This window comes from Chiloscyllium punctatum, chromosome 34 (genome assembly GCF_047496795.1).
Source record: "Chiloscyllium punctatum isolate Juve2018m chromosome 34, sChiPun1.3, whole genome shotgun sequence".
NCBI classification, from domain to species: Eukaryota; Metazoa; Chordata; class Chondrichthyes; order Orectolobiformes; family Hemiscylliidae; genus Chiloscyllium; species Chiloscyllium punctatum.
This window is the reverse complement of record NC_092772.1, coordinates 5,393,135-5,465,223: the sequence shown is the minus strand read 5'-3', so window position 1 is coordinate 5,465,223 and position 72,089 is coordinate 5,393,135. Positions and strand designations below refer to the sequence as shown.

The 72,089-nt window shown below is 44.4% G+C and overlaps 1 long non-coding RNA gene across 1 annotated transcript; it reads left to right on the top strand.

The window, feature by feature from the left end:
* Nucleotides 1–31,207: 31,207 nt before the first annotated feature.
* On the top strand, nucleotides 31,208–53,638 carry LOC140458761 (uncharacterized). The gene is made up of 3 exons (XR_011953662.1): nucleotides 31,208–31,714; nucleotides 33,317–33,428; nucleotides 53,192–53,638. It is a non-coding gene; the product is annotated as an uncharacterized lncRNA (long non-coding RNA).
* Nucleotides 53,639–72,089: the final 18,451 nt, after the last annotated feature.

The following is a 72,089-nucleotide window of genomic DNA, read 5'->3' as shown; positions in this document are numbered from 1 at the left end:
GGACAAAACAGTCCATTTGATTGGCATCACATCCACAAGCATTCACAAACTCCACCACCGTTTCTCAGTAGTTGAAGTGTGTACTATCTACTAGACACAATGCAGAAATTCCCCAAAGATCCTCAGACAGCATCTTCCAATCCCACGAACACTTTCGTTTAGAATGACAAGGGCTGCAGGCTTATGGGAATACTGCCACTTACAAATTCCCTTCCAAACCAGTCAACATCCTGATGTGGAAATATATCGCCGTTCCTTCACTGTTGCTGTGTAAAAACGCTGGAATTCCCTCATTAACAGCATTGCGGGTCAACACACAGCAGGTGGACTGCAGCGGTTCACGAAGGCAGCTCAACGCCACTTTCTCAAGGGGGCAATGAGGGACGGACAAGAAATCGTGGGCCCATCCAGCAATGCCTGCATCCAAAAAAAAGATTTTTAAAAAATAGCTCCAAGTTGAGCATCTTAATGGGATAGGTTATCTGATGTGAACATGAACAGGAAAGCAGTGTTTCTTATACAGAACATTGTAGACTTTTTGTTATTAGAAGGGTGTTCAGTGTTCGATGACTTATTGTTGCTGTGTGCTGTGATAAATTGCATCTGTTTTGTTTAATTCATCAATACTGGCGTAACAGGATCAATCCTTCGAAAATACCAAACTGAAAATGACAATCATCGGAGAGACAATGAACTCCCGCCAGATGAGACTCACAGATCACTTTATATTCAACGTTTAATGGACTACTGGCTGACACTGAATACTCCAACCATCCATATCATAGGGGTTACCATTGAACAGAACGTGAAGTAAAATCACCATACAAATACAAGTTTTACAAAAGCAGGTCAGAGACTTACAATTCTGCACTGAATAATAGACCCTACTACCGAAAGAGCATGAGATATAGTAATAGTTTTAGGCCATTCAGCCCATTCCTTCACTCTGAAACTGCCATTTTGTCATTGTCTGTATGACTAGTGGAACTATCTTCTACACACTGACTGTGTCAATCTTTGCAGAGATCAATCAGTTTCTATCGGATATATCACCTCCCATTCTTCTAAATTCCATCGAGTACACACAATGCCGTGTCTATGACAAATAACCTTCCCCAGGATGGATCTCCTCCAACAGCAGCAGATCTTCCCGCAGAGATAGTGCCCAAAACAACTTCCAAATGCCGTCTGAACATAGCCCATTACATTCTCGGCAGTATGTCTCCTCTCTTGTATTCTAGATCCCTTGAAATGAATGCTAACATTACATTTGGTTTCCTACCTGTCAACTGAACCTGCACATTAACCAAAAAGAGAGGATGAGTGCTTCAAAATCCTTTTGTGCTTCAGATTCAATGGATCCTATTAGAACATAGTGTCTGCCTCTATTCCGCCTATCAAAGTGCATAATCTCACACGATTCCATATTGTGTTCAATCTGCCACGTGTTTGCCCACAGTCCAAAACTGTCCAAGCTTTAATGCAGCTTCCCCACTTCATGAATATCGCCTGCCGATCCAATGATCGCTGTATCATCTCCAAACTGAGCAAAACTGCCCTCAGGTCCTTTGTTCAGGTGGTTCATGTAAATGGCACTTCCTGACTCCCTAAGGACTGTCCACCATTGAAAACACAGCACTCAAGGTGGTTGACTACATTCAGGTTAAATCAGTGGCTTGACTGGAACTATACCTGTAACATCTTCACTCCCTGCACCACTGACGCCCATTAGGAGCACACCCTGCCCCCGAATTGTTATGAATTTACCCCGTTATGGTGACACAGGACTTGATGGTGCACAATCCCAATCTAATGATGTCACTCTGTCTCAACACTAACTGTGTGTTGCTCACAACAACCAATGTAACTGATGTGTTGATGATGATAGAGAGAGCTGGGGGAGGGAATGTTTATGATGAATGACTGTGTGACTGTCAGTGTGAAACCTGCCCTGACAGCATCGGATGTACCTGTGCCTGCTATCACCACGGCAGACATGATCAGTCTTCCTGCAGGTCAAATCAAGGAAACTGGCAGGCCTGCAGAGTATTCCTGGGTGAGCACTCAGATCCTGTGAGGACCAACTGGCAGAGGTATTTAAAAACAACTTCAACTTCTCCCTCCCGAAGCCGAAATCCCAACCCACTTCAAGAAGACCACCATCATCCTTGTAAGTGAGAAATCACATGCAACGTTCCTTAATGACTACCACCCAGTAGCTCTTAATTCAATAAACATAAAGTGCTTTGAGACGCTGGTTATGGCCCACACCATCTTCAGTCTCCCAGCCTGACCTGCTGTCCTATAATGTGCTGACTGATGTAACGGGTCCACAACGGATGCATTTACCTGCCCTGCCCTCATCCATGGAACATTTGGACAACATGGATGCCTATACCAGACTCCTGGTCATTGCAGTGTGTGTGTGCATTATCCCGGCCTCGCCGTTTGTGCAGGATGCTCCCTTGCTGTGTGTATGTGTATGTGGTATGTGTGTCTGTGTCTGTGTCTATACGCTTGAGCATGTCACTCTCTCAATGTGTGTGTGGGTCCCTATTGCTGTGTATGTGTGTGTCCCACCCTCACTCTGTGTGTGTGTGTGTGTGTGTGTGTGTGTGTGTGTGTGTGTGTGTACGTGTCGCTCCCTTGCGTTGTGTGTATGCGTGTGTCTCTCTCTCACTGTGTGTATATGTGTCTCTTTCTTGCTGTGTGTGTCTCTCCCTCGCTTTTTTTGCACTCCCATGGCTGTGTCCTCATCTCCATACCCGATTCCCTCTACTCCCAAGGTTGAGTCCTCAGCCCCATACCCTACTTCCTCTACTCCCATATCTCTGTCTTCCACCCCGACTGTACGCCCTGAACACATGCGGCTCTGTTGTCAAATTCCAAACAACGCCAGCTACAAGTTCGCTGATAAAATCACCAAATCAGGAGGGATATCAAACAACGATGAGTCAGAATACAGAAAGGAGATTAGATTAGATTATTTTACAGAGTGGAAACAGGCCCTTCGGCCCAACAAGTCCACACCGACCCGTTGAAGCACAACCCACCCATACCCCTACATTTACCCCATACCTAACACTACGGGCAATTTAGCATGGCCAATTCACCTGACCTGCACATCTTGGATTGTGGGAGGAAACCGGAGCACCCGGAGGAAACCCACGCAGACACGGGGAGAATGTGCAAACTCCACACAGTCAGTCACCTGAGGCGGGAATTGAACCCGGGTCCCTGGCGCTGTGAGGCAGCAGCGCTAACTACTGTGCCACCGTGCCGCCCCTTGCCTATGCTGCTGCATCGCTGTGGAATGGAAAATTCTGTTGACTCAGGATCTCAGACCATCATGCAGAGTGGCACAGAGTCCAGAAGAGATCTCGAAAATCCCAGTCTCCATCCCTTGCTTAGTGGCATGGTGTAATGATAATAACCTCTCTCTCAAATTCAGCAATTGTAAGGAACTGATCATTGAGTTCATAAAGAAAGGAGAAGAACACACTATCATCTACATCTGTGGTTGAGGAAGTGCAGAGCATCAACTCCCTCAGAGTGACGATAACTGACAACCTACCCTGGTCTTCTTGCATATGTGTGACAGTCAAGAAGGTTCAATAACGCCTCTTCTTCCTCAGGAGACTCAGGAAATTCAGCATGTACTACTTCGACAGATACACCATTGAGAGCATACTGTTTGGGTGTGTCATGGCTTCATAAAGCAACGCTCTGCCCAGGACCGCAAGAAACTACAGAGGTTTGGGTGCACAGCCAATCTCCTTGACTCTATTTACATGGCTCGTTGCTATAGAAAGGCTGCCAACATCTACAACAAAGAACATAGAGCATAGAACAGTACAGCACAGAACAGGCCCTTCAGCCCACGATGTTGTGCCGACCACTGATCCTCATGTATGGACCCTCAAATTTCTTTGACCATATCCATGTCGAGGAGTCTCTTAAATGTCCCCAATGACTTGCTTCCACAACTGCTGCTGGCAACGCATTCCATGCTCTCCCAACTCTCTGTGTAAAGAACCCACCTCAGACATCCCCTCTATAATTTCCTCTAACCAGCTTAAAACTATGACCACTCGTGTTAGCCATCTCCGCCCTTAGAAATAGTCTCTGGCTTTCGACTCTATCTATGCCTCTCATTATCTTGAAAAACTCAGTCAGATCCCCTCTCCTCCTCCTTTTCTCCAATGAAAAAAGTCCGAACTCAGTCAACCTCTCTTCATAAGATAAGCCCTCCAGTCCAGGCAACATCCTGGTAAACCTCCTCTGAACACTCTCCAAAGCATCAACATCTTTCGTATGATAGGGCAACCAGAACTGGACGCTGTATTCAAAGTGTGGTCTAACCAAAGTTTTATAGAGCTGCAACAAGATCTCACGACTCTTAAACTCAATCCCCCTGTTAATGAAAGCAAAAACACCATATGCTTTCTCAATAAACCTGTCCACTTCGGTGGCCACTTTAAGGGATCTATGTACCTGCACCCCAAGATCCCTCTGTTCCTCCACACTGCCAAGACTCCTATCCTTAATCCTGTACTCAGTTTTCAAATTCGACCTTCCAAAATGCATCACCTCGCATTTATCCAGGTTGAACTCCATCTGCCACCTCTCAGCCCATCTCTGCATCCTGTCAATGTCCCGCTGCAGCCTAGAACAGACCTCTATACTGTCAACGACACCTCCAACCTTTGTGTCGTCTGCAAACTTGCCGACCCATCCTTCAATCCCCTCATCCAAGTCATTAATAAAAATTACAAACAGTAGAGGCCCAAGGCGAAAGCCCTGTGGAACACCAACCACCACTGACTTCCAGGCAGAATATTTTCCTTCTACTACCACTCGCTGTCTTCTGTTTGCTAGCTAATTCTGTATCCAGACAGCTAAGTTTCCCTGTATCCCAATCCTCCGGACCTTCTGAATGAGCCAACCATGGAGGACCTTATCAAATGCCTTGCTGAAGTCGATATATACCACATCCACAGCTCGACCCTCATCAATGTTTCTAGTCACATCCTCAAAGAATTCGATAAGGTTTGTGAGGCATGACCTGCCCCTCACAAAGCCATGTTGACTGCATTTAATCAAGCCATGCTCTTCCAGATGGTCATAAATCTTATCCCTCAGAATCCTTTCTAACACCTTGCAGACGACCGACGTGAGACTTACTGGTCCATAATTGCCGGGGATTTCCCTATTTCCTTTCTTCTTTCCTCTGTCAGCATTTCCCCCTCTTACAGATGGTCTGAGATCCTGAGTCAACAGAATTTTTCATTCCACAGCGATGCAGCAGCATAGGCAAGGGATGGAGACTGGGATTTTCGAGATCTCTTCTGAACTCTGTGCCACTCTGCATGAATTATCCTCATTGCATCAGTCTAATTTCCCATTCTGTCTATTTCAGTCGCATGCAGGTCATCAGGATGTTCCTAACTCCTGTCTCATCCATCACCTCATTCAAGACAGTTGGTCAGCCAGAGAGAGAGATGGAGAGGTAAATCTGGAGCCTTCAGTAATTCCTGCAGCTGTTAAGATCGCTCACAGTAAACAGCACAGGGTGGAGGTAGTAGACTTCTGTATTCAGACCTGGAAGACCGGACATAGATACAGAGCTGGGTAAGGAACAGCAACATTCTAGGTTTCATTCCCACCATCTTGTGAGGGTCCTGGTTTCACCTGTGCTGTACTGGTCCTCAATGCGACAGCACAGGGGATCGCAGGCATCAATCCTGGCCCATGCTGTGTTCGTGATCTCTGTAATATCCTCCAGTCCCGATAATCCTTCCTCTGTTTGGAATCTCCTCTAGTCCACATCATTCTTTGTGTCTCTGTCTCTGTCTCTGTCAGGTTCTCCAATCCCTAACACCCTAATCCCTAACCTTCTGCAGTAGATACTAAATTCCTTCATCCCTGTAAACCCTGACAGCCCTGTTTATCCCTGTAAGATCCTCCCACCAATACCACCCTCCATGTCAATGTATTTGTCTTTAACCTCTCAATCGGTCCCTACCTATGTAATCTTCTCCAGCTCCTACAACCCTTCCTTCGCTGTGAAAAATTTGTAATCTCCTTATCCTTCTCCAATTCTTTGATCTTTATCTTGTTAAATTTCACCCTCATTCCCGACACCATACCCCTCCCAACCACAGGAACCTCTTTCAGTTTGTGCAACCCTCCCCATCTGTGTAACTGTCTCCAACCCAGTCACCTGGCATTCTCCATTGCCTTCCTATCTCTGTAGCCTCCAGAGCCCAGAAGCCGCCTTATATCTATAAATGTATTCAGACACAACACCCTTCCATATCTCTTACTATACACATTACTCTCCTAGATGAAACAGCTCCCTTTCTGTGCCTCTGAGACTGCCTGCCTCTTCCTTTCTCCAATCCTATCCCTATCTCCAGAATCTAATCCAGCTCCCTCTATCTCTGTAAATTCCTCCAATCCCCAAACACCTTTGTCCCATTGACATTCTTTACCAGATATAACTCTGTTTAATTCTAAGCCTCCCTATCTCTGTAACCTCTACCCATCTGTCCAACCCCAACTACTGAGGAATGACTCCCTGCGTTCGCCATAAGGAAGATGGAATGACAGTGAACAGATATAATGGAACTGTCATTCCGGAGATGTAGCTGCAGAATGTCCATCGCAGGGAAGTGAATACTGAAGGTTTGTTTAGATAGAGTCATCGAGTCAGAGAGATGTACAACATGGAAACCGACCCTTCGGTTCAACCCATTTATGCTGAGCACATATTCCAACCCAATCTAATCCCAATAGGCAGACTAGGCAAAAAGCCAACAAGTTATGAAGGAAGGATGAGTTTAATACATTAATGAGACAGTCATGTGGATCTGAATATGAAAAGTAGAGCTGCGAATAAGCAAACAGCAGCAACCGTTAGCAGGAATTCTTTTGTAGGCAGCAAACAGTGATGGGAATGTCAATATGGTTACAGTCAGGGCACTGAATGTACTTATGGCAAGGGCAGTACAGTAACTGTGTGTGACAGTGGTCTCCATGCCGACTGATACAGCAACGAGCCTGTTGGATTGAATTTGTTGGTGTGAATATAAATGACAGAATTGTAAGGGTGTAGGAGGGGTGTACTAGTATAGGGGATATGGTGTACTTGAATTATCAGAAGCCTTTATGTAAGTTTCAATAAGGGCTAAAGAGTAACTTGGTAGAGAATAGGGCCCCTTAAAGATCAATAAGGTCACCTATGTGTAGAACCAGAGAAGATGGTTGAGACAAAACAGTCTTGTCAGTATTTACTGTGGAGAAAGACATGGAAGCTCGGAATGTGGGGAAATAAATAGTGATGTGTTGGAAAGAATCCTCACCAGAGAAGAGAAAGTGCTGGAATCTTACAACAAATAAAGGTCGATCAGTCTTCAGTAGCTCATTCGGTCGATCCTAGAATATTGTGGGAAGCTAGGGAAGAGATTGCAGTATCCCTAACAGAGATATGTATATTATTAACAGACGCAGTGAGAGTCTGGAGGTTGTCTAATGCTGTTCCATCACTGAAGGACTGCAGGGAAAAGCCAGGAAATTACAGCCTCGTGAGACCAGTGATGGGGAAGTTGTTGGAGGAGATTCTGAGAGAAAAGAGATCCTTACATTTACAAAGGCAAGGGCTGATTCGAGATGGTCAGCATGGCTTTGTGAGTGGGAAACCATGTTTCACAAACCGGATTGACTCTTCGAGGAGGAGGCCAAAGATAGATGAAGGCAGAGCAGTCAACGTTGTCCACATGGACTTTAGCATCTAGTCAAGAGGAAGAAGGAAACTTACTGAAGGTTGAGGAAGCAAGGATCAGACAGGGCTCCAGAGAGTTACATTGGATGGCACGGTGTCTCAGTGGTTAGCACTGCGACCTCATAGCACCACGGACTCCATTTCGATTCCAGCCTCAGGCGACTGTCTGTGGGGTGTTTGCGCATTCTCCCTGTGTGTTTCCTCCAGGTGCTCCGGTTTCCCCCCCACAGCCCAAAGATGTGCCAGTTTGGTGCCTTAGCCATGCTAAATTACCCATAGTGTTCAGGGATGGGTAGGTTTGGTGCATTAGTCAGGGCAAATGGAGAGTAATAGAGTGGGCGAATGGGGCTGGGTTGGATACTGTTTAGAGGGTTGATATGGAGTTGTTCGGCCAAATGGCCCGTTTCCACACTGTAGGGATTCTCGGAAGGTACCAGGAAAGAACCAAGACATGGACATAGGGCAACTAGAAGGGGGCATGAAAAAGCTTTGTTGGGAAGGATTAAGGAAAACCGTGAGGCATTCTCCACTTATGCGAGGAACAAGAGGATGTTCAGAGTGAGGATAAGGCCAAACTGGGATAGTGGAAGAAACTTGTGCCTGGAGTCACAGGAGGTAGAGGAGGTCCTTAATGAATACTATGTCTCAGTATTCACTGCTGAGAAGGTTCTTGTCATTTGTGATGACAGCGTGAAACAGGCTGATGTACGTGAACAGGTGGATGTTACGAAGGAGGATGTGCTAAGAATTTTGTAAAAGATAAGGATAGATAAGTCGCTGAACCAGACTGTATGCGTCCAAAGTTACTACAGGAACCGAGGGAGTGGATTGCTGAGCACCTGGGTGATGACATTTGCACCCTCACTGTCCACTGGAGTCGGACCAGATGATTGGAGGCAGGAAAATATTATTCCCTTGTTCAGGAAAGGGAATAGGGATAATCCTGGGAATTGCACACCTGTCAGTCTTATGTCTGTGGTGTGCAGATTATTGCAGAGGACTCTGGGAGACAGGATTTATTATTCCTTGGAAAACCATAGTTTGATGAGAGATAGTCAGCATGGTTTTGTAAGGGGCAGATCATGCCTTACAAGTCTTATTGAATCTTTAGAGAATGTGACAAAACATCTTTATGGCTCATTCAGAAAGTGCAGAGGCATGGGGTACAGGGAAACCTGTCTGTCTGGATACAGGATTACTGGCCCACAGAAGACAGAGGGTGATGATAGATGGAAAGCATTCATCCTGGAGCTCAGTAACTAGTGGTTTTCTGCAGGGAGAGGTTACAGGACCTCTGCTCTTTGTGATTTTATGAATGACCTGGATGTGTGAATGAAAGAGTCCGTTAGTATGTTTCCCAATGACAGAAAGGTTGGTGGAGTGGTTGATAGTGTGGAGAGCTGTTGTAGGTTGCAACGGAACATTGACAGGATGCGGAGTTGGGCTGAGAAATGGCAGATGGAGTTCAATCTGGGAAAAGTGTGAAGTCATTCACTTTGAAGATTGAATTTGAATGCAGAATACAGGGTTAAAGGCAGGATCTTTGGCAGTGTGGAGGAACAGAGGGATCTTGGGTTCCAAGTCCATAGATCGCTCAAAGTAGCCACCCAAGCTGATTGGCTTGTTAAGAAGCAATATATTGTGTGGGATTTCATTAGTTTGGGGATTGAGTTTTAAAGCTGTAAGGTTATGCTGAAGCTGTACAGAGCCCTGGTTAGACCCCACTTGGAATATTGTGTTCAGTTCTGGTCCCATCATTGCAGGAAGGATGTGGAAGCTTTAGAGAGGGTAAAGAGGAGATTTACCAGGATGCTGCCTGGACTGGAGAGCATGACTTATGAAGAAAGGTTGAGGGAGCTAAGGCTTTTCTCATTGGAGTGAAGAAGGGGATGGGGTGACTTGGCAGAGGTGAACAAGGTGATGTGCATCATAGACAGAGTGAATAGAGAGAGATATTTTTTACCCTCAAATAAATAGTTATTACAATGGGGTATAATTTTGGGGTGATTAGTGGATGGTTTAGGGGAGATTTCAGAGGTAGGTTCGTTACATATAGAGTGGTGCCTGTGTGGAATGCACTGCCAGCCATGGCGGTAAAATTAGATGCATTAGGGACATTTAATATACTTCTGGATAGGCACATGGATGATAATAAAATGAAGGGTATGGAAGTTAGAGTCATAGAGATGTACAGCATGGAAACAAACACTTCAGTTCAACCCGTCCATGCTGACCAGATATCCCAACCCAATCTAGTCCCACCTGCCAGCACCCGGTCCATATCCCTCCAAACCCCTACTTTTCATATACCCATCCAAATACCACTTAAATGTTGCAATTGTACCAGGCATTTGGAGAGGTTACCTTCATTGGGGAGCGCATTGAGCATAGGAGGTGGGATGTCATGTTGTATCTGTACAAGACATTGGTCAGATCACCATAAAAGCGTTGTTGATCAGTGGGAAGAACTCATCTGGTTCCCTGACCTCCTTTTGTGTAGACCATCTGACATTTTAACCTGGCATGGCTAACATGTGACTCCAGACTCATTGCAATATGGCTAACTCTGAGCTGTCCTCTGGGTAATTAGCAGTGACACCCACATCCCATGAATGAATAACAATACATATGTCCCTCTCTACATCTGCAAACCACTCCAGCTGCAGCAATCCGTACTGGTTTTGTAACATCGTTCAGGCCCTGACCAGTGGGCGGCATGGTGGCACAGTGGTTAGCACTGCTGCCTCACAGCGCCAGAGACCCGGGTTCAATTCCCGCCTCAGGCGACTGACTGTGTGGAGTTTGCACGTTCTCCCCGTGTCTGCGTGGGTTTCCTCCGGGTGCTCCGGTTTCCTCCCACACTCCAAAGATGTGCAGGTTAGGTGAATTGGCCATGCTAAATTGCCTGTAGTGTTAGGTAAGGGGTAGATGTAGGGGTATGGGTGGGTTACGCTTTGGCGGGGCGGTGTGGACTTGTTGGGCCGAAGGGCCTGTTTCCACACTGTAAGTAATCTAATCTAATCACTCTCAGTAACACTCTTACCACCTCCGGCACCTTCACCTCTCCCTGTTCCTTTGGTGACATTGAACCCTGACACTGATTCCCCTTCCCACTGCCCAACTCCTGCTAGCAGACCCTTTGCAATCCCTTTAACACTTACTCCTAAAACGCCCTCTCACTTCAGGATTTTAAGTACAGTTTGGTGATCTTCTAAGCCTTATAATCTAATATGATACATTTTGTCCTGAGTGAGGGGCCGGTGGGAATTTCTTGCTGAGGTTTTGTCTGTTTCAGTGGAATGTTCTTTTGTTGAGTGATTTACACTGTCCTTTCAAATGTTTTCCACTGTTCTTATACAGGCACATATTTCAGTCTGTTTCACCTCTTTACATTGGTCAGTTCTCATCTCAAACCCATGTAATTGGCTGTTTTTGTTTCTAGTTGTAGCGTGTCCTTTCTGTGATTCACATTAAAACTTTATACTTCTTTAAACTGCACTTTATCACAATTTCCCTGAGGATCTCTCCAGGTGACATTACTCATTCACTAAGTTTGATCACACAACGGTCGATCTGAGTTTTTTTTTCATAAAATGATTTGATGGTCTGTACATTTGGCCATGCCATACATATGTCAACATTTACATGCACAGATCAGAATTTATCATTGCTATATACAGGTCTGTGCATTTCTCAATCTTATGCACATATATTTGGCTGAGGCATCAGCAGAGCCCCAAAAAAACGTCCCCATGGGCCCCCTGTTCTTCTTTAGGCAGGCCGATGTTACACGGTGGTCTTTCCCCACCGCGCCTTGGCGGCAGCTGCCCCAAGCTTCAGCGCGTCCCTCAACACGTAGTCCTGGACCTTGGAATGTGCCAGTCTGCAACACTCAGTCGGGGTCAACTCCTTCAGCTGGAAGATCAACAAGTTTCGGACCGCCCAGAGAGCGTCCTTCACCGATTTGATGATCCTCCTGGCGCAGATGGCTCTGAGATAGTTATGTCCCGAGACACTTGCACAATTTGTTATTCAAAGAAACACTGAAAAAAAATTCTCTGAACTACTCTTCCAATATCACTGTTGTCAGTGTGACTGTCACAGATTATGGGACTATTGAAGTTTCCCAAAATTATTACAAAGTGTTTGTTAAAAAATTCCAATGAGTTCCTGTGTAAAAAAGTGATGAGCAATGGAATACTGTTCGGTGGCTAAAACTGTTCTGCTCCTTGCGTCCTTGGCAAGTAGTAGCCAGAATTTACATTCAGACTGACTCTACTTCATGATCTGAGGTCTAATGATTTCTCTGTACTGCCTTTGTTATCCATTATTGTTCGCGTTACCCATTTTGCCTGAGTTTCCTCAAGGTTGTGATCCATTGAATATTTATGTCCACCTTTTGTTCGTCCTGTAACCACGTCTCTCTGGTGTCTAAATTTCTTTTATCTCTGTGTCACAAATCAATCTACCTTATTGAAGAGAGTTAAAAATCACACAACACCAGTTTATAGTCCAACAGGTTTAATTGGAAGCACACTAGCTTTCGGAGCGAAGCTCCTTCATCAGGTGATAGTGGAGGGCTCGATCGTAACACAGAATTTATAGTAAAATTTTACAGTGTGATGTAACTGACATTATACATTGAAAAATTGATTGTCTGTTAAGCCTTTCATCGGTTAGAATACAGTGATAGTTTCACTTCTTTCATGTGTAAATCACAAAACATTTTTTTAAGTTGCATTCTCGGGTTAGCTGTTAACAATAGTGATAGCTAGACAATATGTTGAAGGTGTTGGCCCACTGTGTTCTCTGTCTATGCCATGATATTTAGATTGATTATACTCTAAAAAGTGAGATAAGGGTTTGACATAAATTCATGCAGTTTTTGAGCTCAGAGTTCTACATGAATGCATGCAGTTTTTGAGCAAAGTACAATGTAATCCTGCAAGTACAAATTCACCCCACAAAATATATGTGTGCCTGTGGGTCTTTGTCTGTCTGTGTGTCTGTCTGGGGTGGGGGTTGTGAGTGTGAGAAAGTGTGTGTGTCGTGGGTGCAGAGTGTCTTAAGTCTGTGAGGGGGTGCATGTGTGAGTGTGGGAGTGTGTGTGTCTATAAATGTGTGTGTGGGTGTCTGTGTGCGCGTCTGTATGTACCTGTATCCGTGTGTATGTGAGAGTGCGTGTGTGTGTAGGAATATCTGTGTGTGTGTAGTGCAATGGTGATCACCTGTAATGTGACATGAACCCAAGTTCCTGGTTTAGGCCCTCCCTATGGATACTGAACTTAGCTATCAGCCTCTGCTCGGCCACTTTTCTCTGCTGCCTGTCTTGAAGTCCACCTTGGAGGATGGTCACCCGAAGGTCCGAGGCTGAATGTTCTGGGACCCAACTGGGAGGGAGCCCTCCTGTCTGTTGATTGTTGTGCGGTGTCCATTCATCCATTGTCGTAGCCTTTGCTCGGTTTCCCCAATGTACCATGCCTCCGGGCATCCTTGCCTGTAATGTATTAGTGAGACAATGTTGGCTGAGTCACATGAGTACCTACCATGAACAAGGTGGGAGGTGTCCCCACGCATAATAGTGGTATCTATGTCCACAATCTGACACGTCTTGCAGCGTCCACCGTAACAGGGTTGTATGGAGTTGTCCTGAGGGCCATCCGCTTTATCCTCGATTACAACGTCTTCACTGTCCACTATGCCACCCTCCAGCCCAGCTTATTCAGCAGTAACCCTGGCAACATCTTGTCAATCTTTTCTGAGCACTTTCAAATTTCACAGCATCATTCCTATAGCGGGGATACTGGAATTGCAGAGAACTCCAAATGTGGTCTAACGTATTACTCTTGTTCCCTGAGTTCCCCAGTCTTTGTCCACAATAAGTTCGGGAGTAAAAAATGTGTTCACGGTCTTAAACATATCCTGCGGTTCCACACACCAATGGTTTCATTGATCTTTAAGGGACAGCATTGTGTCTCTTTTACACAATATATTTATACAATCACTTTTGAATTCTCCTTATCATTCTCTGCCAAGGCTATTGCATGTACACTTTCTGCAATCCTGATTTCTACCCAAAGTGTATTGCTAAAGTCCCTGTGATCCTCAGGGATTTCCTTGGTCCAGCTGGATATACCTGACATGTGCCCCCTTTTCCTTGACCAGACCCTCAATAGACAGCCAATGTTTCCGAATGCTGTCAGCATTGGCCTGCACACAAACAAGAACATGCTGGTGGTGATCGCTCAATTTATTTCACTTTTAAAATATTCTCACTTGCCAGACTTCTCTTGCCCTGCAAATAGACTCACCAACCACCTTTTGAGAGTTCCTGGCTAATATTATCAAGATTAGTCTGGCCCCATTTTATAACATGAACCTGTGGACCAGCCCTGTCCTTTTCCATCGCTATTTTCAAACTAATAGACTTGAGTCACTTTGGCAAAATGCTTTCCCACTCACACCTCAGTCCCTTTCCAGACCTTGTTTCCCAAGGGGAGGTCAGGCTTTGCCCCTTTCTCTTTTCAGGCCATTTACATTTTGATTGGGAGTTTTCTGGAACACAATTACCAAATTCCTCTCTTCCAAAAACTGAACACTGGCAGTCCCAATCTAGGTTTGGAAAGTTAAAAAACCCCAACATTAACCAGCCCTATTATTATGATTGATATTTGAGATCTCCTGATATGTTTGTTCCTCAGTCTGCCACAGATTATTTGGGGTCAGTAGGACAATCGTGTCAGAGTGATGACCCAATCTTATTTCTCAGTTCCACTAACATAGCGTCACTGCGTGATCCCACAGGAATATCCTCTCGAGGTACTGATGTAATGATTCATGCAATGAAAACCCCCAACCACGCGTCCTCTCTTGTCTCCCCTTCGATGCTTCCTGTAGCATCTCCACCTTGAAACAATGAGCTGCCAGTCCTGTCCCTCCATCAGCTGTGTTTCTGTACTAACTATAATATCCCAGTCCCATGTTCCAATCCATGCCTTGAGTTCATCTTCCTGAGCTGTCAGGCCCCTTGCATTGAAATAAATGCAGTTTAATCATCAGTTTCCCCCTCCCCCATTTCCTGCTATGTTCTTGCCTGCCTTGTCTGCTGAAATTGCTGTCTTTAACTTATGCACCAACCTCAATCTTCTTTCTGGCCTTATGACTGTTTAAGGTGCAACACCCTGCCAGATTAGATTATATCCTCTCAAGCAGCTGTAACAATTTGCCCCATCAGGATGTGGGTCCCCCTCCTTCTCCCAGTTCAGGTGCCTTCCCCAGCCTGTCTACCTGTGCTGACACCTTCAGACATCCAGGGACTTATCCACCAAGGTCCCTGTGTTACTCAGTTCTCCAGGAGGACCTACCCTTCATGATGTATATCCTTCGCTTATGAGACTTCCCATAGTGCATTACCTCACAGTGATCAGAAGTAAACTCCATCTGCCATTACTCAGAGTGTGTACAACTCTGAGTATGACTAACTTCATCCAGTCTCCCCAATCATCCCTACCTCTAATTGTCGAGAGAATGCACAACCCTCCCTATTGCGTTAACCTCCTCCAGTCCCTCTCATGGGCACCATCTATGTAAGCTTCTCCTGTTCCTGACTATATTTCCTCCTGTTCCAATAAACCCTTGTGAACTTTGTGACCTAGTCCAATCTCTGCAGTGCTCTGTATAATCAGCCTCACTGTGACTGGAATCTGGCTTCAATTCCAGCCTTGGCCGACTGTCTGTGTGGACTTTGCATGTGCTCCCCCCGACTGTGTGGGTTTCTTCCAGGTGCTCTGGTTTCCTGCCATAGTCCAACATTTGCACGATACATGATTGGCCATCATAAATTGACTGCAGTATTCAGGCAAGTGTGGTTTAAATGAGTTCACCATGAGGAATGCAGGGTTTATTGGACAGGGAGAGGGATGTGTCTGGTTAGGATGCTCTTTAGAGGGGTTGGTGTGGATGTGTTGGGCCGAATGGCCTGTTTCCACACTGTGGAGATTCTATTCAGGTTATTGTCCAGTCCTGTCAACCATCCCTGTCTCTTGAACCTTGCCTCATCCTCAATACTGTCCTTATATGTGTAATCTCCAACAGTTTCTAAAACATTCATTTGCGATGTAAGCTTCTCTAGTCCTTACAAAGATCGATATGACTGTCACCTCTTCCTGCTTTTAGAACCCTCTATATAACTATTGTCATTCGTTACGGCACTCTCAATCACTATTCCATCCTGAAACCCCAAAAAACATTTATATCTCTGTAAACTCATCTGGACTGTCTATACTTCCTTTTGACAGTCCTGTTCGGAGACTTTCTCTATATGAAAAAAGTCATTAAGTGTAGGAAACCCTTATTATTGTAACCTCCCTCCAGCCTTACAGCACTGAGGATCTGTAGAAACTCTTTTCAAACCGACAGCCATCTCTGTGTCTGTAATCTCCTCCACTCCCCATAATACATTCTCTCTGAGCTCCTCTGTCGTCCACTAAACACTCCCGAACACTGTCTGTATCAGTGTAACCTTCTCCAAAAGCACAACCTTCCCTATCTGTGTAAATCCCTACAACAGTCCCATTCTCTCTAAGCTCCGTCTAACAATACAATCCTCCATGTCTGTGTAACCTTCTGCATGCATTTTTGCTCCAGTCTCTTCAACTGTCCCTGTCACTGTAATCTCTTCCGGACCCGAAAGCTCTCCCTCTCTTTAACATTCTCAGGCCACAAATTCCTCACTATCTGTGACCTACTCCTGTTGGAGAACCCTCCCTCTGTGAACTGCTCCAACTCTTCAACTCTCCATAATCTCCTGCAGTCTTCCAGCCCTCCCTCTCTACCAAGCCTCTTCCAGTCCCTAAAACGCTATCAGTCTGTGGAGACTCTAACACCATCCCAATCTGTGTTATCCTCTCAGGTCCCTGCAACACTCCCGATCTGTAGATCCCTCTCCAATGCCTGTGCATCTCCCGATCCTGTTCCTACAAGACTCATTAACAATGTAACATCCTCCCATGACTATCACCCACCCTGTCAATGTAAGCTCCTCCTGCATCTCTAAACATTTACTCGTCTCCATAACCTTCTGAAGCTCTTATACCCCCATCTGTGTAAACATCACTCTCCACTCGCACCCTCCCTACCGCAGGAACATCCTTCTGTTTGTGCTATGCTCCCTTATCTGTGAAACTGTCTCCAACTAATCTTGCTACCCAATCTCTCAAAAAAAGAATCCAGATTCCACAGCCTCCATGTCTAAATAATCCCCAGAACCTAAGCCTTCCTATATCTATAAACATCTTCAGTCACGATGACCCTCCATATCGCTGTTTGTTCCGCCAGATGATACAAACCTCTTTATCTCTGTAATCTGCTCAGCTCCCTAAAACAGTCCCTGTCTGTGTAATCCAGCCCTGTCCGACAAACATCCTTATCCCTGTAAACCTCTCTATCCCTCCCAGCATTCCCAACTCCATGAGCCCATCAGCCCTACAGCTCACCACAGTTCTGTAACTTCCTGTGGGTCTATGGTCCTCCCACCCTGTGAAACCACCTCCGGTCCCCACGTCCCTCCCAGTCTGGGTGCTCTGCTCCAGATCAGACCATTGCTGTCACTGTAAACATCTACACTCCTGAAAACTCTTCCTATTTGTGTAACCTCGTTCAGACCCCATACTCCCCAGCGTCCTGAATCCTCTTCCTGCCATTGCAACCAAAACCACATGTTTCTGTAATATCCACCAGTGCTTAAACCTCCCCGACTCAATAACCTTTTGCAGTCCTAACAAAGCACCTAAACTGTGAAACCTCTCATTTCCCTACAATCCTCCCACCCTCCCTCCTCAAATGCCATCATCACCATGAAACCTCACAATTACTGAAGCCTCCTTTTGGCACTGCAACCCTCCTAATGTCTGCAAAATCCTCCTGTCCTGATATCCCTCCCTGACTCTGTAATCCCTACCACCCTCCAGTACCCTTCTGGGGAACATGGCAGAGGAGAGAAGATTTGTAGCGTCTGGACCATATTACGGAGGTAGAATTCTGGAAATGACAGATTTGGTCTAATGTCTGTGGTGTGCAGATTATTGGCGAGGACTCTAAAGAAAGGATTTATGACTACTTGAAAAAACCATAGTTAAATTAGAGACAGCATGGGTTTGTGAGGGGCAGGTCATGCCTCACAAACCTTATTGAATTCTTTAAGAATATGACAGAATACGTTGATGGCTCATTCAGGAAAGAAGGATGATTGGGATAAAGGGAAATCTGTCTGTCTGGATACAGAATTGGATGGCCCAGTGAAGACAGAGTATGGCGGCAGATGGACAGTACTGAGCCTGGAGCTCAGTGACCAGTGGTATTCTGTAACAATCGGCTCTGGGACTCTGCTCTTTGTGATTTTTGTAAATGGCTTGGATGTGGAGGTTGGAGAGTGGGTTAGTAAGTTTGCCAATAACGTGAAGGTTGATGGAGTGGTGGGGAATGTGGAGGGCTGTTGGAGGTTGCAATGGGACTTTGACAGGACGCAGAGCTGGGCTGGAAGTGACAGATGGAGTTCAATCTGGAAAAGTGTGAAGTGATTCATTCTGGAAGGTCGAACCTGAATATAGAATACAGCGTTAAAACGCAAAATACTTGGCATTGTGGAGGAACAGAGAGATCATGGCGTCCATGTCCATAGATCCCTCAAAGTTGCCACGCAAGTTGATAGGGTTGTTAAAAAGGCATAGGTTGTGTTGGCTTTTCTTCGAAGGGGATTAACTGTTAGAGATTTGAGGTTTTCCTGCATCTTTATAGCGTCCTGGTGAGACCACACTTGGAATATTGTGTTCGGTTCTGGTCCCCTGTTTACAGGAAGGCTGTGCATATTTTAGAGAGTGTACACAGGAGATTTACCAAGATGCTGCCTGTAATGGAGGGCAGTTCTTACAGAGAAAGGTTGAGGGAGCTAAGGCTTTTTTCATTGGACTGAAGAAGGGGGTGGGGCGACTTTGTGGAGGTGAACAAGATGACAAGAGGCACAGAGAGAGTGAATAGTCAGAGACGTTTCCTCCGATGGCATAAATGGTTATTACAAGGTGGCGTAATTTTAAGGTGAATGGAGGATGGATAAGAGGATAGAGAATGGTAGGTGGTTGGATGGACTGCCAATGGTGGTGGTAAAATTAGACACATTCGGGACATTTAATAGACTCTTGGACAGATACATGGATAATAGTAAAATGAAGAATATATAGGTTAGTTTGATCTTACAGTCGGATAAAAGGTTGGCATGAAATCATGGCCGAAGGGTCTTGGGCTGAACTGTTCTGTGTTCTGTGTTCTTTCTGGTAAACTGGGTAATAAGCTCAGATCAGTGTAAAAGGATATGGCATTCAGGAGGAGCTAGTGAACTGGATACAAAATTTGCTTGATGGTAGGAGACAGAGGGTGGTAGGAGACATGTTGTTTTTCTGACTGGAGGCATGTCACCAGCGTTGGAGTGGGTCCCCTGTTGTTTGTCATTTGGATAAATGGTTTGGATGCGAATATTGGTTTCCTGGTAAGTAATTGTTTTGTGTGTCATTGAAATTGGTGGTAAAGTGGATAGTGGAGAAGTTTATCTATGATACAACAGGATGGACAGTACTACTGGGATAGTGGGCTGAAGAATAGCAGATGGAGTTTAATTAGATAAAGGTGGGGTGTTCCATTTTGGTGAAACAAACCAGGGTGGGACTTGTACAATTAATGTTCGGGCCCTGGGCAGTGTTGTCAGTTAGAGACCCGGGGATGCAGGTACACAGTTCTTTGAATGTGGTGTCACAGGTAGACAGACTGGTGAAGCAGGCGTTTGGGATGGTTACCTTCATTCGGGAGAGCATTAAGAGTAAGAGTTGGGATGTCATGTTGTATCTGTAAAAGATATTGGTGGAGCCACCATAAAAACATTGTTTATCAGGAGGAAGAACTCCTCTAGTCACTTACTTCCTTTAAGGAAGAGCATTAAATATTCTAACCTAGTCTGGCCAACATGTGACTCCAGACCCACAGCAATATGGCTGACTCTGAGCTACCCTCTGGGTAATTAGCAGTTGGATCAAAGAATGTTAGTTCAGGCAGTGACACCCACATCCCATGAATGAATAAATAAAAATACATATGTCCCTCCCTACCTCTGCAAACACTTCCAGCTGCAGCAATCCGTACTGGCTTTGTAACACCCTGACCACTCCCTGGACCACTCCCTGTAACACTCTCACCACCTCCAGCACCTTCACCTCTCCCTGTTCCTATCGTGTCAATAAACCCAGACCATGGTCCCCCTTCCCACAGCCCACCTCCTGCTAGCAGACCCTTTGCAAACAATTTAACATTTACTCCTAAAACACTCTCTCACTTCAGGATTTTAAGTACTTTTTGGTGATCTTCTCAGCCTCATAATCTAGTATGATCCCTTATGTCCTGAGTGCGGGACTAGTGGGGATTTCTTGCTGAGGTTTTTACTGTTTAAGTGGAATGTCCTTCTGTTGAGTGTTTTACACTGTTCCTTCAAATATATTCTGCTGTCCATTTACAGGCACATGTTTCAGTCAGTTTAGCCTGCTTACCTCGGTCAGTTCTCCTCTCGCAAACATGTCATTGACTATTTTTGTTTCTAGTTGTAGCTTGTCCTTTCTGTGATTCGCTTTAAAATTATATTTTTTTAAACTGCACTTTATCACAATTTCCCGAAGGATCTCTGCAGGTGACATTACTCATTCACTAAGTTTCATTACACAGTCGTTCTGCGATAGTTATGTCCCTGAACAGTTGCACAATGTGCTTTTCAAAGAAACACTGAAAAAAAATTAACCGAACTCCTTTTCCAATATCAATGTTGACCGTGTGTTGTCCCAGATTATACAAATATTGAAGTTTTCCGAAATAATCACAATGCCCTTATTAAAAAAATTCCAATGAGTTCCTGGTTAATGCAGTGATGAGCAATGGAATACTGTTCGGTGGCTAAAACTGTTCTACTGCTTGTTTCCTTGGCAAGTAGTAGCCAGAATTTACATTCAGACTGACTCTACTTCATGATCTGCAGCCAAATGCTTCCTCTGTAATGCCTTTGGTATCCATTATTGTTAGCTTTACCCATGTTGACCGAGTTTCTGCAAGTTTGTGAACTATTGAATATTCCTGTTCACCTTTTGTTCGTCCTGTCACCACGTATCTCTGGTGTTTAAATCTCTTTAACCTCTGTGTCACAAATCCATCCACCTTAATGAAGAGACTTTGTCCATTCCAAAAAATACGTAATTTATTCTTTCCCACAATTTCCTGTCACAAATCGATTCGCTGATGTATAGTTTTAGTTAAACTCTGTCCCATCCTGTTCCTTTCTACTTGTTTACGGCCACATTCCCATGCTGTTCTAATGCGTCAACTTTTCTCTTTGGATCTGGAAAGCTCCTTTCATCTGAACCCTGTCCCTGCGTCCTCTCTGTCAGTTTAAAGTCCTGTCCATAAACCTACCGACATGATTGGCCAGGACACTGGCCCCAGCACAGTTTCAGTGGGACCATCGGAATGGATTTTTTAAAAAAGTCAAGTATGGGAAATGGATGTCTCTGGCTAACCAGCCTTTCTTGCCCAGCCCTAGCTGCCGTTCAGCTGAGTAACTTGCTCGGCCATTTCAGAGGCTAATTGAGAGGCAAACGTTTGCTGTGGGGATGTCATGCAGACCACGTGAGGATGGGCAGATGTCCTTCTTGAAAGGCGAAGTATTTGGATCTATTGTACATCTGTTATGGTATTTTTAGATTGTCAATTACTATTTTTAAAATAATTTATTTCAGATCCCACCATTTCAGATGGTGGGGTTTAAACCTTCCTCCCCCGAACATTAGCTGAGGTTTTGGATACATGCTCTAGCAATAACACCACTCGACCTTCACCTCGCCTGCTCACAGGCTACTCATCCCTGAACACTGATACCAGTGCATCATGGAGCTAAACCTGCTTTTCCTTCATGATTGTTTGATCCTGATACCTTCCTGCACTCTGGTGATATCACTTAGTATCTCTCCATGTGGTATCCCTCATTGTGTCGGTCCAATTTCTGCCTCTGTCAGTGTCTCTCACTCTTACAGATCTACTCCAGATCCTGAGCCAACAGAATTCTCCACTCCACAGAGACACAACAGCACAGGCCAGGAATGGAGACTGGGATTTTCCAGATCTCTGGGGGACTCCCTGCCATTCTCTATGTGTAATCCTCACTACATCAGTCTAATTTCCCATTCTGCCTATTTTTCTATCTCCTGCAGGTAATCAGGAAAAATAGACTTCCCAACTACTGGGTATCTTGTTCATCACCACATTGAAGATGGGTGGTCAGCCACAGAGACAAAGGGCAGGGAGATCTGGAACCTTGAATAAATCCTGCAGTGAGGTAACATCACTCACAGTGAACAGAGCAGAGAGCAACGAGAGGGTTCCAAACATCGGCTAACAAGACATGACTTAGATACAGTGTTGGAGGGGGAGCACAGTACAGATACACCCCAAGACAATCACCACCCCTACTGTAAGTTTTGTTGAACTGAGACAGCATCGGGAGTGTCACAGATATCTATCCAGGCCTGTGATGTCTTAGTGAACATCAGTATAACAGAGGGGAAGGCAGGCTTCCCATGAGTGGGTGGGAATGCTGCCTGGGATCTTTCTGTTCTGTGTTCTCTCTCCAACACTGTACATTTACAATGTCTCATGGACCAGTCTCTTCAATAATTTTTAACTCCTATAACATTTCCTGTCCCTGTAACCTCGACCCTTCCTGATAGTCCCTCCACAGATTTGAAATATACTGCATTCTAGATTACCATATCCATCGCTGTAACTTGCTTCAATGCCTAAACATGCCTTATCTCAGTAGTCTCCTCCTCCAATAACTGGAGAAAGAACCATGCAGATCAGAAGTGGTTCCTTTGATCCAACTAGTCCATGCTGACCACAGTTCCTGAAGGATTTGCATTTGCCTGCGTTTGGTCCCTATCCCGTCAAACCTTCTCCTCTCCATTTACCTGCCCAAATGTCTTTTCCGTGATGGAATTGTACTTTTCTCTACCACTACAGCAGCAGCTCATTCAATATGTGCACAATTCTCTGTGTAAAAATGTTCTCCTCTGGTCGTTTTTAAGTATTTCCTCTCCCAACTCATATTTATGGCCTCTAGTTATGGATTCCCCTACCCTGGGGTAGAGACCTTCACCATTCACCCTAAGTATATCCCTCATGTTTTTATAAACCTTTATACGGTCACCCCTAAGCCAGCTACACCCAATGAGAATATGAAGGCTAATGATACAAATCTCTGCCACATTCCCCACTGCCACTTTGCCACAATGTTCTGGAATACACTTGTTCAGGACCTAGGGCTTTCTCTACCTTTGTGTTCTAAGACCTCCATCACCACCTCTTCAGTAATGGGGACTCTTTTCAACACATCACTGTTTCTTTCTTTTGTTTCCTAGTTTTTGTCCAGTACTTTCTGACATGAAATATTCATTTCAGGTCGCGGCCATCTCCTGTGTTTCCAGGCATAGATTGCCTCATTGATCTTTGAGGGGCCTTATTGTCTCTCTAGTAGTTTTTTTGTACTTGTATGCTGTAGAATCTTTTTTGTATTCTCCTTAACCTTATCTGCCAAATCTATCTAATTTCACCCATGTTGCTTTCCAGCTTATCCAGCCTCTCTGTTTCTGTCAAACCCTGCAGTATCAGTAACATCTTCATCAATCTTCGCTCCATTTGCAGATTCTGAATATGCTTCCTAAAGCAGGAGGATCAGAATTCGATACAGTACTCCAGCTGGAGACCCTGCAATGTCTGATATAGCCGTATCATGATGGACCAACTCATGTCCTCAATGCTCTGACCCATGAGGGCTAGTCTGCCTAATCTGCTTTTCTCCTTCCTGTCGTGGGCGGCATGGTGGCACAGTGGTTAGGACTGCAGCCTCATAGCGCCAGAGACCCGGGCTCAATTCCCGCCTCAGGCGACTCTCTGTGTGGAGTTTGCACATTCTCCCCGTGTCTGCGTGGGTTTTCTCTGGGTGCTCCGGTTTCCTCCCACAATCCAAAAATGTGCAGGTCAGGTGAATTGGCCATGCTAAATTGCCCGTAGTGTTAGGCGAAGGAGTAAATGTGGGGGAGTGGGTCTGGGTGGGTTGCGCTTCGGTGGGTTGGTGTGGACTTGTTGGGCCGAAGGGCCTGTTTCCACACTGTAATCTAATCTAATAGTCTAAAAAAAACCTGTGATGACACTTCCAAGGAACAATGTAAATGCAGCCCTTGGTCTCTCTCCGTTCGACTACACAGTCCAGAGCTCTGCTATTAATTGTATTCGTCGTCTCTGGTTTGTCTTAACAAAATCAAATACCTGAATTCAGCTCCATCTTTTATTTCTTAACCCACTTGCTCAATTGGTTAAGATCACCTTTGATAATTGTGTTCACTGCCCACTATAACTCTTATTTTACTATCCACAAACTTACTAACAATAATTCATATATTCTTGTTTATGTCAATAATACACATGCGTGACCCCAGCACCAATCCTTATGGCACACCACTTGTCAGAGGCCCCCCAGTCTGCACAACAACCCTCTCCCACCATCCTCTGTCTCCTACTGTCAAGCCCATTTTGTGTCTGTTTGTCTCGTTAGCCCTGATCCCATGTGATCTAACCTTACTAACCAGTGCACCACGCTAAACCCTGTCTAAGGCCTTGCTGAAGTCAGGATAGACAACGTCTACTGCTCTGCCTTCTTCCATCTCCTTGGTCACCTCTTCAACAAACTCTATCAAGTTTGAGAGACATGACTTTGTATGCACAAAGCTATGCTGACTATCCCTAATCAATCGTTGCCTTTCCAAATGCATGTAAGTCCTGTCCCGTGGAATTGCTTCCGACGACATTGGCACGACTGACATCAAGCTAATTGGCGTTTATGTCCCCAGCTTTCGGTCGCAGCCATTCCTAAATACTGGCACAACATTAGGCAACCTCCAGTCTCCCAGCTCACCACCCGTGGCTGTCAGTGATAGAACAATCGTTGTCTGTTTCTTCCCTAACTTACCTCAATGTCCTGGGATATACTTGATTAGTTCCTAGGGAGTTGTCTAATTTTAATGTGTTTGAAAACCTTCACCACCTCCTGTTCTCCAATGTGGACTCTTTTGAAAGCATCACTGTTTATTTCCCTGCTTTCCAGTGTGTTTTCCACAGTAAGTTCTGTCGCGAAGTGTTTGTTTCGGATCACACCCATTTCCTGTGGGTTCACACACTGATGGCTTCATTAATCTTTAAGGGGTCACATTCTGTCCCGAGTTATTCTTCTGTTGTTAATATACTAGTAGAATCTCTCTGGATTTTCCTGAACCTTTTCTGCCAAAGCCCTGTCATTCCCCTTTACGCCCTCATGGTTTCCATCTTTAGAGTAATACTACATCCACAATGTTCTTCAAGGGATTGACTTAATCCAGCTGGCTGTATATGACATGTGTCCCCTTCTGTCTTGACCAAAACCTCAATATCGCCAGTCATCCAATTTTTCCCACTTGAGTCAGCATGGTCCTTGACACTAACAGGAATATGCTGGCCCTGAAATCTTAATTTATCTCTCTTTTGAAAGAATCCCACTTGCCCGACGTTCCTTTACTAGCAAACAGCCTCCACAAATCAACTTTTGGACAGTCTTGCCTAATACCTTTTGGACTGGGGCAAGGCCAGTTTTGATCTTTAACTTGTGGACCAAGCCTGTCCTTTTCCATCGCTATTTTCAAACTAATAGAATTGTGGTAACTTTGCAAAAGTGCTTCCCCACAAACACTTCAGCCCCTTTTACTACTTTGTTTCCCAAGGGGAGGTCAGGTTTTATCCCTTTCTCCAGTCGGGCCAGTTACATACTGATTGAGAGAGTTTTCTTGAACACACTGAACAAATCCCTCCCATCCCAGCTGTGAACACTGTGGCAGTCCCAGTCTAGGTTTGGAAAGTTAAAATCCCCGACCATTACATCCCGATCCTTCTTACAGATATCTGAGATCTCCAACATATTTGCTGCTCAATTTCCCGCTGACTACTGCGGGCCCGTAATACCGTCATATCAAACTGACTATTCATTCTTATTTCTCAGTTCCACTAACATAGCTTCAGTGGGCGATCCTCAGGAATATCCTCTCTGTGCTGCAGTGATGTTTTCACTGATCCACTCCCCCTACTCTCTTGTCTCCCCTTCTATCCTTCCTGTTGAATCTGTCCTCTGGAACAATGATCTGTGAGTCCTGTCCGTCCCATAGCTGTGTTTCTGTAATTCCTGTGATTTCCCAGTCCCATGTTCCCATCTATGCCGTGCGTTCATCTGCCTGACCTGTCAGGCATTTTACATCAAAATAAATGCAGCTTAATTCATCAGTTTTCCCTCATTGCCTGCTGTGCTCTTACCTGGTTATCAATTGAAATTACTCTGTTGAAACTCTGTCCCAGCCTCAACCTTCAGACTGCAGCCTGAGACCATCCCCCTCACTGTGGACAACGGCCTCACATTTCACGTCTTTTGTAAACCTACTAACGAAAACTTCTGCTTTCACATCTGAGTGATTAATGCCCCTCATATGTTCCTCCCCATCTCTGTGATATTCTTCAGTTACTGCATTTCTCATTCTTTATCTCCAGAGCTTCCAATCCCCCTGATCGCTGTAAGGATATTGATCCCTTGCAGCATGTTTAACACCAGTAGCAGCCTCCAACTCCTCAACGCATCCTGTCCCTGTAACCTCCTCAAATACTACAGCTCACTGTCTTTGTAATATCTTCCATAATCTGCAATCCTGTTGATTTCTGTAACCTCCTCCAGAACAGCACTCCACATCTCTGTGTAACTGATAGGAATGCTGCAAACCTGCCTTCACAGTCCTCACAAGTTCTCTGAGCTCCTTCAGACCTACAACCCTCAGTATCTCTGGCTCCTCCAATCCCTACACTTCTCCCTGGCTGTGTGAACTGATCCAGACCCTTCAACCCTCTCTATCTCCCTCTCTCCTGCAACTCCAACTTTTGTCCATGTCAGTGTAGCTCCCAGCACCAACAATCCTCCCGGGCTCGATAAACTGCAGCTCCAACTACCACTCCAACTGTCTAATATCCAGTGCCTACAATCCTCCCTTTCTCCTAAAACTTCTGTAGCTCCAACTACCACCAATCTCTATTTAATCTCCAGTCCCGACAACCCTCCCAATCTCTGTATTTCCTGAAGCTCCAACGACCACCCATATCTGTGTAATCTCTAGTCCCTATATTCCTCACTATCGCTCTAACTCCTTCAGGACTGATAACCCTGTAAATCTCCTTGACATCTTTCAGCCCAAAAACCTATCTGATTTCTAACCACCAACAGTGATCTCAAACCACCTGAACGCTAACATCCTCCAGTCTCTACAACCCAGCTTTTCTCTGTTAGCTTCTCTGGTATCTGTATTCCCCTTTATCTCCAGTTACAGATCCTTGCTCAGGGAAACAATGTCTCTGTACCGAATCTGTAAGAACACAAGAATCTTCGGTGTATCAATAAATTTGCCTCATTTTCTAAATTTTCACGACTGCAAGTTCAACCTTCTCCACCTCTTCTCATAAATATCCCTCCATTTTGAAGAACAACCTAGTGAACCTTCTCTGGGCTGCCTCCAATGCAAGGACATTTTCCCTCCAGGTAGGGGACCAAACTTGTTCACAGTATTCTCAGTGTGGGCAGGCTGGAGTCCTCTATATTTATTACAAGCCTTCCGTATTTTTATTCTCCATTCCCTTTGAAATCAATGCCAGCATTCCTTTTGCCTTCTCTGTGTCCTGCTGGCCCTGTATGCCACCTTTCTGAGATTTATACACAATGATTCTCAAGTTACTCTGTGATGTAGCTTTCTGGAGTTGATCTGAAACCAAGTGGTGACAGCGATAATCAGGAAAGTGCTGGAATGTATGGTAAACAATATGCCAGAAATGATAACTACACACTTGGAAACCTACGGAAAAAGGGCAGTCCATCAGACCATCATGTATAGGAGCAGAATTAGGCCATTCGGTCCATCGGGTCTATTCCACTATTTGCTTATGGCTGAATTGTTTCTCAACCCCAATCGCTCACTTACTCCGGGTAACACTTGATCTCTTTATTCATCAAGAACCTAGCTATCTCTGAGTTAGATACACTGAATCACTTAGCATCCACAGCCCCATGATGCAGTGAGTTCCACTGATCCATCACCTACTGGCTGAATAAATTCCTCCACATCTCTATTCTGAAGGGCCGTCCCTTCACTCTGAAGCTGTGCCCTTGTCCCCTAGTCTCTCTTCCTCGTGGAAACATCTTGCCCCCGTCCACTCCATCCAGGCCCCTCAGTATTCTGTAAGTTTGAACAAGGTTCTACGCCGCCGCCGCCTAAACTTCATCAAGTGCAGACCCAGAGACTTCACCTGCTCCTCATATGACACAAAATTCATCGCTGGGATCTTTCTTGGAAACCCATTTCTCATACCCCTTCACATTCTTTGTCCAGACTCTTAATGTATAATGAGCAGAGTGTCATCCCAAAACTGACCCCTGCGGTACTCCCCCCATCACCAGTTCCCATCGTGAAAACTTGCCCTTTCTTCAACTCTCTGCCTTGTGCCAATCAGACAAATCCTCTATCCATGTTCTGCATGTTGTTCTGAAACGGAAATGTCATTTCACACCCACTGCTGGATTTATTTTTCTGTCTGGTTGTAAACAGCAGAGTTTCTCCATTACCTTCCCATCTGTAATTCCCTGGAGAAGGTGGTGGGGAGCTGCCTTCCTGACCCATTGCAGTCCTTTGGGTGTAGGGACAGACACAGTGCTGGGAGGATGGAGCATGGCTTGGAGGGCACCTTGGAAATGTTGGTGTTTCCGTGCACCCGGAGCTCCTGTCCTTCCAGGGTATAGTGGTTCCGGGTTTGTGAAGTACTGTTGAAAGGGCCTGCCTGAGTGACCTCAGTGCTGCTTGTAGATCTTTTAATACGTCATTCATTAATGAACATGAGCTCTGTTGGCTGAGCCAGCATTTATTGGTGATATGGAGTTGTCCCTGAGAAGGTGGTGGTGAGCTGCCTTCTTGAGCCACTGCACCAGCCGTTGGAACTGTTGTTATCTGTGTCCCATTCAGCAGGTGCTTGTCCTCATGTCTGCAACTGCATACAGACAATGCAGCTCTCCCTTTCATATCCTATATACTCCCCGCCATATAAATCTGACAGTTCCTCGCAATATCTCACCTTCTCCATTCCCATCTGTGCTAGAGATCACTGAAATTCATTTATTCTTGTTTAAACTTCTGATCACCCAAAATCTCTCCCTTTTAAAATGTGTAACCCTTTCAGCTGCTGTAACTCTCCATATAAATGTAATCAATGATAGCACAGGTTCCCTTCCTAAATCTCTGTAATTACAATGGTTGCATGTGCTAAATTGGCAATTTTCTTCCTCCTTATACATCTCAGGACTTCCAGCCCCTATAATCCCAATATTTGGAATGCTCCCATTCTCTGCACCTCCTCATGTCCTGAGGGTCCTTGAACACCACCAGTGCTCCAAAAGTTTATATTACCCCCAAGTTACTGCAAGTCTTCTAACTCTGTAATATCCAACAGTCTCCAGTACCATACGCCACTTTCTGGCTATCAATTTGCATTTGTTGAAGAATACACATCTCTGTAATCAACTCAGAAAAAGCCCTTTAGACTGTACAAAGCTCCGTCATGAATAAGCCACTATCTCTCTGTGTCCTTTGCCTTCATCAGTATATGCAACTCTCGTGTATCTTCTAGCAAACTTCTTCAGATGCTGCAGATCAGCCTAGCTCCCTAGATAACCTGTTCCATTCCATATGGCTCGCTCAATCACTGTGACACCCTCTGCTCTGTCTAATTCTCCTCTTTTCCACTGTTTTCCAGGCACAACAGTAATTCTGTAAGGCAGCAGTGCGGAATGGGACGTTATAAATCTCAGCTGAGGCTTGAGGCCTGCCATTACCTGGGAGTCACAAGGACAGAGAACCTGAGAGAGTGCGGGAGAATATTAATCAGTAGCGAGGGTCGGGACCGACTGGGACTTGGAGTAGGAGAAAAAGCAGAGCAGGAGGCTTGAAACCAGCACTGAGGCACAGAGGGAGTGACCATATGAGGGAGCAACTTGGAGCAGGAGCTTGAGTCTAACATACCTGGGAGTTACAGAGGCAGCAAAGCAGGAGGATATAAATCAGCACTGAGGATTAAGGCTGAGTCACACCTGGTAGTCACAGCGACAGTGACCCTATGAGGGAGCAGAGTGGAGTGGGTGCTGGAGGATTACACGGACCTGGGAGTCACAGAGACGGTGACCCTGTGAGGGGGCAGAGTGGAGTAGGAGCTTGAGGATTACACGTAAGTAGGGGTTGCATAGACAGTGCCCCTGTGAGGGAGCAGTTTGGTGTCGGAACTGGAGAATTACACATCCCTGGCAGTCACAGAGACGGTGACACTGTGAGGGAGCAGGGTGGAGTGGGAGCTGGAGGAATACACGTACCTGGGAGTCACAGAGACAGTGACCCTGTGAGGGAGCAGGGTGGAGTGGGAGCTGGAGGATTACACGGACCTGGGAGTCACAGAGACGGTGACCCTGTGAGGGGGCAGAGTGGAGTGGGAGCTTGAGGATTACACGTAAGTAGGGGTTGCATAGACAGTGCCCCTGTGAGGGAGCAGATTGGTGTCGGAACTGGAGAATTACACATCCCTGGCAGTCACAGAGACGGTGACACTGTGAGGGAGCAGGGTGGAGTGGGAGCTGGAGGAATACACGTACCTGGGAGTCACAGAGACAGTGACCCTGTGAGGGAGCAGGGTGGAGTGGGAGCTCGAGGTTTACACATCCCTGGGAGTCACAGAGATGGTGACCCTGTGAGGGAGCAGAGTGGAGTGGGTGCTGGAGGATTACACGGACCTGGGAGTCACAGAGACGGTGACCCTGTGAGGGAGCAGAGTGGAGTGGGAGCTGGAGGATTACACGTACCTGGGAGTCACAGAGACGGTGACCCTGTGAGGGAGCAGGGTGGAGTGGGAGCTGGAGGATTACACGTCCCTGGAAGTCACAGAGACAGTGACCCTGTGAGGGAGCAGAGTGGAGTGGGAGCTGGAGGATTACACGGACCTGGGAGTCACAGAGACGGTGACCCTGTGAGGCAGCAGAGTGGAGTGGGAGCTGGAGGAATACACATCCCTGGGAGTCACCGAGACAGTGACCCTGTGAGGGAGCAGGGTGGAGTGGGAGCTGGAGGAATACACATCCCTGGGAGTCACAGAGACAGTGACCCTGTGAGGGAGCAGGGTGGAGTGGGAGCTGGAGGATTACACGTCCCTGGAAGTCACAGAGACAGTGACCCTGTGAGGGAGCAGAGTGGAGTGGGAGCTGGAGGATTACACGGACCTGGGAGTCACAGAGACGGTGACCCTGTGAGGCAGCAGAGTGGAGTGGGAGCTGGAGGAATACACATCCCTGGGAGTCACCGAGACAGTGACCCTGTGAGGGAGCAGGATGGAGTGGGAGCTGGAGGATTACACATCCCTGGGAGTCACAGAGACGGTGACCCAGTGAGGGAGCAGAGCGCAGTGGGAGCTGGAGGATTACACGTCCCTGGGAGTCACAGAGACAGTGACCCTGTGAGGGGGCAGAGTGGAGTGGGAGCTGGAGGATTACACATCCCTGGGAGTCACAGAGACGGTGACCCTGTGAGGGAGCAGAGTGGAGTGGAAGCTGGAGGATTACACGTATCTGGGAGTCACAGAGACAACTTTCTGCTACTGGGACCTGCCTGCACTGAGTTTGGAAGAAGTGCAAGAGCCATCACAGAAAAGGCTGTAAGTTCATTGGCTGATAAATACACCGTTATTAACGACTATCAGTTAATTGCTGTAAGTCTGCAAATTAATTTTCCAATTCTGAAGTAAGGTTCGAACTCAGAATTAAGAGACACTGTGAAATTCTGTGCCAATATAGTCAATTACCCTCAGTAAGCCACAGTGGAATAAGGGACTTAACCATATTGTTATTTCCCGGATGTTAACTTCATTCTAAGTAATTATTTAAGTTATTCTAGACTGTTGCATTTTACGACATGGCAAGACATATTTGTCAGATGGAAATTATGTTCTGTTACATTGGGAATTCATAGCCCCTGCTCGTGTCCTAGATGAACACGGGGTCTCGGAGATCAGACAGTGCTCGAGACTCTGTGATGCTGAGAGTTATGGGGATAGCGCACACAGAGAGCAGATCACCCTGCAGACATGACAGCCTGGAATAAGGAAGGGAATGGGGGACTAGGCAATCGAAGAGAAACAGTCAGGGAATCCAGGAATACCGTGATATCTCCCTCCCAATTCAGTTTCCCAGTTTGGAATCTGATTAAGGTGTAGGCTGCTCAAGGGAGGGCAGTCAGAGCCATGTCTGTGGCCCCACAAGCAGCCTGACTGTACAGGATCGGAGGTAGAAGGAAGAAGGAACAATAGGAACAGGAGATTCCGGAAATTGAAGAAGATGTCAGTGTTTCTGTAATTTCAGGATAGTGGGGTTAAGAATGTCACTGTGTCTGCAGGACATTCGTCTGGGGTACAGTGAGCAGTCCAAGGTCACGTCCATGCTGATAGGAATGATCTGGGTAGGAAGGGTGAAGTGGTCTGGGAATCAGAATTTAGGGAGCTAGGTGGATAGTTAGCAAGCAGGACCTCAAATGTAGCAATCCCTTGGTTACTGCCAGTGCCGTGTCAAAGTGAGAACAGAACTCTGAGTTTTAGGTAGATGAGAGTGTGACTGGAACGATGGTGCAGCAGGAAGGGCTTCAGATTCCTGCGACACTGGGACTGGTTCTGAGGAAGGCAGCAATTGTGCAAGGTGGATGGGCTAACGTGACAGAACCGGGACTGAATTTCTTACGGGGTTTTTTGGGAGGGATTGAAAATAACTTGGCCTGTGCTTAGGATCCAAAAAGGAATATTAGAGGAGACTACCAGGATTCTCAAAATACTGGGAGATACATTTGGTACTAACTTACAACAACAAGTTTATCAGTGGAAGATGGAGCAAGAAAGAAAGCCTTAATCTGAGGTTCTCTGCATAGACATTAATACTCGGAGTGTGTAGAGTTACAGGTGCAGATTGGTGTGTCTAAATCTGGCTCAAGGAATGGCAGGACTGGGTGTCAAATATTGCTGGGGATAAAGAATTCCAAAATGATAGAAGTGAAGGGAAAGGATGAAGGGAAAAGTACTGGTTTAAATTAGCATTAGTTTAGGAGTCCAAGACAAAGATGATCCATCCAAGGAAACAATTAATTTGGCTGGAGCTACAGAACAAAAAAATATACAATTACACTGTGAGGTACAGTCTGTCGGCAGAAACCAAAAGAAAATGACGGAGGGAATAAATATTAACTGATATTAACTGTGTTATTGGTGTTGCAGGGTCACGAGGTTCGAGTATTCCTAGATTACATGGAGGAGAGCTTACTGCCGGAGTATGTGTCCAGCCCAAGACAACATGTACTGTTGGACCTGGTCCTTGGAAAAAGATGGGGCAAGTAGATCCAGTGTCAGTAGGGGAAGATTTTGGGGAACAGCGATCATTTTATTGTAAAGTTCAGGATGATGGTAGAGAATGATATAAGTAACTGAGAGTGAGAAACATTAGTGGACTGAGAGCAGCCTTCAATGGGGCAAGAATGAAGCTGGGAAGGTTTGACTGGAACACCAATTTGGTCAGAAAATGACAAACTGAACCATGGGCTCCCTGCAAAGACAAGATGGCTTGGGTCCAGTTGAGGAATGGTCCCTCAAATAGGAACAGCAGGATAAACAACCCCAATGCTGCTTCGTGTGATAAACAATAGAATTTGTGTCAGATGGAGAATCGAATTAAGAGCCACGAGGAATGCTGGAGGTTCAGAGGGGAGATGGTAGAGCAGAGGGGAATTATGGGAAAACTGAGAGCCACCATAGAGCTGTCCCGGAATCCTCCTGCGGGCCCCTCATAACGAACGTATCAAAAGATGGAGTAAGGCTGCGTCAAAATTAGAAAGAGGATTTATACCTGGAAAAAGATCTTCGCAAGTAGTTAAGATGCACTTAGATGCGTTGTAGATGCATGTTTGACTGAAACATTCAGGAGGCGATTAGATGATATTTGATACAAAACAAATGTGAGGATGTGAATGAAGGAGGAGATCATTACTCAGCAAAGAGTTCAGTTGAAGAGCTGGTGTAGTCATGATTGACCAAATGATACCCTTCTGTGCCAAAAGGCGTCTGTGTCATTCCGTGTGATGTCTTGAGAGTCCTCCAAATCCATAAATATCCCGTCTTTATAACCTCGTCGATCCTGTATGATACATTCTAAATCTCCATCAGCCAATGTCGCCGTCCTTATCTCTGTAACTCATACAGGCCATACAAACCTCCTTTCTCTGGAATCTCCTCCAGCCCCAATAACCTTTCCTCTCTATAAAATATTTCTCAAGTCTTTACAGCTCTCCCCTTCTCTGCAACTATCTGATCCATAGAAACCTAATCTTTGCAATCTCCTCCAATCCACACAACAATCAGCCTTACTAATCTCCTCCTGCCCTGACAGATTGCAATATCTCAATAGACTCCAGCCACTACAGTGTTCATTATATCTCCAACGTTCTCCAGCACTGACAACACTGCCAATCTATTTTCTTTGCTCCAGTTCCTACAATTTTCCCTGTTGTGTACCCTAATCCAATGCCTAACCAGCTGTGTAACATCCTCTAGTCCCAACCATGCTCCTGATTCTGTAACCACCTTCTGCCCCGACACAGCTCACTGTCTCTGCAACCTCCAGATTCTAAACCCGTCCTGATCTGTGGAAATGCCCCCAGCCCTCCCCCTCTCTGTAATATCTACCAGATGTTCAAACTGAAATAACTCCACAGAGGCTGGTATCCTGTTACCAAATCACCTTTTATGTCTTCATGCATGATCCATGGCACTGACCCAAGCTAGCTCAGAGCCGGCTCTTATAGTTAACAGAGCCCCTGAAGCTTCTGTTTATTTATGAGCCAGGATTCCCTGATTAGAGCCAGTTAACAGTCCCAATCAGGTAACACGTATTAATGAGATTTAACTGACTGACCTCGTTCCAATCACTGTAAAAACACTCTACGTATCTCTAAGGTTAATTAACACCTACAAATCCCCTAGTCTCTGAAACCTCCTCCAGTTTCACCAATGCTGTCTCTGTAAAGTTCCCCAAGGACAGTCCTGTACCTTTCAGTCGATCCTCCTGTTATCAATCTCCTGCAGGACCAATACAAGCTTTTTTTCCTGTTTTCTACAAACTCTCCGTCTCAATGTTCTCCACCCAAAATGTCTCTTCCTAATCACTAACTGGTTCCAAAGACTCGGTCTGCCGTTTGTGTGTGACGTTCTTCATAAGGAGGAAGGGGTATTCGAAACAGGGAGCTTCATAAGGCATGGAGACCTTTACACAAATAGGAATGTTTGTAGAAACTAGTGGGTTTACAGAAGTGGGAAGGGTCATGGAACATGTAGGATGTTTCAGAGACTGGTAGTATGTAGGCACAGTGGACAGAATTTTTTTTATATCTGGAGCTGAGAGGTAAAGATAAATAAACCATGTGATAAATTGTCCCGGTAACATTTTCATCAGGTGTCGGGGAGGGTTTCTCTCTACAAGGCTCTCGTAGCCAGAATATTGATCTGGCTGCTCCAGCTTCATTTTCACTTCAAACAAAACCTAAAACTATTCTTGTCTTTGTAATCTTCTTCAGCCTCTAGAACAACCCATATCCCTGCAATATCCCATAACTTTCACACAACTTCCTATCTCTCTAACCACCTATGGACCCTACAGCAATCCTGGACTTTGCACTTGCTGCCATCCCTGAATTCCTTCCTAACGTTTGAACAAGGCCAATGAAATGGTAGATTTAAATAACATGAACCAGGTCAGATGGAGCTGTCATAATGGAGATGTGGCTCCAGTGTGACAATGACCGAGAACTGGATATATCAAAGGGGTTTACCATTAACACAGGAAGGATAAAAAGGCTAACTCAGTGAAGTACACTGTGTATAAAGATTGGGATCAGTATTATTGTGATGATAATCAATTCACACACTGCTCCTCCCTGTTTTCTCCCCTCATTCCTGCGTATTGATCCTGTCAGATATTGGTAAATCTTGAAAACTTCATAAAATAGTACAGTATAGAGGAAATCACTCTGCAAACTGTCTACATTGGACAAGATGTCATGTTATTTTTGAAGCCCTAGTTCTCTCTCCCCAGAGACGATAGGCCTTCCAGTTCAGCTCCCGGCACCTTTTTAAAATGGTTTGACAGTTTCTACCTCGACTCCACTTCCATGCGTGACTCCCAGATCTCAACCATACTCTGGGTGAAATAACAACCTTCCTCAGTACTTCGCTAATATTTCAATTAATTACGTTTAATATTCACCGTTTGTAATGCAATTCTACAAGAGCAAAATGTTCTCTCCCTTTCTACACAGGCTCCTGACAATATGTGCACCCCAATCAAATCTCCTCTCAGTATCCTCCATTCCCCTATCTTTCCCCATAACTGCACTTCCACTGTCACAGGGTAACGGATCTCCTCTGTACCCTCTCCAGTCCAATTCCATCCTTCCATGTGATCGGGTGACCAGAACTGTATACAGTCCCCAAGCTGTGACTGAACTCATTATTTATACAGTTCCTGCCTAAGCTTCCTGCTCTGAAATTCTGTATTTTGGCTGACAGAGAAAATCATGCCAATTGCTGCATTAAAAAGATTATTTATCTGTCCAGCTACCTTCATTTATCTGCCCACACTGACCATACTCTCATTTATTGTGTATTCCTCTCTATTGTTGATGTCCCCAAATGCCTTGCCTTGCACTTCTCTGGGTTGTTTGCTCCATTCACCTGGACCCCACAGTTTCTGTTTTTAAACAATCTGCCATGGGATCTCTTGTCAAATCCAAGTAAGTCACATGCAGTTCCAAGTTACTGCCTCAAACCGACACAGTCAGATTAATTACACACGATCTTCCTTGAAAAAATCAAGACCGACTCTCCTGGAGTCCCTGGGATTTCCTCAGTGACAGTTTATCCACTGTCGCAGAATTCTAACCTCGACCTATTCAGTCAGTCACTTGCTCCACATTAAACAAAGTTGCGGTATTAGCTGTTCTCCAGGCCTCCGGCACCATCCCTGCATCCAGGGAGGATTATATAATGTAGGTAAGTATAAGGCAGGGAATTTTCCCCGGCACCTTTTAACAGTCTGGAACATTGTATTACCCCTTTTTAAGGAATTGAATCTCCTGTATAATTCTCCTTTCCAAGTTTGTTTCTCCCAATATTTCATCCCTATTTTGATTCAGACAGACAGAGGCCAAACCCATCTTATGATTTGGTCAAGTCTCATTTTAATCGGGTTTCATGGAGTGTTTCTCTCCACAAGGTGAATTGCATTTTCTCATGATACCATACCCAATCTGCCTTATACCCTACCTGCCTGCGTGGTCTTCCTCTCATCTGACACTAACGTGATGATTTTTCCCCTTCTTCATAAGAATTGCCCTCTGCCTGGATACCCAAGAATTTACCAGCCTCCCTGTTTCCAGGAGCCATCTTTAAAAAGTCATTTTACTCTTGGATTGTGAAGTCGAAATTGGCCTGGACATGGCAGAAGGGGTAAACTGGGGCCCCACTTTGTGGGCAAGGCCCTGGTCCTGGTGTATGACATGGTTCATGAGAGGGACATTATCTTCCTCCAGGGATTGCAGGGGAAGCTATGACACTAGACCCTGCCAACTTGGTCAGAGGCTGATCCCTGGGTCAGTGAGGTGCCAGCCTTCTGGGTGAATATCTATCAGTATAGGAAGGAGGTCAGTGACCTTCTCCCGTGCACCAGGGTAAGTGCCACCATCTGCACTTTGTGACTTCACTCTCACTCTCTCTGTTACTGCACCCACCTCCCACCAAGGCTCATTTTCTCCCACTGTCAGTGAATGCAGCACCTTCTCTCAGTCTCTCTGTAATCTCTTCTCTGCCCCTCTGCCCAACTCTGCCTGGTGTCTGTGCTGCCCACTCACTCACTCAGAACACCTCGACACCTTCCCCCCAACTGTCCCAGCACTAACAGCTGTACCAACCACTTCCATTTCCCTAATCCTCCTTGGTAATTCTCACATTCCAGAAGGAACCATCCCGCACTAGGGCACAAAGAACGAAGAGGGATATGGGGCAGCCTAATATTCATCTCCTCACCCCCTAACAGGGGAAGGATCCTGACCCTAACAACCACGAGAGGCTGACTGACCGTGTCCAAGCTCCCAGACTGGATTCTGAGACTCCCCCTGACTCACTCTGCTGGGCACCGTGACTGACCGTATCCAAGCTCCCGGACTGGGATCTGAGACTCCCCCTGACTCACTGTGCTGGGCACCGTGACTGACCGTGTCCAAGCTCGCAGACTGGATTCTGAGACTCCCCCTGACTCACTGTGCTGGGCACCGTGACTGACTGTGGACAATGATATCAAGCTTCCTGAGTTTGTGTTCCTGCTAAACACCAAGACAATACAGCAGACGGGTGAAACAGGTAGCTCTAGCTGAGGGGAAACGCTGCTAAAGGCAGGGTAAGGCAAGGCAATAATTCTGTGAGCATTCAAGTCAGTTCAAAGTGAGTGTGTACAAACACGGAGTGAGCAGCCCAGAGGGACAAGCCATGAGCTGTGAGTGTGTTTCCTGAGCACAGCGTCCTTGTAGCAGCATTGCAATGAGAGTTGTCAGTATACCCTGAGCTGCAGCATTGAAGTACTGAAGCGTACTGTCAGTGGGTCCGGGATGTGCTGGGAATGCATGGTGAGGCTGGCATGTGTCAGATGCCATCATTGGTGGGTGTGTACATGCAGCTCCTCTCTGTGCAGTGTCCCCCGAGATGATGCTGTTCAGGATAGAAGTCTGCAGGAGCAAGCGCCGAGATGGAGTCACCAGGTAACAGGTCTGACTTTCGTGTCAAATTCTCCATATTGAGTTTCCCCACAGTGGGGGAGGATATGAAGCTGCAAGTTGATGAGGGGGTGGATCTATAATAATGTGGTTGTTGATCATCAGTAATCATTCAGTGAGGATCTCGCCTCTCCCGTGCTCAAATCTTGACATTAACAACAGTCCAGTACAGGAACAGGCCTTTCAGCCCAGCAAGCCCGCACTGACGCATGATGCCGTTCTAAAGTTAAAACAAAAGTTTTTGCTCCAACAACCTCTATGTCATTCTATTCCCTACTTGCTTATACTTGTGCCAAGATCCCTCTTAAACCTTGCTATATTGGCTTCTTCCCCTATATCATTTCATTCCAGGCACTTTACATTCTGTCTGTAACAGCAAACGAAACTTACCTATCACATCTCCTGAACTTTCTCTCTTTTACCTAAAACCTACAGTCCTGAGTAATTGATACTTCTACTCTGGGGGGAAAAAGCCTCTAACTGTCCTTCTATCTATGCCTCTGATAATTCTGTAAATATCTGTCAGGTAGCCCCATATCCAATGATGCCCAGGTGCACACAAACCCTATATGTTCAATTTCTCCTTCTGACTAATACCCTCCAAACCAGACAACATGCTGGTAAAATTTTTCCATACCCTCTCCAACACTTCAACATTGTGTGGCAAAGAGTACTGTACACAATATTCTAAATGTACCTCGAAATAAGTTTCTCTACAGCTGCAATATGACCTGTTAGTTTTCATACTGCATGCTCTGATGCATGTCTGCAAGTTTGCCATCAGTTTTCTTGATCACCCTATCCACCCGTGTTACCCCTTTCAAGGAACTGTGGAGCTGTACACCTAGATTCCTTCGGATGTTGATGCAATCAGTAGTTTTTCCATACAATTTATACTTCTCTCCTGCATTCGACCTTCTAAAACGCATCACGTCACAACTGTCCAGATAAAGTTACATCTATGTTTTCTCTGTTCAAGTCTGCAGCTGACCTATATCCCGCTGTATTCTCTGGCAATCATCCTCACAATATGCACCTCCGCCAATCTATTTACAGATCACAAAAGCACTGACCCACCAGTACTCTGTCTTCTCAGACCAAGCAGTTCTCTATCCATCTTACCAACTGATCCCCTTTCACTTCACCTTCTGTATGAGCCTGCCATAAAGAAGCATATTAAAGGCCTTGCTAACATCCAAACGGCCAACATCCAGCCCCATTCCCTCATCAATCAATTTTGTCACTTCCTCAAAATATTCAGTCATGTTTGTGAGACATGATCCTCCCCACACAACTGTGTTGCCGGTTGCTAGTAAATCCAGATTAGAGTACTGTTGGAGCTGTACTCATTCAGACAAGTGATTATTCCATCATGTCCCTGACTTGAACCTTGGAGAGTAGATTCGATTCCTTACAGTGTGGAAACAGGGCCTTACATTCCTTACAGTATGGAAACAGGGCCTTTGGCCCAACTAGTCCATACCAACCCTCCGAAGAGTAACCCACCCAGACCGATTTCCCTCTGACTAAAGCACCTATCACTATGGGCAGCTTAGAATTGCCAATTCACCTGACCTGCACATCTTTGGACTGTGGGAGGAAACCACGCAGACACGGGGGGAATATGCAAACTCCACACAGTCACCCAAGGCCGGAATTGAACCTAGGACCTTGGTGCTGTGAGGCAGCAGTGCTAAGCACTGAGCCATCGTGCCGTTCTTGATGGTTAACATATAGTGGGGGCTGTGACAGTTACTGGACAGTGGGAGGTATGTCGGGGTGTGATGGTTACTATACAGTGGAAGCTATGTCCGGCCATGGTGGTTACTGTACAGTGGGAGGTATGTCAGGCCGTGATGGTTACTGTACAGTGGGAGGTATGTCGGGGTGTGATGGTTACTATAAAGTGGAAGCTATGTGCGGCCATGGTGGTTACTGTACAGTGGGAGGTATGTCGGGGTGTGGTGGTTACTGTACAGTGGGAGGCATGTCCGGCTGTGGTGGTTACTGTACAGTGGGAGGTATGTCGGGGTGTGATGGTTACTATACAGTGGAAGCTATGTCGGGCCATGGTGGTTACTGTACTGTGGGAGGTATGTCGGGGTGTGATGGTTACTGTACAGTGGAAGGTATGTCGGGGTGTGATGGTTACTGTACAGTGGAAGCTATGTCCGGCCATGGTGGTTACTGTACAGTGGGAGGTAAGTCGGGCTGTGGTGGTTACTGTACAGTGGGAGGTATGTCGGGGTGTGATGGTTACTGTACAGTGGGAGGTATGTCGGGGTGTGATGGTTACTCTACTGTGGGTGGTATGTCGGACCGTGATGGCTACTGTACAGTGGGAGGTATGTCGGGGTGTGATGGTTACTGTACAGTGGGAGGTATGTCGGAGTGTGATGGTTTCTGTACAGTGGGAGGTATGTCGGGGTGTGATGGTTACTGTACAGTGGGAGGTATGTCGGGGTGTGATGGTTACTGTACAGTGGGAGGTATGTCGGGCTGTGATGGTTACTGTACAGTGGGAGGTATGTCGGGCTGTGATGGTTATTGTACAGTGGGAGGTATGTCGGGGTGTGATGGTTACTGTACAGTGGGAGGTATGTCGGGCTGTGACGGTTACTGTACAGTGGGAGGTATGTCGGTCCAGGAAGCTGCCGACTGTATGAGTTATACACAATATGATTCTGCTGCTGCTGATGGGCCATTGTACCTCATGGATGATCGTGATTGTTTCCCTAACCTGTTTAAAGTCTGTACAATTCAGTACATAACATGGTGTGAAGGGTCTGCAAAATGTGAGGTTAGCCCTTGCTCCCCATAAGGACTGTGCAGTGAACATTGTTACCGATATATGAAATGTAGGGGTGATCTGCAGCAGGCAGATCAGTGATGATGTGGTCAATTATAGGTTTCCCTTTTATTGGTTCCCCATAACCTGCCGCAGAGCAGTCAAGCCACCACAGTGTCCAGCATCAATGCTGAGCACTATGATTATATTAGATTCCGTACAGTGTGGGAACAGACCCTTCTGCCCAACCAGTCCACGCCCACCCTCCGAAGAGTAACCCACTACCATGGCCAATTCACCTGAGCTGCATTTCTTGGGACTGTGGGAGGAAACCCACGCAGACACTGGGAGAATGTACAAACTCCACACAGGTAGTTGCCCAAGGCTGGAATCAAACCTGGGTCCCTGGTGCTGTGAGGCAGCAGTGCTAACCACTGAGCCACCATGCCACTCTATATTGACTATGTGCCATGGAGCTGCCCTCTTCTGCCTGCCTGTACCTTTCAGTGGTACAGAACCTACCAGAGAGAATAGTGATGCCTGGGACATAGTCCTGTTCACAGAATCCTGCTTTACAGACAATATCTGATTGTTGCTTGATTAGTCTGTGGGAAATATACAACAAGTCAATTTTACATTCTGTATAATTGAAGAGTTAATTTCAATTTATTTCTTTCATTTTTAAACAAACATCATTGTTTTTCAGTTGAAAGCAATTGAAATGAACAATAATTGATTTACCAGAGCGCAAACCTAACTATTACAGTTCAGTGAATGTAGTAAACAGCCAATTCATGTTCAGTTCAGTGAACACACCATCTTACAGGCAGCAAAGCTGTTGGAAATGACATTGAGAAAAAGCCTGAACTCAGACACAGTGTTACTGGGCCTCTCCATGACGTCCAAAACACTGGCCATCTCCAAGATCTGTTCAGAGAGCTTCCTAACTGGAGCTGGACAGTTACTGACACAATCCCTCACAATAGACTGGTTAGAGACATACCTGAACAACAGGGAGATGTGTGTGGGGCAGACTGGTCAATGGACTAGCACATGGCACTGGTCAAAATGCAGTTCAACATCTATAACAATGACCTGTAAACAGCCATGTCTTGGAAGTATATCCCTTCCAGTGTGGGACCTAAACTCTGTAGTTCTGTACCTTGGACGCAATCCTGAATGAAAGTGTTATAAAGGTGATGGACTCCTGCAGCACATGGCATCTTACATTGAATCCCTCATAAACCATATCCAGTGTATGTTATCTCTACAATGTCAGTGTCCAAACAGATTTGTGCAGCGCCATTGATGGCCGGCAGCTTTACAGCCCAACGTACTTGTGTGTGACTTGATCTGGAAATCTCTGTGTAAATGTTTGCAACATTGTTCTAACCATTAACAGTAAAGTCTTATTACTGAAGGTCCGACATCCTTTCGTAATACGAACTTTTAAATTGTCCAATAAACACAAAATCCCCACTTTATTCAGTTCATTTTTATAACAATATGATGAAAACAGTGCACAACTCACAGTATGGAGCATTGAAATGATGGGTCTCAGTTCCACACCCAAGAGCAATTTATTATTAAGTGCAAGGACTTTGAAATAGAGCATAGAACATAGAACAGTACAGCAAAGAACAGGCCCTTCAGCCCATGATGTGGTGCCGACCACTGATCCTTGTGTCTGCACCCTCAAATTTCTGTGACCATATGCATGTCCAGCAGTCTCTAAAATGTCCCCAATGACCTTGCTTCCACAACTGCTGCTGGCAACGTATTCCATGCTCTCACAAATCTCTGTGTAAATATCCCGCCTCTGACATCCCCTCTGTACTTTCCTCCAACCGGCTTAAAACTATGACCCCTCGTGTTAGCCATTTCTGTCCTGGGAAATAGTCTCTGGCTTTCGACTCTATCTCTGCCTCTCATTATCTTGTATACCTCAATTAGGTCCCCTCTCCTCCCTTTCTCCAATGAAAAAAGTCCGATCTCAGTCAACCTCTCTTCATAAGATAAGCCCTCCAGTCCAGGCAGCATCCTGGTAAACCTCCTCTGAACCGTCTCCAAAGAATCCACATTTTTCCTATAATAGCACAACCAGAAATGGATGCAGTATTCCAAGTGCGATCTCACCAATGTTTTATAGAGCTGCAACAAGATCTCACAACTCTGAAACTCAATCCCCCTGTTAATGAAAGCCAAAATACCATGTGCTTTCTGAACAACCCTGTCCACTTGGGTGGCCATTTTAAGGGATCTATGTACCTGCACACCAAGATCTTTCTGTTCCTCCACACTGCCAAGAATCCTATCCTTAATCCTGTACTCAACTTTCAAATTCGAACTTCCAAAGTGCATCACTTTGCAGTTATCCAGGTTGAACTCCATCTTCCACCTCTCAGCCCATCTCTGCATCCTGTCAATGTCATGCTGCAGCCTACAACAGCCCTCTGTACTGTCAACGACACCTCCAACCTTTGTGTCATCTGCAAACTTGCTGACCCATCCTTCAATCCCCTCACCCAAGTCATTAGGAAAAATTGCAAACAGTAGAGGCCCAAGGACAGAGCCCTGTGGAACACCACTCGTCACGGACGTTCAAGCAGAATATTTTCTTTCTACAACCACTCGTTGTCTTCTGTAGGCCAGCCAATTCTGTACCCAGACAGCTAAGTTCCCCGGTGTCCCATTCCTCCTGACCTTCTGAATGAGCCGACCATGTGGAACCTTATCAAATGCGTTGCTGAAGTCCATACACACCACATCCACTGCTCGATCCTCATCATCACCTGCCCCTCACAAAGCCGTGTTGACTGCATTTAATCAAGCCATGCTTTTCCCGATGGTCAGAAATCCTATCCCTCAGAATCCTTTCTAACACCATGCAGACAACAGTCGTGAGGCTTACTGGTCTGTAATTGTCGGGGATTTCCCTATTTCCTTTCTTGAAGAGAGGAATTACATTTGCCTCCCTCCAGTCCTCAGGTACGACTCCAGTGGAGATCGAGGATGCAAAGAACTTCGCAAGTGGCGAAGCAATTGCATTTCTTGTTTCCAAAGCAATTGTATTTCTCGTTTCCAAAGCAGCGGAGGACAAATTTGATTCGGGCCTGGCAACTTGTCAGTCTTAATATTGCTCTTCAGAGGGTCTGTGTGGACCTGTTGGACCTAAGGAACTGGTTCCACATGTAAGCTAAAATGTGCTGAAAAAAGCAGTGTGTGTGTTATCATTTTGATTCAAACCTCAACCCACAAAGTCTCATTTGAAGACCCTTCTAAGCTATTGTCCATCCTTTCAGCAGTAACTGACTTGTTAATTAATAAAGCAACATCACCTCCTCTTTAACACCCTGCCTTGTCCTGTCTATAGTTCCAGTACAACAGAGTATTGAGTTGTTTGCTCTAACCTCCCTCAAAAGAGCCTCTGTGATGGTAAAACTGTCACACCTCCACATGTCAACTCATTCCCTTATCGCATCTGTCAGCCTGTCTGATAATACTCCCAGCATTAATCTAAGCTGGAATATAATACCTGGAATACCCTGTACCTCGGAGTTCTTCAGTCATTTCCTGTTTCTTATCAAGCTGCTCAAACCATGAACCACAACTCTAACTCTGGCACTAAATGAATATATGCGGAATTGTAATTTCTTTTTTTTAAAAAAAAACATATTCATCAAATGCAACTTTCCAGAACTGAGCAGTCAGCTCCACATACAATGAGTTTCTGATGGTTAATTCCCCACTCAGTGTACAGAGGGGACAGCCCTCAGTAGTGGAGAAAGTGAGGACTGCAGTTGATGGAGATCAGAGTCAAAATGTGTGGTGCTAGAAAAGTACAGCACGTCAGGCAGCATCCGAGGGGTAGGAGAGTCGATCTTTCGGTCATAAATTCTTCATCAGGAAGGCATTGGTGCATTCCTTTATTTTTTCATTCCATGATTCACAGAATGTTGTGAACTGTACTTACTCAGGGAGGCAGCACTGTGTATTGCACTGAAATGGAAAGCAGTCAATCAGTTGGTTGGACAGGGTGCAGAAAAGTTGAGGGGAAGTATACACTGATTGAATGAATTACAAACATAAGGATAGGTAAATCCCCTGGGCCAGATGGGGTTACCCTAGATTACTCCAGGAAGTGATGTGAGAGATTGGCGTGCCTTTGGTGATGATCTTTGCGTCCTCACAGTCCACTGGAGCAGTGCCAGCCAGATGATTGGAAGGTTACAAATGATACTCCCTTGTTCAGCAAATGGATTAGGGATAACTGTGGGATTGACTGAACAGTCAGTCTTACATCAGTGTGGGCAAAGTATTGCAGACGTTTCTGAGAGGCCGGATTTACAATTACTTAGAAAACAATGGTTTGATTAGACATAGTCAGCATGGCTTTGTGAGGAGCAGGTCATCCCTCAGAAACCTTATTGAAATCTTTGAAGATGGAAAAAGCACATTGATGAAGCGAGACCAGTAGATGTGGTGAACAAGGCGTTCGCCATTGTCGGCTCATTCAGAAGGTACAGAAGCATGGGGTGCAGAGACATTTGGCTGTCTGGATACGGGCGTGGCTGGCCCACAGAAGACAGAAGATGGAAGCAGTTGGAAAGTATTCAGCCTGGAGCTTAGTGACCAGTGGTGTTCTACAGGGATCGGCTCTGGGACCTGTGCTCTTTGTGATTTTTATCAATGATTTTGATGAGGAAGTGGACAAGTAGGTTAGTAAGTTTGCCAATATCACGAAGGTTGATCGGGTTGTGGATAGTGTGGAGGGCTATTGTAGTTTGCAACAGGACATTGACATGATGCAGAGCTGGGCTGACAAGTGGCAGATAGAGCTCAACTTTAAAAAAATGTGAAGCAATTTTTTTAAAAGGTTGTATTTGCATAAAACATACAGGGTTGAAGGCAGAATTCTTGGCTGTGCGGAGTGACAGAAGGATCTTGGGGTCATTGTCCATCGATCTCTCAAAGTTGCCACCAAGTTGATAGGGTTGTTCAGAAGGAATACGGTGTGTTGTCTTTCATTATCAGGGAGATAGAGATTATGAGCAGCGAAGTTATTTCTTTGCTCTATAAAGCTGTGGTTCAACCACACGTGGAAGCCTCAGAGAGTGTGCAGAGGAGACTTACCAGGGTGCTTCCTGGACTGGAGGGCATATCTTACAACGAAAGTTTGAGCTGCTAGGGCTTTCCTCCAGCAGTAGTAGTAGAGTCAGATCCATTAGGGATATTTAAGAAGACTCTTGGATAGGCACACGAAAGTTAGTGCATTGAAGGTTATATAGGTTAGTCTGATCTTAGAGTGGGATAAAAGGCTGGCAAAACATTGAGGGATGAAGTGCCTGCACTGTGCTGTACTGTTCTATGTTGCAAATTTCACTCAGCTTGTGGATTTTCGTCAGTTGGTGAATGTGTGAGGGAGGTGAGGGAGTGAGGGAATGGAGTGTGTGAGGGAGTGAGGTGTGTGAGGTCAGGAAGGTGGGTAGGGACGTTAGACCAAGACTTCCATTTTTGATGTAATTGTTACATTCACCTAAGTGTCAGCACAATATGTGTGGTTATCAAGACCAGACAAAATCCACAAGTTCAGTTATTAAAACGATTTTGGCTTGCTGTTTGCTCCTGGTTTCTACAGATACATTCTGCTGGGTGACCCATGAATTAGTATCTGAATATCCACAGACATGTTTCATTTTGTTTTGATACTGTTGAATGTGAAGGTACATTTATTGGATGTAGTTTCAGAGGATTCACTGTAAGACACAAAATGCTTCAATAGACTGTCAAATGTGAACGTTTTCACCCAGTGTCTGGCCCAGGGTGCAGATGTAGGGAGTCTGGGTGATATGCCAGATGTCATCACCATAAGTAATGTGTGCATTGTGATTCTGACACTCCATGTCCATACATCTGCTCCATGGGCCAGGCTCTGACTGATGATGAACTTGTCAGACCTGGTTCCTGGTCAGTCATTGGTATCTAATTTAGACAGTATTTGTGCCTACACTGAGAGCAGTGATAGACTGTTGGCTAGTTTCCTCCTGCTCAATGGGGATTCCAAATGATTCTCTGTGAGGGAATGTTTCTATGACTGCCCTGACACAGGTTGGAAACTCTCTTCACAGATTCAGGACCAGGACAGGGTCTCTGTCATCGCTACATGCAGCTGTGAGGTCCAGTAGCACTGTACCTGAATTCAGGCCTTTTAGAATCCACTTTTAATGTCGGTCATGATGCAAAGTGATGGGTTTGCTGACCTGAACAATGATCAGGAGTTTGCCATATTTATGAATTGGGCAATAATAAAGTATGAGCTTCAATTATTCAATGAACAATAACTGCATCATCTCTGAAAACAATGAAGTTGATTTTATATTGATAGAATTAAAATATAAACACCAAACAATCTTTTATGATACAAAAGTAAGGAATCACATTTTTATTTGTATCGAAAAAGGACATGTTGTCTGACTGTGCTGGTGATCACAATTACACATTGAATCTCAGTATTCAAATGCATACATTGTCACCCTATCATTTGCAAAATGGTTGACCTCTACATGATTTAATATTCAGAGTGAGCAAATGATTGAACAATCAAATAGAATTATAACTCTGACACATTTAAATAAAATCAATCGATTTAATTTCTCCTCTGAAATGTGTGAGCTTCAGTTATTTGCCAACAATTCTATTAGTTTTAAAATAATGATGGAAAAGGATAGACTAGATCTAAAAGTTGAAGTTCTAAATTGGAGAAAGGCCAATTTTGACGGTATTAGGCAACATCTTTCAAAAGCTGAGGGCGGCAAATATTCCCAAGTAAGCAGTCGGCTAGAAAATGGGAAGTCTTCAGATGTTAGATAGCCGGAGTCCAGAGACAGTATATTCTTGTTAGGGTAAAAGGAAAGGCTGGTAGTTATAGAGAGTGCTGAATGACTAAAGAAATTGAGGGTTTGGTTAAGAATAAGAAGGAAGGATATGACAGATACAGGCAGAATAGTTTGAGTGAATCCTTAGAAGAGTATAAAGGCAGGAGGAGTATACTAAAGAGGGAAATCAGGAAGGCAAAAAGGGGAACATGAGATAGCTTTGGCAAATAGAGGTAAAGAGAATCCAAAAGGATTTTACAAATACATGAGATAAAAAGGATAAACAGGGAGAGAATAGAGCCCTCAAAGATCAGCAAGGTGCCTTTACGTGGAGTCACAGGTGATGGGAGAGATACTAAACGACTATTTGATATCAGTGTTTACTCAGAAGAAGGACATGGGAGATGTAGATATATGGAGAAATAGATGGTGATATCTTGAAAAATGTCCATATTACAGAGGAAGAAGTGCTGGATGTCTTGAAATGCATGAAGATGGAAAAATCCCCAGAACCTGATTAATCAGGTGAAACTTGAAAGGGTTCAGAAAAGATTTACATTCATGTTGCCAAGGTTGGAGGGTGTGAGCTATGCTGGAGGTTGAACAGGCTGGGACTGTTTTCCCTGGAATGTTGGAGACTGAGAGGTGACCTTATAGAGGTTTATAAAATTATGAGGGGTATGGATAGGGTAAATAGACAAGGTCTTTTTCTTCTGGGATAGGGAAGTCCAGAACTAGAGGGCATAGGTTTCGGTTGGGTAGGGAAAAATGTAAAAGAGATGTAAGGGGCATTTTTTTCTCACTCAGAGGGTTGTACGTGCTTGGAATGAACTGCCAGAGGAAGTGGTGCTGGTTAGTACAATTATAATATTGAGATGGTGTCTGGATGGGTATATGAATAGAAAGTGTTTCGAGGGATATGGGCTGAGTGCAAGCAGGTGGGAATAGATTGGGTTGGGATATCTGGTTGGCATGGACAAGTATGACCAGACAGTCTGTTTCCATGCTGTCTATCTCTTTGACCCTGTGACTGTAATTTAGAAATGATAATAATTTGACATGCATTATCAAATAAATAAATCGTTTATATTATTAAATTGTAGCATACAATAAGTTGAAAAGTTGCTATTTTTAGAATGAATGATAAAGAATAAAGAACATTCCAACACAGGAACAGATCCTTCGGCCCTCCAAACCTGTGCTGATCCAGATCCTCCTATTGTCTAAACCTGCCACCTATTTTCTAAGGTCCTGTATCCCTCTGCTCCCTACCCATTTATATTTCTGTATAAATACATCTTAGATAACGCTTTCGTTCATGCCCCAACCCACCTCCGCTGGCTACACATTCAAGGCTGCCACCGCCCTTTGTGTAAAAAGCCTCCCACATATATCTGCCCCAAACCTTTCTCCTCTCACTTTGGACTCATGACCCCGAGTATTTGAGTTCCATAATGTGGGGGAAAAACTTCTTGCTATCCACCCTGTGTATATCTGTCTTGATTTTGTTGACCTCAACCTTCGACTTTGTCATGAAAATAGTCCTAATCTACTCAATCTTGCTTCATAACCAGCACCGTCCATCCCAGGCAGCATCCTGGTGAACCTACTCTGTACCCTATTCAAAACATCCACATCCTTTTGTTAATGTGGTGACCAGAACTATATGCAGTATTCCAAATGCGGCCAAACCACAGTCCTATGCAACTGTAACATGTCCTGCCAGCGCTTGTCCTCAACACCTGATCCAATGAAGGAAAGCATGCCATATGCCGCCTTGACCACTTTACTGACTTATGTTGGCATCTTCAGGAAACAATGGACCTGAATACCCAGATCTCGCTATAAGTCAATTTTCCCCAGGACTTTTCCGTTTACTGGATCTTTCAAAATGCATCACCTCACATTTGCACAGATTGAACTCCACTGCCATTTCTGTGCCCACCTCTCCAATCAATCTATATTCTGCTGTATTCTCTGACAGTCCCCTTCACTGTCTGCTACTCCAACAATCTTGGTGTCATCTGCAAACTTGCTAATCAGGCAGCCGATACCTTCTTCCAAATCATTGATATATATCACAAACAACAGTGGTCCCAGCACGCATCGCTGTTGCACAACACTGGTCATAGGTCACCATTTTGAGAAATCCCCTTTCACTATTACTCTCTGTCTCCTGTTGACCAGCCAGTTCTCTATCCATCTAGATAGAACTCCCTGGACCCCATGCGACTTCACCGTCTCCATCAGCCGACCATGGGGAACCTAATAAAACGCCTTACTCAAGTCCCCCAGTACCTTCTCCAGCAACTTCCCTACCACTGATGTCAGGCTCGCTGGTCTACAATTATCTGGATTATCCCACTATCCTTAAGAAATAAGGGGACAATATTAGCAATTCTCCAGTCCTACGGGACCTCACCCATGGTCTATCATCCTGCAAAGATATATATTAAAGCCCCAGTTATTTCCACACTCACATCCCTCAGTAACCTGTGGTTGAACCCATCCAGACTTGGAGGCTTGTCTACTTTAATACCTTTTAGAGTATCCAAAACTTCCTCCCTCTTTATGTCCACTTCATCCAGAGTATTTGGGGATCTCTCCCTCACCTCAACATCCGTCATGTCCCTCTCCTTGGTGAATACAGATGCAAAGTACTCGCTAAGAATCTCACCCAATTTCTCTTAATCCTTTCTTCCTTTGTCCTTGTGTGGGCCAAACATTTCTCTAGTTACCCTCTTGCTCCATATCTATGAAAAGAACTCTTTGGGATTTTCCTCAACCCTGTTTGCTAACGATATCTCATGACCACTTTTAGCCATCTTAATTCCTCGCTATTTACTGATGAAATGTGGCTAGTGAAAAAAAAATAACAATTTGTTCGTGTGAGTGGTAACTCAGACCTTTTCAAAGTATTTTGTGCAAAAACAATATTTGAAATCCGTCTCAGTGCAAATAAAAAGCAAGAGAAGAAACCTCTTGGGAACAGTAATTTTCAGCCACTGTCCCCCCAAAGTACTTCTGAGGTGGAAAAGAGTGAGGGTTTGTAAAAAGGGCACAACAGTAACTATGGGTGGCTTGAACATGCAAATTGGCTCAATTAATCAACTGGACAGTGATATCCTTGAATATAGAGTATATGAGAGAGTATTTCTGAGAGCAGGACGATATGGAAACAACCAGAGAATGCGGCAGCACGATGGCTCAGTGGTTAGTACAGCACCAGGATCCCAGGTTCGATTCCAGCCTCGGGGGACTGTCTGCGTGTAGTTTGCACATTTTCCCCCTGTCTGAGTGGGTTTCCTCTCACCGTCCAAAGATGTGCAGATCAGGTGAATTGGCCATGCTAAATTGCCCATAGAGTTAGGTATATTACTCAGAGGGAAATGGGACTGAGTGGGTTACTCTTTGGAGGGTCGGTATGGACTTGTTGGGCCGAAGGGCCTGTTTCCATACTGTAGGGCATCTAATCTAATTTAGATTTGATATTATTTAGCATGGAAGGATTGGTGAATGAGCTTTATCTTGGAAGAAGTTACCACAACATGCTGGAGTTTCACGTTCAGATTGAAAGAGTGAAGACTGACTCATACATGAGAGTTTTAGTGTTAGGCAATGATAATTATACTGACCTAAGGAAGGAAGGCTGTATGGTCTGGGGGGAGCAAAGATCAGTCAAAGGCAGGACAGCTGAAGAAATTTGGCAAATAGTTAGGGAGATACTAAAGATTGAAGAGGAATTGCATAACGGAGAAAAATCATCCATACCTTGATAAGGAAGTCAAGGATAACATGAAGGCACATCCCAGTACATGTCATACTGCACATGTTAGTCACACTGTGGAGGATTGGGAAAGTCAGTGGCCTCGTGGTATTACCATTGAATTCTTATGTGATAAACCCAGATAATGTTCTGGTGACCTGGGTCCAAATCCTGCCACAGCAAGTGGCGGAGCTTGAATTCAAATCTGGAATGAAGAGACTGATGGTGGTTATGAATCGATTGCCAAGAAAAACATACCTGGTTCACTGATGTCCTTTAGGGAAGGAAACTGCCGTTCTACCATAGATTCACCACTCTCAGACTGAAGACGTTCCTCCTTATCTCCATTCTAAAGATTATCTCTTGACTCTCAGGCTATGTCCTTGATCTTTTCTCTCCTCAATGTGAAAGCGTCTTCCCAATGTCTACTCTGACCAGGCAACCAGTACTCTGTATGCTTCTATTAGATCCCCTTTCACCCTTATAAACTGCAGCACCTATCGACCCAGAGACCTCATATGTTGAGCTTGTAATTCCTAGGACCATTCTTATGAAGCTACTCTGAACATGCTCCGGGGTGGTACATCCTTCCTGAGTTATGGGGCCCAAAACGGTACACAACAAACCAAATTTTGTCTGACCAGAGTCTTGTCGAGCCACAGAAGTCCATCCATTCAAGTCATTGCAAAAGAAATGCGATCACTGTATTTAAGGCCACCTTAAATAATAATCTTACGATGGACAATAATACATTTACCATGGAGTGACAAAAGTGAACAATGATTAAAACATGCTGGGAAGAAGAACCTAGCCTTGACCAAAGTCTCTGTGCTCTTCCACATGCTACAGAATGCAGACAGGCTGCGGCTACCCACAAATGGTTGCAAACAAACCTGACAGCTCCAGACCCTGTAATACACACCTGAAATTGGACCTGAATGGGACCATGGAATGTCGCCTTTGGGCCATCAATGTGACAACCCCAGGTTGGATCTGATTAATCAGGGTAAATGAACCTGATCATTTCATTGGCAGATTCTTCACACCCTCCCAAAAGGCGTGAAGACTTGGGAGGATAAGAATCAACGTAAAACTGCTTAGAGACTGGTAGCTCGAGAAAAACCACTGAAAGACAAGACATCTACAAGACCATCAGAAGAACAAGAAGACTTCACCACGTGGAATCTGGTCAACTTCTAGTGGGGTGATATGTGATCATCCAAAGTTCAGTTAAACAATAAGATAGATTGTAGTGTTTTTCATTACGGTATTGTACGTTTTATTGTTCTAATATTAATTGTGTTCAATAAACAAATATCATTGTTTATAAGAGATGTCTCAGTTCTTTTGATGAATATAAGATTTCAAACACAGTATTTCCCTCCGTTTCTTCATCTAGATTCTTCATGTACAAAGTAAAAAGTTGTGGTTCCCTTGCAAAATACCAGTTGTCATTGGCTGCTATCCTTGAAGGACCCTTTTATTCCCACTCTCTACCTTCTGCCAGACAGTCAAGCTTCTGTACACACTAGTACCTAGTCTCTGACACCATGGGCCCTTGTCTTACTCAGCCATCTCCTGTGTAGCACCTTGTCAACGTCCTTCTTGAAGTACAGATACACAGTATCCATTAGCTCTCCTAAGTCGAACCTGCTTGTTACATCCTCAAAGCATTCTAACAAATTCATTAGCATGACCTCCCGTTGATGAAACCATACTGACTTTGCCGTACTTTACCAGGCACTGGCAATTATTCAGAAATCTCATCAATCACAATGGATTCCAGGAACGTACCCATGACCGGGGTTAGGTTAATCAGTTTTTAATTTTCTGTCTATTGCCTCATTCCCCTTTCAAAAAGGATGCCAGTGAGATCCAAGATGGCGGCGGCCCAGTAGGTCTCAGTCTGCAGAGCTCTGCCCAAACCTCAGGCAAATTGAAGTACCCACCCTCACCTCACCTGCTAAATTGCTAAAATAGCTTTTGCCCAGCAGCCCTAGCCATTCTACATCAAACTTTAGCAGTCTGATGCTTTTTAAAATGACCAGAGGTAAAGTCTCTCACAGTTCACAACGGGCAGAGCCCAGGCAGGGACTTTCCCCCCACTACCCCTTAGCAACAGAGACGCCTGCGTCCACCCCGGGGCGTGACCTGCAAGGGCAAGCCTAATCTCGGAATTTCTTAAACTCTGAGAGAAGATTGATGAGTCCATTGAAGAGACACTGTTCAGGTGGGAGTCGATCTCGGTCATGATGCAGAAACATGACGGAGAGGTCGAGAAACTCGGGCAGCGTTTCGGGGGAGGGGTGGGGCGGGGCAATGGGCCTCGGCCTCCGAGACCACTGATGAGTCATCCATGGGTCAGGTCTGGGCTCTGGAACATCGAGATCCGACCTTAGATGATCATATTGATGACCTCGAAAATCGAGGTCATCGGAAAAATATTCAGTTGCTGGGCCTTCCCGAATGGGAGGAGGAATGTCAGCTTGTTGATTTCCTGGAGCCATGGCTCCCACAGCTGCTGAAACTGGAGTTGGAGCTGGGCTGGTTGCCGGTTGAGCGGGCCCACCGGGTTGCTATGCGCCGGCCCGGCTCGGACCAGCCCCTCTGCCCGGTCCTCGTTCAACTTCAGCATTAGAGGGAAAAACAGATGCTGCTTGAGTCCACCAAATGTTGGGGAAGGATCGCCATGCCATGATATATAAAGCCTCCAGGATAATGTTGTTCTCTGGCTGTGGTCCGCAAGAGGAAGGCAGTTGATGAGGCGAAGAAGCGTCTGAGGGATTTATATATTCAATATTCTATGCGAAATCCGGCAATGCTATGCTACAGTCATGGAGGATCTGTATCAGATCACCGAAAAAAGGAAAAGAATTCCTGAATGTTCTCAAATAAACTGCAGGATTTGAACTGTATGGATAATGACCTAATTTTGCCCCCCTTTTCTTTTTCTTTTTCTCCTCCTTTCTTCCTTTTTTCTCTTCTCCATCTTTCCGTGGTGGTGGGGGAGGGGGAGTGCTAGCTCCTTATCCTTTCTATGGACTCTTATCTATCGTGCGGTTTATTTGATGATTGGGGGACTTTGCTGAGTGTTTATTTATTTTTATTTGGTTGCTTATTACTTGCTGGGATTGTAATTTTGTAATTTTATACATTTTCATCTTGTGTTGTTTTGCTAAGTGTATCGAGGTGATGGTGGTTTAGCTCGTACACTTCTAACATCTGTCTTATAAGGTGTTGGAATTTATTTACTCTATATTGTAATGCCTGTGCCGAGGGCATGCCTCTGGCTGGGAGATGTTATGGTGGGATTATTGTAAGGTAGTAATGCCCCTTGTGAACAAGGGGAAAAGTTTCCTTTTAAATATGTTTTGTGTTATTTGTTTTTAGGAATAGTTCTTAGTTGTTTTGATTTAGCTTTTTTAAAGAGTATTTTATGTGTGATTCATTTTTGGTTTTTAACCAATGTCTTTTGGGTGGGGTTCTCCCTCCTGTGGGGTCTCAGGCTTGCTTAGACTATCGTGGCTAGTCATTCGTTTAGGTGGTACACCTGCAAAGTCAAGGGGAGCCACTCATTAATCAAAAGGAAAAAATATTATCAAGTCTTAAAAAAAGAAACGTGGATGTCGCCCTTCTACAGGAGACATATCTACTTGATAAGGAGCATTCGAGGCTGCAACAGGGTGGATTCGGCCAGGTGCTCTTTTCCTCTTTCAGCTCAAAAAGTAGGGGAGTTGCCAGTCTTACTGGGAAGCATCTTCCCTTCCAAATGCGAAGCCAGATAAAAGATGAGTCTGGATGGTATATATTAATTAAAGCCCTAATATATGGAGAGGAATATGGGAATTTGAATCGCTATTGCCCGCCGGTGCACCATTTAAATTTGTAATGGAAGTGATCTACAAGTTGGTTGCTCTTGGGGTGCGCCACACAATTATAGGGGGAGATTTTAATTGTACCATTGTCCCGAGGTGGACAGAATACCTAAGAGCTCTGTGGGCATATCTTTGAGATCTAGGCAGTTGGTGGATCTGATTAGGGAGGTAAGGCTGGTATGTATGTGGACGTGTCTTCGCCTTCAGGGTAGAGACTTTACTTTTTATTCTAACCCACGCAAGTGCCATACCAGAATTGATATTCGCCTGCCCCCTCGACCCTTTTGAACTCAATATTGTTTTGTAAACTATGTAATATAACTATTTTAGAACATGCCGCATTATATATGGAGGCTAAGACTAGTGATGACGAGATAGCTTCCCGACATTGGTGTATGGACCCTTTCCTATTGAAGGATAGTAAGTTCATAACATATTTCTCTCAGGAATTTAAAACCTTCTGGAATATCAGCTCAAACACGGCCGGTAGCACTTCGGTGATGTGAGAGACTGGTAAGGCAAATGTGCGAGGCTTGGTCATGTCATATTCTGTGACCCGGAAAAGACACAAGGGAGAACAAAAGCATCTGATCGAGACTCGCCTGAAGGCAGGTGAGACAGCGTATGTGGGTAGACCCTCCATTACTAGACTACAGCTGATCACAGCCCTTAGGGCAACTTTGTATGCCACACTGACTCAGACAGCAAAGAGGGATATATTACTTGCAAAGCAGAGATTATTTGAATACGGTGACAAGCCTGGCAGGTATCGAGCATACCTTGCATGAAAGAAAAAGGCTCCCCAAGCCATTACGTCTATTGGAAAGAGTGCTGGTACCCTGACTTGTGATCGTGAAATGAGCAATGCAGCCTTTAGAAAGTTCTGTTTCAAATTGTACAGTTCAAAGAGCTGTGAGGATAGAACGACGAATATAATCCATTTTTAAAAATAATATGGCCCTCCCAGGCCTAACCTTGGAACAGGTGTTGTTCCTGAATGCCCCCCGGCAACCCAGGAAATACAGGAGGCGATAAGGCAGCTCCAGGGTTGCAAAGCGCCCAGACCAGATGGATTCTAGGCTGAGTTCTATCAAGAATTTATTGGGGAGTTGACCAGGCCACTTATAAATATGTATAATTCTTCACATAGTCAGTGCTGCCTCTCGTCTTCTCTGAGAGAAGCAAATATTTCTCTCATTCTTAAAAAAGGTAAAGGCCCCAGATGACTGTTCTTCGTATAGACCTATACCTTGTTTAATATGGATTTTAAAGTTCTCACAAAAATGTTGGCATTAAGACTGGAGAGGGTGCTGGGACGTCTTGCCAGTATATCCAATTTTCCGGATGAATCCCGTTTCCCCTTTCCGTGGTCACTGGGAGGTTTTCTTAATTTTGGTATTTTTAATACTCCGGCATTTGGTCAGCTATATAAAACCAATTATACACATTTGTTTGAGAAAATAAGATAGGACCTTCAACGCTGGGAAGATCTCCTGATATCCTGGCTAGGTAGAATAGCTTTGGTCAACATGACCATCCTACCTCGCTTTTTATACGCTATGAGAATGCTCCCCTTGTTGCTGCCGAGACAGGCGCTGCGTTAGCTTATGGTTGGCTCGACTCCTTTATTTGGATTCATAGACAGCCGCTTATTAAATTAGAAAAGCTGCAGCTACCACAAGTAAGGGGTTGGCTGGATTTTCTGGATTTCAGGAGGTACCATTTGAGCTCTCTATTATCGTACGTACCTGATTGGGTCTCTTGTGAACCACAGTCAATCTGGTTACATATTGAAGCTTCCCTCGGAAAGTATCCCCTCATCAATCTACAATTTTTGGACAAGATGAGAGTTATTACGGATCATTGTAAAAATTCTATTGTATTAAATACAATCAAAGCCTGGAAGATAATGCGACAGGATGCGGGTAAACTACAAAAAACCTCCCTTATACTCCTATAGTGGGAACGTTGTGATTCCAGCCAGGGCTGAGTGATGCGGTATTCAGAACCTGGGAGTGCAAAAGTATCTCCTGTTTGGGAGATCTGTTCGATGGGGAGGTCATGACGTCCTTCGAACAACTTCATCAGAATTTTGGGCTGCATAGCAAAGATCTTTTTCGATATTTTCAAATAGGCGACTTTTTGCAAATTGATAATTAATCCTTATAAATCGGAGAGGGAAAGTAGAGTGCTTCGGCTGATGCGTCCGCCCGTGCCCAGTACTCTCTACCACTAACTATTTAATAAGGTATTGAAGGACATGGAACGGTTATATAAAACCTAAAGACAAGAATTGGGGATAGAAATCTCCTTCGACGTGTGGGAGGGTATCTGGGAAAACGCCAGGAAGATCTCTATCTGTAACAGAACTCAGGCTATCCAATTAAAGATAATTCGTCGGGCTCAGATGGCACCTGAGTGATTGCAAAGTTCAAGGCAGGAGCATCTCGAATGTGTCGCATATGCAAAATAGTCGTTGGTAATCTCACGCATAGTCTGTGGACCTGTTATAAGATCTGCAGGTAGTGGGGCAGAGTAGCGAATGCCCTGGTAAAGAGTTTGGATACAGAGATTGGGTTGGACCAAATGTCTCCACTTTGGGGCTCCCCAAATTTCCCCTTTTTGGAAGTACACAGGAGGAAATCATTCACTATCCTTCCCTTTTGATTGAGGAAAGATATTTTATCGAATTTGGTATCCGAAGGTCCCGCAGGAGTTTCAAATTGGCACAGGATAGTCATGGAATATATCCCCTGACTTACTTATGAATATGGTGCACCAAAAATTGAATTATTTTATGGAATATGGGAGCATTTGTGAACTACATTTGCACAGATATATAAGCCACATTGTTCAGAGCCTTTGTTTAGCTGTGGGGACGGTTCTGGCTGGTTCGGGGGCCCCTGAGATCAGGAATCCTGTACCAATATAGGTTCTGTTATGAGTTAATATAGATTTACTTTGAATATGTATCTAGTTATTTATTTACTTATTTATTTTCTTTACTCCTTTTGTCTATTGTTAGTAATGCAGGATATCCTACTTCATGTTTTGATAGTTTGTAGAACAGATTAGTAGTTTTTACAAATTCTATATTGGGGTTGTTATTATATTGTAAAGCAGAATAAACGAGTTTGTACTATTTTTGTAATTTTGTAAAATATTTCAAAAATCTTCTGTTTTCAATAAAAATATCTACTAAAAAGACAGGGTGTCACGTTCGCAATTTTCTCGTCTTCTGAGACCCTCCCTGATTCTAGAGATTCCTGAAAGATCACTATTAATGCCTCCATCTTGTTTATTTATCCATTTAGTTATTCGAGCAATTTCTCCTAATCAGCTCTGCCTCCTCACTCTCTTGAATATTTGGGATATGTTTCATGTCATCTGCCGTGAAATCTGATGTGAAATAATTATTCAGTTTCTCATCTATTATTTGTTCCACACTACTATCTCTCCAGCGTCATTTTTCAGTGCCCCAGTGTCCATTTCTGCTTCTCTTTTTTGCCCTTAATATATCGAAAGAGACTCTTACAATCGTCCTTTCTATCACTGGATAGCTTAACTTCGTATTTAATCTTCTCCGTCCTTATTTCTTATTTTGCTGCCTTCTGTTCATCTTTGTAAGCTTCCCAATCCTCTGGTTTCTCACTGCCATTTGCCATGTTATCTGCTTTCTCTTTTTCTTTTACCCTAGCCATGCATTCCCCAGTCATCCATGGATACCTCATCCTCCCTGTACAGTGCATCTATTACCTCGGGATGAATCTCTGCTGTGACTTCTAAATTGCTCCGAGAAACTTCTGCCATAACTGTTCCACTGTCTATCCTGCTCGGCCCCTCTCCCAGTCAATTCTGCCTAGCTCCTCCCTCATGTCTTGGTAGGTGCCTTTATTCAGCTGTAATATTAACTCCGGTTCTACCTTCTCCCTCTCAAACTGAAGAGTAGGTTCAATCATATTATGATCACTGCCTTCAAAGGGTTCCTTCACCTTAAGCTTCCTTCTCAAGTCTGCCCCATTGCACAACACTAACTCCAGTATTGCCCATTCCCTTGTTGCCTGCACATAAGGTGCTCCAAAAATCCATCTCGTAGACATTCCACAAATTCCTTTTCTTGCAAACCACTGCCAGTGATTTTCCCAGTCCACCTGCATATTGAAATCCCCCAAGTCACTGTACCTTTGCCTTTCCTACACATGCTTTTTTTCTTGCCATCTCCTGTTCTGTCTTGTGTCCCAGCTCCTGCCTACGATTCTTAGGCCTGGACATAAATCCAACTATGGTTTTGCACCTTTGTGGTTCCTCAATTCTGCTCACACATATTCCATACCATCTGACTCTACTTCAAGTAATGGGAACTGAGTAATGGAACTGCAAAATACTCCAGCATTACCACAAATTTCTAGCTAAGGCATTGAGTAAAAAATATTTAACTGTCAATTACTTTGAAATGTCTCCAGAGTGTATATCTTTGGCCAAATATTCTGTCTGTATTATGGAAGAATACAAACTTTTGAAAATGTGAGAGAATGAAGATATGACGACGACATGAGTCTATAAAGAGATTAAGATGAGTCAAGTGAACAGCCAAATATTGGTGTATGGAGCACAGTTGGAAAATATGTCTGTGCTCAAAGTTGTCTGAAGGTTGAATGGAAACGCAGGGTATTATTTCAATGGAGAGATTGGCTTGAGGCACAGAGGAACCGAGGAACTGGCAACCTGAATTACAAAACAAAACCTTTTGGTGCACATCATTTTTAGGGAGGTAAGTTAAATGTTGAAAGTTTCTGAAATAGAATACATTTAAAAGTAGGGAATATTTTCTACAGATCTACAAGGTAAGGTTGTAACCACATCGAAAGTGCTATGACCACAATGATATGAAATGCTGTACAGAGAAGATTCATTCAGCTGACTCTTGTGAGGATCGTTTATTTCAGGAGGAAATCTTGAACTGACGGCCCTGGATCTGCTGGGGATTAGGCAAACAACATGTGATCTTGTTTAACTCCAGAATATTCCAAGTAGTTGTTACAAATTGAATTCTGAAACAATATTTCAGCTTGTGTGAGAGATTACCACGAGTGGACGGAAGAATATCTCAGTAAAGAAGATGGTGATTTGATGTAATCCTCTCAAAGTGTTGTGTCTTTGTTCAACTCTCTTCCCAGATAGCACTGAGGGATAAGACATTGAATAATCCTAAAACAGATTGTTGACTAAGAATGACGCACTAACGTTGTAAGGGCAAAGGAGTGATGTGTGATTGAGGTCACAATCAGATCATCCACGACCTTATCACATGACGGAGCTGTTTAGATTCCTTATTCCTGACGCTAGTTTCTACATTTTTGTTGTCTTCAGATACTGAAAAAAAATGACACGTTTCTCATGAACATGAAGATTTTTCTTTTCAGATTATTGGGCACAGTTTTCCATATGTGACTTTTAATCGGCACTCAAAAGCACTCAGGAAAGATTCATGATGTTGCAGAGACATCAGGAGCATAGGACAAAGGGAAAGCCTCGCTTGAAACTGCTTTAGGAATCAGATTGGGTCGAATGGATAACTTAAACAATGCAGATTCCTTTCAGTTGTTCTTATGAGGTGCGTTTCATTAGCAAGGCCAGCATTCTGTTGCCTGTGTTTAATTTCTGATCAGAATAGGGTGATCAACCCCAGGGGTTATTGTGGTACAGAAACACTAACAAGAATGTTACAAAGGGAGAAATAGGGTTCTTAACAATTTGATAGTGAAGGGAGAATGATATAGCTTCAAATCCTGTGTGTCCTTGGAGATTGTATTCCTCACTATTTGATGCTCCCAAGCTATGGAAATAGTGATACCACATTCTCTGTTTCCAACAATTAAAGTGACAATCATACAGCATACAAACCGACCCTCCAGCCCAAAACAAATACATCAGCCAGAAAACACCAATCTATGTTATTCCCAGTTACCTGAAGACCTATAGCCTACTATTCCCTTTCATTTTGCGTTTAAATGCTGTGTTACCGTGTATCTGTGTACTGAGCTGTTTTGTTCTTTCAATATATGCACGAAATGATTTCACAGAAATAGATCACACAATTTCAATGACAGCGTCAAACCCATCAGATCAATAAAATGTCCTCATTGTTTAATAATTATTAGAAAATCGGGGTTTCTTTTTAGTTCATTTGGGATTTTAACGTCGCTAGACCAGCATTAATTGCCCTTGAGAATTTCCAGTCCAGTTGATGTTGGTCCATCCAAGTGGCTGTTGAGAGGGAGTACCAGCAGTGCATCTCATGTGGCTGTTTAACTGGGAGTAAATATTACTGGTGGTGGATGGAGTGTTAAACAAATTGTCACGTTGTGATGAACAGCTCGCAGGATAACAGACTCTTTGTCAATACAAATATATGGGAAGGAATTCATTAGTCTTCAGAGAAATAACAACCTTACACGAGAAGTCTATATAATAATGAAACGAAGTCTGTTTCTGTGTTATTGGTGAATTTAAAATAACTGTGTTAAACAGCTGAAGTAATGCTGATGCTGTCGTTGGGCAATTCTTGCACTGAGCATGTGAATTATCCTGGAATTATATAAAGTTTGTGAGGTTACCTTCCTGAACCACCCTCCCAGACAATGCATTTTTGACACATATTATGCTCTGGGTTCAAAACAGATTTCACAAACTCTCTCTTAGTATCCTCTCTTTCACTTCAAACGTATTTCCCCTTTGACTAAGGGGAATAGCTGTTGTCTGTTCACTCGTCCCATACCTCTCATGCTATAGTACACCTCTGTCAGGTTCACCCCTCACCCTTCTCTGCTCCAAAAGCAAATGTAACCTATCTTCATGGTTTGAGTTCTCTCTTGTCTTGTTACATCTTCCAAAATGCAGCACCTCACATATCTCAGTTTTACCTCATTGTGACCCATTGGTTAATCATTGTGTCATCTACAACATCGTTTATCATCCTCCAATATCACCCACCCCCCACCATCTCCCACATTCTTATCATCACCATTTATGAATTTCAGAAAAAAAAACTTGATTTTCTTCCTGTTCTACCAATGTGATTTCAGAATTGGGAATTCCAGTCTCTTGTTTTTTTTCCAATTTTGGTGAATTTACAGCGTGAATCAGTTATGGTCTTTTGTGAGAGAGCCTCAAACAGTATTTTGGACATGGAGTTGAATTCTGCTTTTATACTCTGCCCCTCTGCATGTATTATTCATAATGCTTGGACATCATTAACCTTGGACTAACTTTTGGCACCTTGTCCTGCAGCATTTTCAATTTACGTGGGCCTGTAATTTATTCTTTACAACATTCGTTGCAATAGTCGGAGCTGGAAGAACCCTTTCATCTGCAGGATGGACACAGGCTTATTCATTAATTTTGTTTGAAAGAGCTGGAGCAATGATGATAAAGATTGAATTAAATTCTGGATTATAAACACACTATAGAAGATAATTCACGTTGTCATTTCTACGTTGAATGGGAAGCAAATAAAAAGAACAAATACCCACCATTCTGAATATTGTTTGAAAAGTGATGTCATGTAGATATAATGCATTAAAGAAGACCACCCAACAATTTTCTTTTGAATATTGCGAGGACATTGTTCAAACAAACAGTGTTCTTGTCTTTTGCTCCTTATTCTTTCAACTGATATTTCCCTGTAATTCAAGGTGAGATCAGAGTGACTTCCCTTTCAATCGAAGCAGGACTTGACTGAGGGTGGAATCAAGGACCCTGAGCAAAACTGTAGTTAATGGGAATTAGAGAACATTCTGCAATGGGAATGGGAACAAGAGAAAAATTAGCCTCTGAAAGGTATCTTCCAAGTTGCATGTCATCCTGACAAGGGACTAATTAGCTGTTCATTCACAAGTATTTGTTAAAAAATCTTGGAATGCCCCTACAAACAGCTCTGTCTGAATCTGCTTCAGTTCAGATTGAAGAGGTAAAACAGGGCAACTCTGTGTCGCTTATTCCAGAGCCATTGAGGATGACAAATAAAGTCTGCCCTTGCTGGTGCCTTCCAAATCCCGGATGAATATGTCTTGTTAAAAATACAAAGATATTTTATGTTTTCATAGTTATATGCAAACTATCAGAAAGGTAAGACCTTGCTGGATGAGTGACAACAGGAGAATGATAAGACATTGATAACAATTGGGATCAGTACTTCAATCAGTTATATTCAGAGGATTGCTCATGTGATGTCATGACCACAGAGTTCAACATTTTCATGATGCATTATGACAATGGCAATAAACTATCGGTATTTAGGGAGTTGTCAGGCACAGAGTTTTTAATTATTCATTCAAAAACCGTAACTTGAGCGTCAACAGAAATGGCAGCTTCACTGTTCCCTTTCAGATCAGACAAATATCCACAGTCCAAAAGAGTAACTAAGTTGAAAGTGCAGGAAAACATGTGCAGGTTCTGAGAAGAGAGACAACATAATTAACTTCTTGAGTCCAATATGAGTTTTTTTGGAAGAGGATCATATCAGACTCAATATGCTGCCTCTCTTTCTACCTCCAGATCCTGACCCATCTGTGGTGTTTTGTCACTGTTTACTCTTTGTATTTCAAATTTACATTTTCCCCAGTATTCCCAAGCACAGTGACTCCGTTTTGAGGGAGGGGGGGGGGGGTATGGTGTGTCAGTGGTTAGCATGGTTGTTTCACAGTACCAGGGATCCGGTTTGGGGGAGAGGGGGAGGCCACCATGGTGTCTCAGTGTTTAGAACGGCTGTTTCACAGTACCAATGGCCCAGTTTGTGGGGAGGGAGGGGGAGGGGGCATGGTGTCTCAGTGGTTAGCACGGCTGTCTCACAGTACCAGGGACCCGATTTGGGGGGGGGGGGGCGCGGGAGAGGGAGGGCAGCACGGTATCTCAGTGATGAAGACAGCTGTCTCACAGTCCCAGGAACACAGTTTACACTGTATTGAGTTTTGACATTCTCCACGGGTCTGCTAGTGTTTCCTCATGGTTCCTTCTACAGTCCAAACAGATTCAGTGTATTGGTCATGATAAATTACCCACCATGTGCAGCTAGGTGTGTTAGCTATGGAAAATGCTTGTATAAGCTAGAAAACGGGTTAACAAATGCAAGTGCAGAAGTAGGATATGAGGTGGTTCTGGGTGAAATGCTGTGCAGACGGTCAGTGTGGATTCGATGGGCCAATGTCCCTCAAAATTAAAAAAAAAGTTACATCAAACAAAATAAGTTACTGGTGATCAGAAACAAAATAGAAACAGAGTGCTAGGGAAACAGAGTAGTTTTGGCAGCCTCTGTCGAGAGAAAAAGAGTTAGCATTTGAAATCCACTAACCATGTGTCAGATCTGAAAGCACCTGGGAAATTGTGGAATGTGTGTTGGTGGAATGATTGGAGTATATGGAGAAATAGAAGGATTAAACATGGATTATTGATAATCAGCTGCGATGGAATTAAAATGTGAGATTATTTTCATGAATTTTCACCTTTTCGCATATTCCTGTGTATCATGCACATGTAGGTATGTTTCCAAGTCCATGTTTCACGTGAGTTCTATCCTCTCCACCTCTCCTTCCTGAGTGTGGACATCTTTCCTTCATTAATGGGCCAGCATTTATTTCCCTTTCCGAGATGCTCTTGAGAAGGTGTTGGGGAACTGCCTTTCTAAACCCATGCACTTAGACATACTATCGGCTACAAGTACTCAGGTCTGTCTGGTTTCATTTCTATGAGAACTTGTAGTATTATGCCTGATTATCTGGCTTGGCCATTGCAAAGGGCATTTGAGAGTCTATCATTGCTGACGGCCTGGAATCGCATGTAAGTCAGACCAGTGAAGATAGCAAATTTCCTTCTCTTAAGGACACTAGTGAGCCAGGGCTTTTTAGTTTTGACCACCACCAATATTTCATTAGATTGCTAATTCCAAATGTTTTATTGAATTCAAGTTCCACCGTCTGCTGTGGTGGGTTTGAAGTCCGGGTTTAGGTCATTGTATGATGTACTTAGCAGACTGAATGACATCAATCTATTCCTGCATAAATCCTTAGAGGGCAGAATGGTCTCATTATAACGATGCTGACTGGCTGAGTGGGAACTTCCTTTATCTCTGTAATATTACTGAGTGCTTCAGAGAACAACACATGGGTTAGGAGCAGCAGCTGGCCATTCAGCCCCTCGAGCCTGCTGCACCGATCAGAATGTGCATTGCTGATGTGATTGTAACTAAATATCTCTCTCCAGTCTGTTCCCCTAAACGTGGACTCTCTTGTTCATGAAAGATCTATGGAAATCAACCTTGAGTGTTTTCAGTAATCCAGTCTTCATTGCTACTTTGGCATGAGAACATCGCAGATCACACAACCCTAAAGAGAAAGGAACATCCCTGTCTCAGTCTGAAATGGGAAGGTGCTTATTCTCAAAATGTGCTATCCTCAAACCAATCACCACTCTTTTGAGATACAAGGAGATTATAATTAGGAACAAATATTGACCATTCAATCCCCCAAATCTACTCATATTCCCATTAACTCTCCTAAATCATCATACTTACCAATTTGGGTCTCCACTGAACTTGTGGGAAGACAATCCCAGGCACCACAAGATCATATCACCATGAGACACTGGAGCATAATAAGGCCATTCAGCCCAACTACTCTGCCATGGTATTTGATCACGGCTGAAATGTTTATCAACCCCATTATCCTGTCTTCGACTGACCATTGATCGCTTATTAATAATATATGTGTATTAAAGACATTGTGTGTCCCTGCACGCGGGGTTGTGTTCATGATGTTTGTGTGTAAATGTCCATATCCATGTGCGTATCTCTGTGTGCATGTGTTATGTGTGTTAGTGTCAGTATCTACGTTTGTGTGCACCTCTGTCTGCATCTTCATACAATGTTTTTGAAGAAAATACATTGAAATTGGAATCAGTCTCCTTCCTCCTCTCTCTCTGTCTGTCCCTGTTGTTCATAGAGTTCATGGAATCCCTACAGTGTGGAAGCAGGCCCTTCAGCCCAACACATCGACACTGATCCTTCGAAGAGTAACACACCCAGATCCATCCCCCTACTATCCTACTTTTATGCATGACTAATGTCCCTATTCTACACACCGCCGGGCACTATGGGCAATTTCGCTTGGCCAATTCACCTAACCTGCACATCTTTGGACTTTGGGAGGAAACTGGAGCATCCAGAGAAAACCCATGCAGACACAGGGATAATAGGCAAACTCCACACAGTCAGTTCCCGAGGGTGAAATTGAACCTGGGTACCTGGTGCTGTGAGGCAGCAGTGAGAACCAATGAGTTTTATGATTAGATTCATACAATTCTACCCTCTGCTGGCCTTCCCACACCACTGCATCGGTGGCAGAGTTTTTTTAACTCTGTGATAAGATAACAAATCCTTTACTGTCGATCTCTGAAACTGCATTGCTGTTTAGTTTTTCGAATGATATCTTTGAACACACAGACCAGTTTCATCAATATTGAGCAATATTACTGCTAGGCCTTTGTCAGGATTCTTCAATACTTTCTCACATTTTTTAAGCATTGCAAGACACAGAATGAGAAATAAATTCTTCTCATCTCCGTACAAAAGGGTTCACTCACAGGTGAGCATTTCCATTCTGACAATCCCAAGTATATTTGCTACCCTCCATCTACCAGCATTGTGTTTATGTCTGCTTGTGTGTGTGTGTTGATGGTGCTGTGAGCTGCTGCCCTCTCTCCCACCCAGACTGAATCATTGTATGTTATCACACTCTGCCACTGTCACTGCAGTTGGATGGAGAGGCCAGCTGCAGGAGAGATTGTGTCATTTTAAGCACCACAGAGACTGTCAGAACTGCACCCACATTTAGATACTCACAGACATGGGTGTGTGTTAATGGAAAAGCACCGCTGGTCAGGCAGCATCTGAAGTGCACGAAAATCGCGGATTCAAGCCCTTCATTAGGAAGTGTAAATCCTGGAAATGTGGTCTGTCCAGAGCCTGAGAAAGCCTCAAAATCCCTACCTTTCCATTATAGTCCTCTCGAGATGAATGATAACATCGTATTTGCCTTCTGAACTAATGACTCAACCTACAATCTTCAGCGCATCCTGGACTTGGAATCCCAAGTCTCTTTGAATTTAGATTTCTGAATTTTCTTCCCATTTAGTAAATAGTCCATGCCTTTATTCTTCATAACATAATGCATGACCCCACACTCTCCATCTACTACTCCTTTTCCCATTCTCCTAAACTGTCTAAATCTTCCTGCAGGCTCCCTGCCTCCTCAATACTACCTGCCCATCCACCTATCTTTGCATCATCTGAAAAAGTAGCCAGAATGCCCTCAGTTCTGCCGTCCAAATCATTAACCTACAAAGTGAAATATCGTGCTCCAAACACTGACCCTTGTGGAACACTACTAGTCACCAGCTGCCATCCTGAGAAGGACCATTTTATCCCCACTGTGCCTCCCGCCAGATAGCCATACTTTTATCCATGTTAGTACTTGGCCGCGAACACCATGGGTCTTTATCTTACTCTTCAGCCTCCTGTGCAGTACCGTATTAGAGGCATACTGGTTGTCCACATTGTTAACTCCATTTTGTCTCCTTGATCTAAACTGCTTGTTACCTCTTCAAAGGATTCTCATTAACTGGAGGGAAAGGTATTTATTGAAATGGGGAGCAATCACAACACCAGGGTTATTCCTAGAGTGGAAGTGTTCCTCAAAGCAGTCTCTGGTCTCCCAAGTGTAAGGTAGACTGCATTTTGAGCAGCAATGACAGGAGACTGGATTGAAAGTGTACAAGTGAAATGTTGCTTCACCTGGGAGGTGTGTTTGGGGCCTTAGACAGTGAGGAGGGAAGAGGTGAATGGGCTAGTTTTGCAGCTTCTGCAATTGCATGGGAAGGTGCCACGAGGAAGTGGGGCAAGTGTTCGAGGTGATGGAGGGTATCAGAAACGGGATCATTACTGTGAAATGCTGACAGTGGACGGGAGGGGAAGATGTGTTGAAGGTGCTGTTCGACTGGAGGTGGTGGAAGTAGCGGAGGATGATCCTGTGAAAGTGGATTCTAGTGCATTAGGAATTGAGGGCAAGGGGAGATCTATTATTGTTCTGGGAAAGAGGCGAAGGTATGAGGTCAGAAGTGAGGGAGATGGGGGCAGTCATAGCTCAAGGGTCAGTCCATCAGAGTGAGAGGATTTCTTATTTGAGAGAAAAGGTGGTCATGTAGGAAGTTTCCCACTGGAATGTGACATCCCCAAACAGAAATGACAGAGCCAGAGAAACTGGGAGAATGGCATCACTCTCAGCTGATCATGTGTTCAGCCACATACGGAGCCACAAAGTAATTCAATAATATAAACAAAACCGTAGTCAGATGAAAGTTCTTGAACTGTCTCTAACAAAAGGATTTTTTTAACAAACAGTTAAGAAAAAGGGTAGACAGGTCGTCAGAAATTCATAGCTGGACTTTTAAGAGTGGTTGCAAAGTGACTGGGGGCACTGTGCGAAATATTCCATAATTCTCTGGATTACAGAAATGTTCCAGTGAACCTGGCGAACCTTCAATGTGGCGCCTGTCTTCAAGAATGGAGTGAGTCTTCAAGTGTTTAGATACTATGTTTGTCTGAATGATGCAGTATTTTTGAGAGGATGAATGGTCTCGTGATATGCTTTCATCCTGAGGGATTACAAATATCTCCTTCTACTGGTGTGTTACAAACTGGGGGACAAACATTTGCCTGAACCTTGGAGTTATTTGGGAAACTATCTGGAATATTGTAAAAAACGACATTATCCAGAGAATTCTAGTTACAGTATTTTCCAGAAGAATTTATCACCATGTAGGGGTATTGCATAGGTGAGAGAGTGAGTAGGTGCTGCATGCAGTAGTGAGAGCTTTGGAGTGTGAGCCTTGTTCGGCAGTAGGTGCTATAACAGATATACAGTGAGTGTGAGGGAGCAGAGAGAATATGGTGACCCTTATCCTTATGTTATTGATGTTTGTCCTGTATTGCTGGAAATTTCTTCAGACAACAGATACTGCACTGAGCTGGGGGGGGAGCTCAGACCATGCTCGGTTTGTCTGGTGGTGTGGCCTGCTCTGGGAATATAATGGTCATCTTCTGTACCTCTTCTCCACCAGGACGTCCGTGTCCCTGTCAACAAACCGTGGTGTAATTGCCCCTTAAATGCCATTCTCAGGGGAAATTGTGCAAAGCAGCTCTGAACTGAGAATGGTCAAACCTGTGCCCATTGGCCTTTTAAAAATGGCACCAGTGCTCACTTGGTAAGCTCTGAACATTGTTCGATCCTGGATGGATTGTGGCGCTGTAACCTAGCAGTATTTCATGATCAACAGATATCTCATCTTGCCTTATATGTGTCCGGGCTGGATCTGTGACAAGGAATGATTATCTGATATAAATCCTGACATAACTATCACTCCTCCAGCTGGGTCAATTCTGCTGTCAAACCCCATATTTCTGCAATATGTTGTCCATTAAGCAATTGCCCAAGCAAAACGAGAACATCTATCCCTCTGTTATGGAGCAGAGCAGAATCCCTCAAAGTACATGGAGACGGTAGTCTCGGCCTGAATGTTTTCTTATTGTAAAGGTAAATGTCAGGTGCTGTGTTTCAGCTACAATTTAATTGGTCAAAATATATAACATTAAGCCAAACACAATCTATTCAAGCACAGTACACAAAATATAACGAACATAAGTGAATCTTGGAATAACTTAATTCTTTTGGAAATTTAAACAGAATAATAGGTTATTTAACTAACAGTAACTGATCTAATATGGTAACGGGGGAAAAAGTGAGGACTGCAGATGCTGGAGATCAGAGCTGAAAAATGGGTTGCTGGAAAAGCGCAGCAGGTCAGGCAGCATCCAAGGAGCAGGAGAATCGACGTTTCGGGCATAAGCCCTTCATCAGGAAGAAGGGCTTATGCCTGAAACGTCAATTCTCCTGCTCCTTGGATGCTGCCTGACCTGCTGCGCTTTTCCAGCAACGCATTTTTCACCAACCAATATGGTAACATCCCAGAAACACAAATTTGTCTAAAAACAAATCCAGGAAATAGATTGTCTCACATACAGTTCTCCAACCCAGGCGGAAAGAACATCAAGAAACAATCAAAAGAGAAATCTCAGAGAGAGAGAGTGTAGCAGCCGGGAGAGATTTCCTGCCTTCCAACCCTGCTGAGAACCCCAGAATAACTGGCGAGTGGGAAAACTAATAATCCTGGTTCTGGGAGAAAATGACCATCACTCCACAGGACCAGGCCACGGCTGCAAGGACCACAAGGAATGGACTGTATCTACACAATATATGGCACTGTAGGAGCCTCTCAAAATGCCTAACTCCACTTAAGCCGTTAAATGATGGTCAAATAAATGTCAAAGTTAAACATAAATAAATAAACCGAAAGGATGCACAGGCCTGGTGATCAGACACAGACGTCGTTAGGTGCCCAGAAATTCCTACCCGGCCAAAACAAAGTACAATTATTGAGCTTTTGAGACAAATCATCATCTCCCTCCCTCACCTCAAAATTAGAGATGTACCATTCACCCAACAGTCAGCGATGTCAATATTCCATCCAGTTCAAGTATTGTTGGGGTATGTCAGGGTTGTCATGAAATGAGTCAACTTAAGCTGATTGTTCGGTGACTGTGATTAATATCAGTCTTCCTGGATCTAACTGGGTCACTGGAGGCTTTCCCTCTTCCATAATTATGGCCTTCTTTCTACTTGTTATGCTATAGTATTTAGGGCAGAGTCAACCTCAACAAGATTGGGATCAGCAGATGCAGAGAGAGGGAGAGATCAGAATCTGAG